The sequence below is a fragment of the Juglans microcarpa x Juglans regia genome, chromosome 8D (assembly GCF_004785595.1).
Source record: "Juglans microcarpa x Juglans regia isolate MS1-56 chromosome 8D, Jm3101_v1.0, whole genome shotgun sequence".
NCBI lineage: Eukaryota > Viridiplantae > Streptophyta > Magnoliopsida > Fagales > Juglandaceae > Juglans > Juglans microcarpa x Juglans regia.
Window position 1 is genome coordinate 28,177,965 of NC_054608.1, and position 72,089 is coordinate 28,250,053.

Below are 72,089 nucleotides of genomic sequence, written 5' to 3' on the forward strand. Positions count from 1 at the left end.
ACACAACTTTAATCTTGCAATGTTGCCTAAACAAGGATGGAAGCTGTTGCATCACCCTCAAGATCTAGCATCTCAGGTACTAAAAGCAAAACACTTCCCTCATGGTGATTTCTTCTAGGCCAGCAGTAAATCTTCTTTTAATTGGAGAAGTATTTTGAATGCAAGAGTGCTATTGAATAATGGCACCATATGGAGGGTAGGGAATGGTGAATGCATTAAAGTTTGGAAGGATAAGTGGATTCCAAGGCTATCTTCTTATAAAGTTCAGAGTCCAATAACTAGATTGTGTCCTGAGGCTACTGTTAGTATCTAATTGATCCAACCACAAGAGAGTGGAAGACTAATACGGTGGAGGAAATGTTCTCACTCATAGAGGCAAGGTTGATCAAGCAAATTCCCAATAGTTACAATGATAGTGCAGATAAGTTAATTTGGATAGGATCAACTCAAGGGTCATTCTCTGTGAGAAGTGCCTATCACTTGCGTAAGGAGATTATGGATGCTGAGAGAGGTCGGGCTTCAAGTAGCACAAATCCAGGAAGGTTTTGGTCAAGAATGTGGTAATTATAGATTCCACTTGCAGACAGGATGTTCCTTCGGAGAGCTTGTCATGACGGTTTGCCAACTTAGCAGAATCTTTACAAGGAGAAGGTAGTAGATAAGCCCATTTGCCCTATCTGCTTGTAGGAAGAAGAGTATGTGATTCATGCTATATAGAATTGTCCTGCCTCTCAAGATGTGTGGCACTAGTGCTCAAGACAACTCCAGAAATGTTATTCTTTCAAAACTGCTATTAGGGACCTCATGGTGGAATTGGATGTAGTAGGTGGTAAGGAGCTCGTGGAGGAATTTTCAGTGGTTGCTTTTTGGATGAGGAGAAACCAATTTTTATTCCAGCAAGAGTTCAGGTGCCCCAATTCAGTAGCTGAATTTGCTAAGGATACTCTGCAAGAATTGAGGGTCTCTTCGACAATTGCATCAGATCAGCAAAGTTTACTGCAGAATGTGATCATTACATGGAATCCCCCCTGTGAATGTCTATAAACTCAATTGGGATGCAACAGTTGACAAGGTACAGTGCATGATTGGCATAGGCTTAGTTCTCAAATATTGGAATGGGAGGACTTTGGCAACATCAAGGATACTCAGGCCTCTTTTCCCTTGTTCATTACTGGCTGAGGCACTTGGGGCAATTAAAGCTTCATGTTTTGGCTTGCAAATGGAGATTAAAAGGATCATACTAAAAGGGGATTCAAAAGAAGTCATAACAGCTATTAGTAGGAGGAGTGAAAACTGGTTATCTACATATATGATTATTGAAGATGTCCAGAGCCAATTGAGCTTTTTTGAGGATTGGTCAGTTTCACATGTTAGAAGAGAATGCAACAAAGCTACTCATGCGCTTGCTAGGGATGCTTTGTTAAATTCCATTTCTTCTGATGATGTGGGGAATGTTCCCACTTGTATTCTTGACCTTTGTTGATTTATGATTAATGTAAATGTTTTCCTTTTAGAAAAAAAGAAGGAAATAATTTCTCTTGTTTGTGTCTCTAATTAAGATTTTCAAATAGATTTAGATTCATTAGATTATGGTTGTATCTAAAACTATTAAAGGTACAACAATTTAATTGAAAAATATAGGTCGCTATATATTCTTTATTCTTTTATTTTTTACTTTATAGCTCAAGATCATGGTGTCATATAATATTATAGAGAATTATTCCATTCAGCAGCCTTACACCACATATCTATTTATGTGGATTTTTATTTTTTTCCCTCAACAAGATTGTGGTGTAGGGCAATTGAGTAGAATATTTCTATTATAGATCAGTCGAATGCCAATATTCGGCCTCCTCTAGTAAAAAGTTTTGGTTCTTCCCTATCCAAAAGTAGTTTTCACTTTTCCCTTAATTGAATGACATATTCTAAATAATGTATAAGCTTTTTCACCTATCACTACTTAATTCTCACATGCTAGTTGTTATTTGTTAATGTCAAAAATCACACAATAGGTCGAAACGGAGGAAATAATTATCCCTGGCCTACAATGGTGATTTGGGCTTTGATATGGTGCTCTTCGTGTTCATCAATGAAAGTAAATAGTAAATAAGAAAATAAAAAGAAATAAAGAGAGACACAAAGATTTATGTGTGGTTCGTCGTAATGTCTACATCCATGAGTTGTTTGTGGGCAAATCCACTATAATGGATGATTTTACAATATCTTATAGCCTTACGTATCTCTCAATACAATGAAATAATTTAGAATTTTGGGAGGCTAAAGACGATTCCTCTCTTGAGAGAAGATTCTATGGAGTCATTGTGCGTATTGGAGCCTGTACGTAGGAAGTTTCTATCTATTTGTAGAGATCTCCTCCTTATATAGAGGTTATTTTCCTTCATTAGAGTGATTGAATCCTAGTTGCCATATGAAGTCATTTCCTTCTAGAAGTCTGAGATAACTTGCCTTATCTCTTGACTTTATCTCTTCACTTATTATTAACGATGGGCTAGACTCGGTCAATTCTGTCTCAAAACTAGTATTGCAAAATATAATTTGTGGTATATATTCTTGATTAGGGCAATATTCCTTTATATATATATATATATCTATATGCATGAAAAATAATTTATACAGTCATAGAGTATATAAATCCCATGCACTCCATTTGAAAAATGTTGGCAAATTTAAAACTTGCATGAAAAAATCTATTTTTTAAATGTGAGTTTTATTTTATTTTTCAAAGAGAATATACAGAATTTATATACTCTAGAACTATATTTAACATTACATATATATATATATATATATATATATATAAATAAGTGGAAGGAATTAGGTGATGAAGTCAAATATTAATGCTTAAAATAAGTAAAAGACACTGCAAGAATTTTGATAATAAGGTCGCTTTTGAGGTTGAGATAATTAATTATTCAATTGATTGCGAGATGATTTCTTTCTTTGACGCGGTTTCATTAATTGACCGATCGTGTTCATATTTGATGCTTAGAACTTCGGAGCCTGCAGTCTTTTTCCCTTTCTAGTTTTCTCATTCACTTTCTTATTCCAGACGCAGCCATTTAATTTTGAATTTTCACTTAGTTGTTGACGAATAACCCTATATTATTTATAGACAAAGTCTTGGATATATTTATAGAGAATAAACAATTCTTTTTTGTAGAACTAATTTTATGAGATGAAATAGGCATTTAAATTTCTTCATAGTATCATAACCTGCCACAGGACGAATAGAGGCTCATACTACTTATCCCATAACAATGACCATGAAAGATATTGGTCTGCACGTGAGGGGAGGTGTTGAAGAATAATCTCACATTATCTGTGGATAAAGTGTTGGATATGTTTATAAGGAATGAACAATCTTTTCTTGTAGAACTGGTTTTATAAGATGAGTTGGGCCTATAAATTTCACACTAATATAAATCAAGGTAATTAATGAGTCGCCATGCTCGAATATACAGACAATTGCATTGGAATCCTATATATACAATTTCTTAACCTTATATATATATATATATATATATATATATTTTTTTTTTTTTTAAATTCGAGAAAAGATGATACAATTGATGAATCTTGCAGTATTACTTAATAATGTTGCATGGTCATTAATGTAATTAACTATATAAACATGATTCTTGGCATGCGTTCTCAAGCAAAACTAACTTTCAAAATTGCCCATCGTAGGTGCGGTTTCATGAGACACAATCTCTCAATCATATATAATAGGAAACCATTGTTTAAGATTAATGTTGATTTTTTTAATATTTACAATGCATATGTCGTTGGCTAATATAAACTAATCAAATTTTATTTTAAAGGAGGGAGAGAGAGAAACTAATGATCAAATTTTATGTCACGGCCCGTTTGGATATAGAAATACTCTCACCTATCTCATCTTATCTTTATAACTTTATCAAATTTCTATACAAAATATAATAAACAATTCAACTTTTTTAAATCTCAAAATAATAATAATATTAAAAAATAATATTTTAACAGTATTTTATTTAACCCATCTAAAATCATCTCATTTCATCTCACTATCCAAACCAGTCCGGTCAAATTCAGAGAGTATAAATACTAAAATGAATTGTTTCTCTTCGGGTGAGAAAGTATCGCACGATTTTGATGATAACAATTGATTTCTTTCTCGATCCGTCTTTGATAATTCTTTGGCTGCTTAAATAAGCAAGGCCACGTACAAGAATGCCGAAATAAATGGCAACATGCAACTGCTAGTAGCTAGTAACCGAAACCCATCACAAACACAAAGACACGTAACAATAGAAAATAGATCACACAAAAATAACATACAGAAAACAGAGTACACGACTAATATAATAAATATGCCGAAAACATCTAACTGCTAATGACCCAGTCTTCACGCTGCACTACGTTGCCTGCATGCAGTATACAACGTCTTCCACGTCCAACCTCATCCCATCAAGTGGCCTAACAACCCACATGTGTCACGGCAAGAAAATTTAAGTCGACGAAAGTGATGACTTTAATTAATGTCCAACACATATAGCACTATGCGTAGGAAAGTTTTTTCAAAGTCGACGAAAGTGATGACTTTAATTAATGTCCAACACATATAGCACTATGCGTAGGAAAGTTTTTTCAAAGTCGACGAAAGTGATGACTTTAATGTGCAGCACATATAGCACTATCCATTAAATTATATTAACTGAGGATAGGCAATCAAGACGAGCTCGCACGGCAAGTTGTTTAGAGTTTCTATTCCGACCAGAGATCGATGGGTCTGAATTCCTTCTTCCATTTCATAACATTTTTCATATTAATCGCAGCAGCAATATTGGCCATGCATCCGTATCAGATCTCTGCAGGTTTGAATAACCCTTTGTCTAATTCTTTTCATGTGCAAACAATACTTTAAAAAGTAGGTATTTGTAGTTTTAGGTATTTATTTTAAGTGTTTATACAGCTCATTTTAATTGAGAAATTGGTTGCAAAACCTAGTGGATATTTGTTCTAAGCTTTTCCTCGATCTACAAACTTGTAAAGATCGATGTGCTATACATTTATAAGTGCATGTTGTTTGATTAGATATTGGATGTTTGCAGATATGAACGAAAGAAAACTTGGTAGAGCCAAACCAAGTCCTCCCCCGGCACCGGTTACAAACAAGGATAGGAACCAAAATCCACCACCGTCGTTTTCCACCCATGCCAGTAAAAGTGGGAAGACATAGTAGCATTACTATTCCTTAATTTGGAGGGGGATCGGAGTGATAATCAATATTGTAAGGGTTCCTTATATATACACAATTAAAACAGCAAGAGGGGAATTAAGTTTCTACGTGCTATTTATTTTTCTGGGGATCATTGTAATAGTTGGGTGTTTTTTCTTTACATTGCATGATATATATGCTGCACTAGGAAGGGATGATAATGGATATTATATATAGTTTATTCTAAGTTCATAAACTTTGGGAAATTGCAATTTTCCCTCTAAATTGCTATCTATTTTTCATTTTGCTATTTAAATGTGGTCAGCCCTGAGGAAAAACACGTTGCCCATTGACAAAATGGCGTCGTTTTTTTACCCATAACAAAACCCTATTTCCTTACCCTCTTTTCTCCTCCCTGTCGTCTTCCTTCTCTCCCTGTGACCAACAGTTTCTCTCAGACCCTTGTATGGTCTGAAGCCAGCCCGTTGGTTGAGCTCTGACCTCCATTGCTGCCCCTGGCCAGCACCCATCTCCACCGACTAAGGCCGAAGCATGTTCTGCCCATGAAGGCCTTCCCATCCTATAAATGCATGAGAGCCATATTCCCCATGCCAATGCCCAAGCCGAGAACCGTCCCACGCATCCTGCACGCCCCCACGACACCTCGCCACTCTCTCCACTCATTTCTCTCGATCTCACCCTCTCATTTAATTTTTCTTCTCTTTCTCTCTCAACTCTCTTTATCTTTCTCTTCTCGGTCTCACCTTTATACGCAAGTTATTGCCCATTTTTCATTTTGCATTTTAAATTATAAAGCTGATTTTAGGGAAAATATATATTTTACATCTTCAAATTATCAAAGTTTTGTATATTGCAATCCAAATTAGCAAAACCAACACATCACTCCCAAACTACTAAAAACTAATTAGACTTCATGTCTCATCTAATTATGATTATTAATCTATTTAATTATATAAAAGTCAAAGTTTAAATTTGCTGACTTGGATTTCAACCCACAAAAATCGACTTAACAATCCATAAATTATTAGCACACCTTACAAACCAGCAAACCGTTTATTTGCGAAGGGTCAAGCAATGCAATGGTGAACTTGCTCTATAGTTTATTTGCAAAGTTTGCCTAGATAGTTAAAAACAAATGGTCAAGCAGTACAATAGTAAACGTAAAATAGGATAATTAAATGAATACTATTGTCTGTTTTCTCTTCCACGCACTCTCTCCCTTTCTCGCATCATCTCTGTCATTTCTTTCTCACATGAAGGCACACCGTACCATAAAAGTGCAAGTAAGTGCTGTTTTTGAGTCATTTTATTTTATTTTGTGGACTGTACAAACATTATCTTGGGCAGGTACACAATGTTTGGACTTTGCAACGTTTGTGAAGGTTATGTTTTTAATGTTATTTTTGTAACACTCTGTATTTTAGTGTATTTTTATTGAAAGATTATTTTTATTAATTTAAAAATTTTTTCTCTTGTTTTAAATTTGTTGGATTTTTAGTAGGTTTATTTTTATGATTTTTAAATTGTGAAAATTAAATTTGATATGTTTCCTTAATATTAATTATTGTTATGCATTTAAATTGTTCTTCATTTTTTAAATTAGTTTATTGTTGGATTTAATTATTTTATTTTCATTGAATCACTACATTTAAATTATTTTATTTAACTTGCTGTTTTGAAATCTTCTTTGTTAGATCATTTTTGTGACCCGAGATGTGAGGATTGAATCTTATTTGTTTCCCTCACTTTTTTCTTTTCCTCTTTTTCTTTTCTTCCTCTTTTCTTTTTCCCTCCATTGCTTTTTCTCCCCAGCTTCTCTCTCGCGCACGATGTCCCTCTCTCCCTCTTCCCCGTGCGTTTTCTTCTTCTCCACCCAGCCACCGCTGCGCGCCGCAGTGACCGATACCACCCCTCTCTTTCCCTTCCCCACCGGCTAGCAACCACCACCCTTCAATCCCAACCTCTCTCGCGCTGCCGTTTGTCCCCACTCACGATGCAAAGATGCGGCACCTCTTGTGTTCACCCGCAGCCGTCGTGCCACCTCCGGCCACCATTTCTTCACCACTTCATCCTCGACCTCCCAGCAACCTAATGCACCCATCCTCAGCTCCGATCTGCCAACGGTGAAGCACATTCATCAACATTTTCGTTTTGGACATTTTAGCCTTCAACCACCCTCTACGCCGCCACCCACGACCAACCATCGCCACCATTGGCTACACCGACATCCCTAAGCCCTTCTCTATCAATCTCGAGTTTTGGTTTGTCCCCATTCAAAAGTCAATTTTAGAGACCCACGGCCACAGTGCATTTTGCACTGTTCTGTAGTTGTGTTGTTACTTCTTGCAGCTCCGTGATTCTAAAAAATTATTACAAAGTGCTGTAAGTAATTTCCTAAAGAACTTTCATGATTTAAATATATTTTTGCACTAACTCATTTTACTGTGAACTGGTTGGTTACGCCGGACTGATTCCGAAGAGTAAGGGGGTCACATGGATTGGAGAATGGAGTTATTTGTATGATTGGATTGTGTTGGCAATTGTTGGATGTTGGATATTGAGACGTTTCATGTACTTTGCATATTTGTACGCATGATCATGTTTGTAAATGAAAACTGAGTTTTCGTGTAATTGTATTCATGTTCATGTATTTATTAAAAATATGATTTTCATGTGATAAATGATTTTTGAGTGCGTGCGTATCACGACCCCAAGCCGAGATAAGGCATTATCTCGGTGGAGCTTTTCTGGTCATTCGGGAGCAGAATATACTGAGTGACGTCTCCTGGGTTGTCACTGAGCGACAACGAGATCAGACGGGATGATAACGCTCTCGTGCCAACTCCGTGGCCCCTCTATTGGTGGGGGCTAGAGGATGCTTGGCCACATATGCGGTGGGCGCGGAACTGGACATCACTCGTTACGAAGTCACATGCACGGTCGTTACTCGTGGTGTGGCGAAGGGAGCCAGGGTGTGCGGATGGTCTCTAGGGTAGATCATGGCGCATATGGTAAAATTGGTTAATGGACCATTTTCTGGGAAAATGGCGAGTTTGGATAAATCGATATTTGGGCTATTTTCTAGGAAAATAGCGTGTGTTGGATAAAAGGATTTTGTGTGGGTCGTATTATTATTTTTGAGCCAAAATAGGATTTGGCGTGTGTTGAAAAATATTCATTTTCGGGAAAAATGATATTTTGGACATAATGCATATTTCATCATATGCATGCATAATTGTTGGTTGCATTAATGCATTTTTATTCTCGACGGTTATTTGGATTATACTTACCTGCGGTACGGTTTTGTGGTAACGCAGATTTCGATGCAGATGAAACTAGGGGTGAGCCTGAGGATTCGGCTCTGCCCGATGAGTGATTTGGGATCACTCGTATTTGCATTTGGCCTTGTATTATATTTTTTTCCTTGGGATAAATGTATAACTCTTTTTTTTTTTTTTTTTTATCATTTTACTTATGTTAATTTGTATTAAAAATTCTAGTACTTAGTTGACTTATTTAAATTATCCGCTACATTGTTTATTGTACACTGTTGCATGTACACACACTTGGCACTATCGTTGGGAGGCGTGACCGTATTGTCATAATCCGGGTGTCTCGATTCCCTTATTCCCGTACATGGGGGTCGTGGGCGCCACAATTTTAGTTTTCAACACCGATTAAAAGAAAAACGCATGTTTAGTCTTCACCATGCATGGAAGTATGCATTTTGGAACTAATACATTTAATGTCTTCATCCTTGTAGAGATTTTAAAAGAGTGTGGTTGTAAGAGTGTGCTAGATTCGTTATGAAATTGAGAGTAAGCCAATCTAATGAGTTTTTCCCATTGATTGTGAATAAGTAAGCACAACCTGTTTGATGAAATAACTCAATTAGATGTCTTCCAAAATGTTTGCATATTTCTTGTCATAGAATTTTCTAGGAGGATATAATATCAATTAGTATGTCAGTAGAATGGAGTTTGAGAAAAATGAATCATGCGTATGCTTAATTGATTGCATCATTTAAGTCCTGTTTATTTCATTTTCAAGTTTAAAAATAATGGGATTTCTCTATTTCGATAGAATTTTTATCTGTGACCCTTAGTGATTATAGTATCATGTGGGTTTAACTCAACTAGATTAAATTCACAAAAAGTATAAAACTTTATTAGAGTAATCGTATAAGTTTCTCACCTTTTCGGCTTTTCTTTACCCCTTTTACTTTAATCTTTGTAATTCCTTGGCAGCAAAACAGAATGTTTTGGTATAAGGGAAAAGAATACGTAATAAGAAAGCAAAGAAAATGAGGATATGGTTGTAAGAGTTCTATTTAAATTCTGTGTCCCACTCACCCATCTTGATAGAGTTTGGAATAGTTCGAAGAGTTACAATGGGATAAGAAAAACTCCTAAGAGATAAGATTAACTGTAGATCTCTAATCATAGTCAAACACAAAAACTTAGATTTCTTAATGGCCATAAGTCTATAAATAGTAGTGCGGGGTTAAAGGGTTCTCACCTACAACATCAGAGTGCCTCTAGCCATCGGGAGACTCTAGTGAGGCTAAGTTGCTAGGGTGATCCTTCTCTCATAGTCAAATTGATTTATTCATCAAACAGATGGAGAAATGTACGTCTTTTTATTGTTGTTGTTTATTATTGTGGATCACAGAAAATAAAAAATCCAGTTATTAATGTTCATGTTAAAATATTTAACATGTGGTATCAGAGCTTCAGGTTATAGACTTTTTATGATCTCAATAAAATATACAGGGAATATGTGCTTTCATATATTATGATTTTATCATATTACGAAAGATTAAAAATATTGGTTTTATGATCTGAGAGAGAAATTTTATGATGATGTTTTAAACATTGATTCTGTGTCATATGAAATTACGATGCACTGACAACTATTAATGTAATTCGATTTTGTGTACCTATTTCTCCTATTATGATAATTTGTATCTACTTTTGATTGGGTGTATTTCACAGATTGTGCATTGTTTACATTGATGCGTGTTGGGAATTAAAATTAAAAAAAAAAATCAATAACATTGTGTTACAATGGGAGAAAGTTGAAAAAACCATGTGTATTTATCCCTTGATTGTATTATATCTGTGTTGGGGTTGAGGAACCACGGTGTGTATATGGTGGAGCCGCAGTGAGTGGTGGCTGGTGTCTTAACAAGCAGCTGTAAAGGTGGTGGCCGGGATGGCACAATGGGGTTGTGAAGTTCTGAATGGGTGCTACCCTTGCCTAAATAAAGTCCCACCGGTTAAGGGTAAGACGGCGCCACGAGGAGGCTAAGAACCTCCTCATCGGCATCTCTGTAACAGCGGTAGAGGGCTCTTAAGCTCACTGGCCGCGACAGTTTGTGGCAATAACAAAAATATAAAAGAAAAAAAAAAGGAAAAGGGGAACCTTGCCTGGAGGTGGGCATCGGTGGCGGGATGAGGCCGGGGATGCCATACCGTCTCTTTTTCGCCAGCGACGTCCACTGTTGTGGGAAGAATAAAAAAAAACCTAATAGTTTTCTTCTGACTTATAAGGGGCCTGGGCCGTGGGCCTTGGCCCAGTCCAATAGAGAAAAGAATGGGCCAGTATTGTAGCCCAGCCAAGTAGAATAAAAAAAAAAAAAAAATCACCCAGAATCAAAATCAGGTCAGTGGGCCCTGTACAGTAGGCCTGAACTAGGGTCTGTGTTAACTGGCCTCACCAATGAACTGGCTTTTAGCCCGGGTTACTGTATCGGTCCGGTCCAGACCCGGACCGGTCAGATTATATTACATTATAATATTATTATATTAATATTATTTAAAAAAGTCTGAAATTTATTTTTCTGTTATATATATGTTACTATTGTTAAATACATGTATTAAATTAGATTTTATGCATATTATTATTAAATATATGTATGAATTGTTTATTTTGGCTATTATTATGTCATGTATATTTCTTTATCCAATATAGGGCAATAATTTATGTCAAAATTTAACAAAATATTGGTTGCCCAAAGGTACAAGATTTTCTTAAATTTTGGTGACAAATCATTAAACTCATACTAAGGTGGATATGATGGAGTGAACACCTTGTGTGTCAAGATCTACTCCCAAAGGAGGGTCTTGATGACACTTCTAATTCATCCATCAAAAGTAAGGTTGGAGGGAACACTTTGTATGTCAGAGTTTACTCCTAAAGGAGAATTCTGATAATACAACTAGTTCATTCACAAAATTTAATACTGGTGAGAATACTTTGTGTATCAAGATTTACTCCCAAATGAGGGTCTTGATGACACTATTAGTTTATCCATAATTTTTTAAATTCTGATTAATATTTATAAGTGTCTAACTCAAAGCATTATGTGACAAAATTTTCTTACAGTAAGCGTACCTACATCACTGCACTCACAGACTTCATATGTTCCTGTTTTGACTGGCTCTAATTTTTCTGAATGGATTAAGCGAGTTAGGTTCACCTTAGGAGTCCTTGACCTGGACTCATCACTTACGACTCCAAAACCACCACCCATCACTGAGAATAGTAATAAAGATCAGAGAGAGTTATCTAAACAATGAGAGAGATCAAACAGGCTGAGCTTAATGTTCATGAAAATGACCATAGTCGAAAACATAAAAAAATCACTCCCTAGTACTAAGGAAACCCAACTTTTTTTGAAAAATGCTGAGGAGAGGTTTCGGTCCGCAGATAAATCTTTAGCAGGAACACTTATGGCTAGACTTACCACTATGAAATATGATGGTGCTAAAGGATTGCAACAGCATATCCTTGAAATGACAAATATTACCGCTAGATTATAAACCCTGGGAATGCAAGTAGAGGAATCCTTCATTGTTCAGTTTATTTTGAACTCATTGCCACCTCAGTATGGTCCATTCCAGATGCATTATAATTTTATTAAAGAATGGAATGTGAATGAGTTGGCAAGTATGGTAGTTTAGGAAGAAGCGAGACTGAAACAACAAGGACATTACTCTGCTAATTTTGTGACCAAAGAAGCTGGAAAGGAAAAGTACCATTATGGCAAAATGAAACGAACTGGACCACTGAAAGGAAAGCAGCCTAGGAAAGTTAATCGGGTTTAGCATGACAGTAGCATATGCTACTCTTGTGGGAAGCATGGACACATGAAAGCTGAGTGTCCGAAACATAAGGCTTGATTTGAAAAGAAGGGTAAGCCATTTCCTTTTGTTTGTTTTGAATCAAATTTTGTAAATGTTCCCACTAACTCTTGGTGGCTAGATTCAGGTGTTAATGTTCATGTTTCCATAACCATGCAGGGATACCTTACAAGTCAAACACCAAGCCACAGTGAAAGATTTATCTTTATGAGAAATGATAATAAGGCTGAAGTTTTAGCCATAAGAACTTTTTGTTTGATTTTGAATACCGGTCAATATTTAGACCTTCATAACACAGTATATGTGCCTTCTGTGAGGCATAATTTAATTTCCTTATCTAGATTAGATACTGATGGCTATTCTTTTTCGTTCCATAATGAAAGTTTCAATTTGTTTAGAAATGATTTATCTATTGGTTCTGGATTTCTTTCCGATGACCTTTATTGACTTTGCCTCGATAATACATTTATTAAAAATACATATACCTAGTACCATGAAACATGTATTAGAACTAAAAGAAACATGATGAATGAAAATTTTATGACTTGTGGCATAAAAGATTGGGGCACATCTCCAAAGAAGGTTACGAAGATTAGTAAAAGAATGGATTCTTCCGCATCTTGATTTTACTAATCTTGAAGTGTGTGTGTATTGCATTAAAGGAAAGAAAACCAAACATACTAAGAAATGTGCCACAAGAAGTAAGGGGCTTCTTGAAATAATTCACACCGATATATGTGGACCATTCTCCACTGAATGTTTTGGTGGGGAAAATTATTTTATCACCTTTATTGATGATTTTTCACGGTTTCGATACATCTATCTACTACATGAGAAATCTCAAGCTGTTTCAGTACTTGAGGTATTTCTCATGGAGGTGGAAAGGTAGTTAGATAGAAAGGTAAAAATCATCAGGTCGGATCGAGGTGGAGAATATTTTGGAAAGTATGATGAATTGGGCCATAACCTTGGCCCCTTCCCCAAACTTCTTGAACAGCGTGGCATTGTTGCACAGTATATGCCTGGGACACCACAACATAACGATGTGCTGAAAGGCGTAATCGAACCTTATTGGATATGGTCAGAAGTATAGTAAGCAATTCTGCCTTACCTAAATCACTATGGGGTGAAACTATTAAGACGACTATGTATATCTTAAACTGAGTTCCTAGTAAATTTGTTCCAAAAACTCCTTTTGAGCCATGGACTGGTAGGACATCGAGTTTAAAGCACATGCATGTTTGGGGTTGCCTAGCCAAAGCGAGACTTTACAATCCACATGAAAGGAAATTGGATCCTAGAACAGTAAGTGAGTACTTTATTGGGTACCCAAAGAGATCCAAATGGTATAGGTTTTACTGTCCTAATCACAATCCGAGAATGGTGGAAACAGAAAATGCCAAATTCATTGAACTTCACGAGATCAATGAAAAAATTGAACCCAGAGATGTGATCATTGAGGAAGTATGGGTAGATGTCCCTATACCTACATCCTCAGAAAATGATTATCCATCGAAAAATGATAATACCACTGACGAACCAAGTTCTGAGTCATTAGAACAAGTTGTCTTATGCAGATCTCAGAGATCGAAGACCTGTTATTTCAACAGACTATGTGGTGTATCTCCAGGAATCTGAATTTGACATTAGGACAAGTAAAGATCCACTAACATTTTCACAAGCTATAGAGGGAAATGATTCTAGTAAATGGATCGATGCCATGAAAGAAGAGTTGAAATCCATGGATCAAAATCAAGTCTGGGATCTTCTTGAATTGCCTGAATGGAGTAAAAGAGTCGGGTGTAAATGGGTCTTTAAGACCAAACACGACTCAAAAGGCATGTTGAACGGTATAAGGCCGGACTTGTTGCTAAGAGTTTCACTCAGAAAGAAGACATTGATTACAAAAAGTCCTTTTCTCCAGTATCTAAAAAGGACTGTTTCAAGATCATTATGGCATTGGTGATTCATTATGATTTAGAGTTACACCAGATGGATGTGAAAGCGTCATTTTTAAATGGAAGTTTGGATGAAGAGGTCTACATGGAGCAGCCAGAAGGCTACTCAAAAAAGGGCAAAGATCACCTAGTATGTAAGTTTAAGAAATCGATATACGGGCTTAAGCAATCTTCCTGAAAATGGTACTTAAAGTTAAATGATATCATTACTACCTTTGGATTTAAAGAAAACATTTTTGATCGATGTATATACCTAAAGGTCAGTGGGAGTAAGTTCATAATTTTGATCCTGTATGTTGATGATATCTTGTTAGCTAGGAGTGATCTTGGCTTACTTTATGAACCCAAGGGTTTTCTCTCTAAGAACTTTGAAATGAAGGATATGGGTGATGCATCTTTTGTGATCGGAATCGAAATTTTTCGAGATCGAGAACAAGGACTGTTGGGATTGTCTCAGAAAAGTTACATAGAAAGAGTTCTTGAGAGATTTGGCATGAAAAGTTGTTCATCACTGGACACTCCAATATCAAAAGGTGATAAGTTTAGCCTATCACAATGTCCTAAAACTGAGTGGGAGCATAAAGAGATGGCAAAAATCCCATATGCTTCAGTCGTGGGGAGCTTAATATATGCACAGATTTGCACGAGGCTAGATATTAGTTTTGCAATTGGCATGCTTGGGCGCTACCAAAGTAACCCAGGGACGTCTCATTGGAAAGCAGCAAAGTGGGTATTGCGGTACTTGCAAGGAACTAAGGATTACCAGCTTACCTTCAGAAGAACTGACAGTTTGCAGGGAACTGGATACTCAAACTTTGATTTTGCTGGTTGCTCTGATAGCAGGAAATCCATTTCAGGTTATGTTTTCCTATTGGCTGGTGGAGCGATCTCATGGAGAAGTATGAAGCAAATAATCACTGCTTCATCTACAATGGAGGTTGAGTTTGTGGTGTGCTTTGAGGCCACAGTATATGGTTTATGGCTAAGGAACTTTATTTCAGGGCTTGGAGTTGTCAACTTTATAGCCAGGCTGCTGAGAATTTATTGTGATAATTCCCTACAGTATTTTTCTCCAAAAACGATAGGTATTCTAAAGGTGCCAAGTACATGGAGCTCAAATAACTAAGCGTTAAGGATGAAGTACAAAAACAAACAGTGTCCATAGAACATATTAGTACTATGCTTATGATAGTAGACCTATTGACAAAGGGTCTAGTAGCAAAGTAGTTTAAAAAACATGTTGATAGAATGGGTCTTATGATATGAACATGTTAATGAGCTTGTAGATGTTTTGAATTCTATTTGGATACTTAATGATATCTATTATGGTTATTTTGTTTCTGTTTCCTTGTCTTTCCACTTTGTATGTATATTAAATACTGGGAATGAATGATGACAAGATAATGTCTACAATAGACATGAATTGGAACCCTATGCATTATAGTATTAACCTTAATTATCCCAATCAAAGATCATGTTAAATTAAGTTACCTGTGTTGTGGTACATGGAAGGGAATTTGTTGATTATATAATAGAGGACCGCCATGACTCGCATTAATAGCTAGTTTGACATTGATATTATGGAACTCATGAAATGTATTTTTAGCTATGAAAAGTTTCAGAAAATGAATTTGTGTGGTATGGTTAATTTCTTGTAATAAATTCATGAATGGAAAATATTATTTATGGGCGTATGGGCCAAGTGAGAGAATGTAAGAGTTCTATTTAAACTCTGTATCTCACTCACCCATCTTGATAGAGTTTGGAATAGTTCAAAGAGTTATAATGGGGTAAGAAAAATTCCTAAGAGATAAGATTAACTCTAAATCTCTAATCATAGTCAAACACAAAGATTTAGATTTTTTTTATGGTTAGAAATCTATAAATAGCACTGAAGGGTTAAATGATTCTCACCTACAACATCAGAGTGCCTCTAGCCATCGGGAGACACTAGTGAGACTAAGTTGCTAAGGTGATCTTTATCTCATAGTCAGATTGATTTCTTCATCAAACAAATAGAGAAAGGTACGTCTTTTTACTGCTATTGTTTATTATTGTGGATCATAGAAAATCAAAGATCCAATTATTAACGTTTATGTTAAAATATTTAACAATGGTTGTCTTGGATGACTGGAATGTTTATATTGGGGGATTTTCTTTGGGATAATTTTATTGGGCCAAAGCCTTTCTGATCATAGTCATGAAATGACATTTATGCCTTGAATTGCAACAAAATACAAATTATATATGTTGTTTGATCCAGAGGGCCGGCAAGATCCTTTCATTAATAGATAGTACTCGCCATGATTTTCTATTCTTGACATTCTTGTTTGTGTTTTGCTCTTTGTTGGCTTGGGTATTTGTATTTATTAATGAGTTTGAAATTTAAAACCTCAAATTTTATGATTTTATGTTCTAATGATATGTGAAGTTGGATTTGATATACTTCATCAATATTAATTCATGCTTATTTATGTAAATATGCATGTTTACATTTAAATATAAAGTGGAGACTTATGTTCAAATTGACCATGACACATCTTATTTATTTTTATTTATTTTTCATAACGTCCAACGAATCATTCATTCCAATAAGAAAAGTCCTTACAAGATATTGTTTCTATCAAGTCATATAGCTTGTGATACAAAAGAAAGACAAGAACACCACCACATTATAATATCTGGCCTCGACATTCCATGCATTCCTTGCTAATTGGCATGACACATCTTATTTATAAAGTGGAGACTTTTTTCCTAACCTATTTTATTATCATTTGTAATGTGTGGGTACTCTGTCAGCGCCATTATAAGGGCAATGATAAACACGCAATTTTAATTCTGCAATCATAGGGATACCATTAGTCAAAGTAAAACAGACAAGCATCATAGGGTTACCAATTTTTTCCCAAATATACACAAATTCATCATAAAGCTCAAGAGTAAAAATGTAACATAGGCATCAAACACAAATAAAATATAATTTAATAGTATTTATTCACATACCTGCTTATAATTCTAACTTTTTCAAATTCCTAAACAAAAATAATATTATAAAACTATCGCTACAAAAAATTTCATTTTTAGAGACAAAATTTATTAGGGACGAATTTATTTTGTACCTAAAAGTATTTATTTGGGACAAAATTTAAATTTCGTCTCAAAACATGGATGAGTTTCTCAAGGCGTTCGAACACGTTCAAACGGTATACTTAGGGACGATAAATTTCATCCCTAATAAAATAATTATTCGCAGTTGGGAAAAAATTGGCTGGTTAAGCGCGGAAAATTGATTTACCATTCGAACATGTAGATCACCAATTTTTGAACGGTTAGTTAGCGTTCGAATGGTAATAATGTGTTCAAACGGTGACACTAATTTAATAAAACATTTAATCAATTAAAGAAATAATAATAGTAATCAACAATTAATTTATAAAAAAAGATATAATGCATAATTACGCAAACTTACAAAACATCAAATATTGTCCATACCAGAAATAAAACAAAATACAAATAAAAGATATAAAATACTATGTCCCCTACTCTTTGAGGACATCCTCGATTGTATTTATTTTTGCTTCTATCTGTGTCAGTCGAGTAAACATCGTCTCCTAAATCCGAGACACATGATCAACATTCATAGCTAACTTAGAAATGGCACCCGTGATCTCTGTACTTAAGCAAAAGAAGACAATTTGGATCTCCGTACACACTATATGAGCAATCTGATTAGGAGTAACAGTGTGTGATGCCTCGAGTTGCGTGGATGTCTCATCGACCGATACTCCATGATTAGTTAGGTGTGCATATCTGGTTTGAGTATTGACCGACTCTGTAGTAGGAGCACAAAGACGAAGTCTCGAGTGCCCCATGCTCCGTGACAGGGTGGAGAAGTTGATCGTTCCAATCAGCTCCCTGATTCACTCAACAACATCATGTAAGACCCCAACCAATAATAGGAATCGTGTGATCAGGAGGCTGAATGGCAAAATATTTGTTATCGTAACGTATGAAACCTCTAATCGCATCTTGGTGAATATATAACCCACTAGATCGATAGGCATCATACGAGCGACACGTATCATAAATCTCGCCCTATCCATGCTAACCTTCGTCTTATGCTGCCGAGGGTCAATGTTGTGGGTGATGATTAAGTTCATAATCTTGAAAAAATTTGATAAATGAACATGTTTGATGTTCTTCTTTCCATCATAAGGAGGGGCATCTAGATCAACAACCAACTGCCTCACCTTAGCATCCGAGAGGCCATCCAGTCCATCAGGATCAGTGCCCTAGTCCTTAGCTGTCTCCTCATCTGCTGTAGACTCCCTGGGCACCACGATTGGATATGTGTGTTGTAACACCCCGTATTTTAGTGTATTTTTATTGAAGGATTATTTTTATTAATTCAAAAATTTATTCTCTTGTTTTAAAATTATCGGATATTTTTAAATGGTTTATTTTATGATCTTTGAATTGTGAAAATTAAATTTGATATGTTTTCTTAATATTTATTATTGTGATGCATTTAAATTGTTCCTTATTTTAAATTAATTGATTATTGGATTTAATTATTTTTTTTCATTTTATCATTACGTTTAAATTATTTTAATTGAGATGTTGTTTTAAAATCTTTTTCGTTGAATCCTTTTTGTGACCCAAGATATGAGGATTGGACCTCATTTCTTTCCTTTCATTTTTTTTTTCTTCCTCATTTCTTTCATTCTCTTTTCTTTTTTTCCTCCATTTTCTTTTTTCTCCCTTCTCTCTCCCCTTGCAACCTGCTCTCCCTCTCTCCCCTGCGTCCGCGTCGTTCGTCCACCAACCCGCCGCAGTGCGCCACCTTCCGACGACACCCCCCCTCCCACCTCCTTACCCACACTCTGGCGATCTCCCCCACCCCGAATTTCCTTCCCCACACTCACTTTCTCTCTCTTTGCTGGCAGTTTGAAACCTCACCGCCCCTTCCATCTCCTTCCCCACCCACTGGTGGCCATCCCCCTCCATTCCCAGCTCCTCCCCCGCCGCCATTACCTCTCTCGCACGATGCAAAACCGTGGCGCCTTTTGAGCTCACGCGCTGCTGCCGCGCCACCTTCAGCCACCATTTCTTCACCATTTCATCCTCAACCTCCTAGCAATCTAACCCACCCATCCCCAGCTCCGATCCGCCACCGGTGAAGCTCCACCATCCACATTTCCATTTTGGGCATTTTTGGCCTAAAACTGCCTCCTATGCCGCCACACACGGCAAACCACCACCACCACTAGTTTCACCGACATCCCTAAGCCCTACCCTATCAATTTCGGGTCTTGATTTGTCTCCATTCAAAAGTGAGTTTTTTAGACCCACGACCACAGTGCATTTTGCATTGTTCTGCAGCTGTGTTGCCACTTCTTGCAGCTCAGTGATCCTTCAAAAATTATTATATAGTACTGTAAATATTTTTTCAAATAACTTTCGTGATTTAAATGTATTTTTGCACTAACTCATTTTATTTGTGAACTGGTTGGTTATGCCGGACTGAGTCTGAGGAGTTCGGGGGTCGGATGGATTGTGGACGGAGTTGTTGTGTGTTTGGTTTGCATTGTTGGTTGTTGTTATGGCGTTGTTCGTGAACATGGCATATTCCACGCATGATCATGTTTGTAAATGAAACTGGATTTTCATGTGAAATGATTTTGAGTGTGTTTGAAACGATTGGATTGAGTGATTTGAGAGAAAGGAAAAAGAGACTGTAGGGATGGTGGTAAGCAGGGATGGTAGTAGAGTCCTGCCTGCGATTCCTGCCTACGGTGCACGCTGTAGGGATGGTTGTGGCGCCCACAACCCCCATGTAATTAGACACGGGAATCGAGACACCGGGATGATGACAACAGGGTCACACATCCCAATTTCTCGATTCCCGTGTCTCCTTACATGGGGGTCGTGGGCGCCACAGGTGGTATCAGAGCGTTCGGCTCTAGGAAACCCATATGTCCCTTAAGAGAAGTACTAGAAATATTCTTTTAAAAATATAAGTTAAATTATTTATTTTAAGGAATCTTTTAATTTGGATTTGTTATTTATTTTGTTTATGTTATATTATTTTATTTTACTTTATTTTAGTTATTTCAATGTTACCTTGTTTTGGTGTTTGATTTTGTTCGGGTATTTAAACGGAGTTAAAGATTGCTATGACAGGAAGATGGTGAGACCAAGAAGGCAAGCTAATGAGCCCGAAGATGAATTACCAAGAGCTGATGGAAATTATGCCATGGCGAGGGCGTTGAATAGGATGACAGAGTTCCTTCAACAGAATTTCCGACCGCCGCAAGGAGATTTAAATAGAGCTGTCCATGTTGGGTGCACCTATGAGCGCTTCCTAGTGCATACGACTCCTGCTTTTACTGGGGAGGAGGATCCACTGCGAGCTAGGAGGTGGATAGAAGATCTTGAGAGAACATTTGAGGTTTGTGGATGCCCGGAGGCCCAAATTGTAAGGCGCAGTGGGTTGTGAAGCCGGTCCGTGCTTGAGGGCCTAGCCCTTTTCTTTTTCCCTCCCCCGATTTCTTTTCCTTCTCTTTCGGCATTGCAGTTACTCTGTTTAGTTCTTTCTTTTCTTTCTCCGCAACTCTCTCCATCCCACGTTTCTTTCCTATTTCCTTTCAGTTTCAACTTCATTTCTTGTTGTTGGCATTAGTTTGAGTTTCCGAATCCCATGCCCTAGACCTCCTCACGTGGATTTCTGTTGCTGCGTTGCTTCTGGTTTCCCGAGTGTTGCCGTCTGCTACACTCTGTTTTTCCTCCATTTTGCATTTTGGTTTCCGTCTGCAACTCACGGGCATCAATTCGCATCCCTTCCATTTTCGACTGGTAAGGGTTTCTTTGTCATCCAAGTTTCGGTTTCTCCTTCTGTAACCGTGCGATTTCTGCTTCTTAGTTTTGGGTTTGGTTTATCTTCATTTTGTTGCAGTATCTGTTTTGGCTGTGAGATTGAGTAGCTTTTTGTGAGTTTTTCTGGTTGTTGCGTGGTGAGTATTTCGGGTTGGTGTTTTGTCCTAGGTTTGGATTATTTGAAGTTTCATTGTAGTGGAATTGTTGGACTGGTGGTTGAGAAAATATTTGGAAGTATTAGTTTATACTTTATGTTATGGAGTTGGGAATGGAAAGAAGAGTGCTTTGTGTAGTGTAAACTGGTTAAGTTGGCAAAATCTGCGTACTTCGCTCGAGCAGAGTGTCGAGCGCGACTCGAGCGAACAGCCAAATGAACATTGGCTTGAGCGGAGTGTCGAGCGAGACTCGAGCGAACCTCTCTGACTTGCATTCGCTCGAGCGGAGTGTCGAGCGAGACTCGAGCGAACCTCTCTGACTTGCCTTCGCTCGAGCGGTCTGTCGAGCGAACTTGGCTCGAGCCAACTGTCAAGCCAACTTTCAGCAAACACTTTTTCAGTTCCAAATCAGTCTCCACTTATAACCAGCATACTGAGTTTTGTATAGAATATTTTGGGTCGAAGTGTGGGCTGTTCGGATTGTTATTTGGCTAGTTAAGTGTGATTAAACTCGTTGAATTATGGTTTAGAGTTTGAGTCTTGAGTTGTTTAAGACCAATTGTGTATTGTTGGACTTTAATATTTAGTTTATATTATCTTATGAATAGGTGGCGAGACGGATAGAGATCGTATTCAAGTCATAGATAATACGCTGCAGGAGTCAGGTAAGTGGGGTTCCTATGCTAGGTTTTATACAAGTTAATAAGACTGAGGCTGATTTTATGAAAAACTTGTATATTTTGTGTTATGTGGGGAACTTGTGAAAATAAAGATCAACCTCGGTCACTCATCTGCATTATTCATGAAATCTGTGTGAAGAAGGAAAAATATGTTTTGGCATGCATTGTGTAGACATGAGCTAAATTCTGTCATGTGGTTTCTGAAATCTGGAAAAAAAAGCGATATTGAGGATATGAAAAGTTGTGCATTTATTTAGAAAGATGTTCTGGCTTTTGTGTTCAGCGTGTGTAACTTTCTGATTCTGTTTTGGTACTCTGTATTATTTTGTTATAACATCTGAAAACCTTTGGCATGGTGTACTAGTTTTTGTATCTGACTCTGTCTCTGCTTTGCTCTGCTCTGCTCTGTTATGCTCTGCTCTGTTTGGGTTGGTACCAACTTCTCTGTCTCTGAGTGCACCCACTTTGGAAACAAAGTGGTTTTATTGTGGTCTTTCCTGTGTGCACACTCGGGGCTCCGAGAAGAATAAAGGAAAGATTTCACCTCTGTCTCTGCCTGGTTTGGCCACCGGGGTTAGCACAACCCTACCACGGGGGTGAAACATGGTCTCTGCTCTGTTTGATGCTCTGTTTTGATTTGACGATGATACTCAGTTTATGTTATGCCAAAGTACCATGGGTTTTACTTGTTTTAAAACCATCGCTCTGTCATTTTAAAAATATGTTCTGTTCTGTATGATAACTCTGGAAAAAAAATATTTTGTTCTGCATACTCTCCTTGATAAATGCTCATGTTTGCACGCTAGCATATGATTTCTGCTTACTGAGTTGTTGATGACTCACCCCTATCATTATAATATTTTTCAGATGATGTGGTGAGTCCAAATGAGGACCTGGATTAGAATGCTGGTTGTGTCTAAGCTGAGGAGATGTTGGTAGAAGAAGGACTTCTGGTGTTCTTAGTTTTAATATCTTTGAGTGTTATTTATGTCTCGAGTTTAGTAAGATTTATGAAATATTTAGTTGGTTTGTTATGATTATCGAGAAGTTATGGACCCCTTTGATTTATTATTATTGCATTAAAGATTGTGTGGAGTTTGTAATGAGATTATTGAGAAGATTTGAGATTGATTTCATTTATGAAGTTTTTTGGAGTTTATTCTTTGGATGTGTTGGGAGGTATGTTTATGAGTAACAAGTAGAAATTCTCCAAGCCACCCGGGTTTGGGGCGTTACATTTGGTATCAGAGACAGGTTAGAATTCTGCATACTATAAACCTAGGAGGTTTAGATTTCTGTGGGTGCATAGGATTGAATATTGTTGAAGTGGGAAGTCTTAGAATTTACAGGCTTTGCGAATAACTATGAAGTGTGGTATTTCATAGGTCTATGAACTAAATTCATGTTGATTAAGGTTTAGTTTAGTGGCGGAGCCTTCTTAAATACTCAGATGGAGTAAGATGTTAAATTTTGGAGAGATTGACTATTACTACCGTTGTGCGTTCCTCTTTTGTCTTTGTTATAGATATTCTTATATTTTTGAATTCTAATATATTTATACGTTTGGTTTTTACAAATACCACTAATTTTCTATGTTCTTATAAATTCTATTTTCGAAGCGATTTTTAAAAATTCTAGTTATTTTGTCAGGATGCCACCTCGTCGTAGAGAACGAAGCATGTCGGATCTGAATGCGATCGAGAACGAAAGGGAAGCAAACCCGAGTGCTTCCGACGTTTTACGAGCAGCTGCACATCAGTTAATTGATAACCTTGTGCAGAATCCCACGGGTCGCCAGTGTAATTTCAATGAAGGGGGTTGTACTGTTGAACAATTCAATTGTATGCACCCTCCTTTATATTATGGGAGAGGCAATCCAACTTTGGCGGAGGATTGGATTCAGGACATTGAGGAGATTTTGCGAGTCCTAACTTGTACTGAAGAACAAAAAGTGGCATACGCCACATTCAAGCTTACTGGGGAAGCGAAGAGGTGGTGGATCTCTGAAAGATCTATCAGGGAAGCAGAGGGGACAGAGATAGTCAGTTGGCTGCACTTCAAGCAGATCTTTCTTGAGCGCTTCTTCCCTAGCTCTTTCCGTGAGGACAAGGCTATGGAATTTGCCACCTTGGTTCAGGGGACAATGACGGTACATCAGTATGCTGCTAAGTTTACTGAGTTATCCCGTTTTGCTACTTATTTGATTCCCGATGAGGAAAAGAAGGCACGCAAATTTGAGCAAGGACTGAATGAGAAACTGTACGTGCGTGTGGTGGGTTTCCAAATTCGGAACTTCTCAGAATTGGTGGATAAAGCAACAGTTTTTGAAAGAACCCTTCAAAGAAGCGCTGCAATGCATGAACAGAGAAAAAGGACTACTCCTACTGGGTACCAGTCTGGCATGGATCAGGGACCATGGAAAAAGAGGAATGAAGGTAGTAGTTCGGGAAAAAGGCTGGTTCAGAGTAATCAACAGCCCTACCAGTGTAGGACATGCAATCAAGTGCACTCCAGAGAGTGCAGAAAAGGGGCGGGATTGTGTTTTCGTTGTGGCAAAACAGGACACTACATCAGGGATTGCCCAATGCAAAATAGGAGCAACCAGACATTCATACCGCCACCTCAGAGGAATGAAGTATCGGCCCGGGGCAGCAATCAACGTCCTACTGCGCCTGCTCGAGTCTTTGCACTAACACCTGGAGAAGTTGAGGGTAGGAATGACGTGATCACTGGTATGACTCTTTGGTTTTACTTTAAGGATTTATAGTTTCTATTATTTTCTTTTCTTTGATTGATTCTGGTTAAGACTTTGAATATTCTTGGTTCATGGATGAGTTTGAATGTGATCACAGGTACTCTTTCTCTGTTTTCTAATAATGCTTTTGTGTTATTTGACTCGGGAGCGACACATTCTTTTGTTTCCAGGCGTACTCTAGATTTTGCACTTTAGATACTGAAAGGTTGAGGAACAAGTTAGTGGTTGCAACCCCAACAGGAAATTCTGTAGTCTGTAGTGAGATTTTACCTGGATGCCCTCTTTCTATAGAGGGAAGACTGATGCCAGCAGATTTAATAGTTTTCCACATGGTTGGGTTTGATGTAATTTTGGGTATGGATTGGCTGGCTTCCTATCACGCCAGTATGGATTGTGCTAAAAAGGAAGTGGTATTCAGACCCCTTAATGAAGGTGAATTTCGGTTCACAGGGTCAAAAGTGAGGTTGACTCCACCCATCATTTCTACCATTCAGGTTGGAAAACTGTTGCATGATGGTTGTCAGGGATTCCTAGCCTGTGTGGTAGAAGCGCCAAAGGGGGAAGTGATGTTGGAATAGATACCTGTTGTGAGGGATTATCCAGAGGTCTTCCCTGAAGATTTATCGGGACTTCCACCCGAGCGGGAGGTAGAGTTTGCTATTGAGTTAGTTCCAGGCACGGCACCCCTTTCGAAAGCACCTTATCGCATGGCGCCATCTGAATTAGCAGAAGTCAAAGAGCAGTTGCAAGATTTGTTAGATAAGGGTTTCATTAGGCCCAGTGTTTCACCTTGGGGAGCTCCAATTCTTTTTGTGAAGAAGAAGGATGGATCGATGAGAATGTGTATCGATTATAGGGAACTTAATCGGGTGACCATAAAGAATAAGTACCCGCTACCCCGTATAGAGGATTTGTTTGATCAGCTTCAGGGTGCTCAAGTATTTTCGAACATTGATCTTCGATTAGGTTACCACTAGTTGAAGATCAGAGCTGAAGACGTGGCGAAGACGGCGTTCAGAACCCGTTATGGCCATTATGAGTTTTTGGTCATGCCTTTTGGCCTGACTAACGCCCCAGCCGTATTTATGGACTTGATGAACAGGGTGTTCCATGAGTTTTTGGATAAGTTTGTGGTTGTCTTTATTGATGATATACTGATATACTCCAAAAGCGAGATCGAGCATGAAGAACATTTGAAGTTGGTACTTGGGACACTCAGAGACAAGCAGGTGTTTGCTAAGTTGAAGAAGTGTGAATTTTGGCTTGATTCAATCACGTTTCTGGGGCATGTAGTTTCAAAGGATGGTATTTCAGTGGACCCAGGAAAAGTGGAAGCCGTGGTTAATTGGTTGGCACCGAGGAATGTTCATGAGGTTAGAAGCTTTTTGGGATTGGCGGGGTATTACCGTCGATTCATTGATGGGTTTTCCAAGATAGCAGTCCCTCTCACTGCACTCACCAGGAAAAATAATAGGTTTGAATGGACAGTAAAGTGTGAAGAAAGCTTCCAAGAGTTGAAACAGAGATTAGTGTCAGCCCCGGTGTTAACAGTTCCCACAGCTAGAGGCGGATTTGTTGTCTATAGCGATGCTTCTAGGCTTGGTTTGGGGTGTGTACTGATGCAACATGGGAAGGTTATAGCTTATGCCTCACGCCAACTGAAAGTGTATGAGCAGAATTATCCCACCCATGATCTGGAACTCGCGGCAGTCATTTTTGCACTTAAGCTTTGGAGACCTTACTTGTATGGAGAAAAGTGCGAAATTTTTACGGATCACAAGAGTTCGAAGTATTTCTTTACCCAAAAAGAATTAAACATGAGACAAAGGAGGTGGCTTGAGTTGATCAAGGATTATGATTGTACCATTAATTATCACCCAGGCAAAGCTAATGTTGTAGCCGACGCTCTAAGTAGGAAGTCAGTGGGACCGACAATTGCAGCTATTACCACTCAGCATAGGTTGCTGATGGATTTAGAAAGAGCCGGTATTGAAGTCTTTTCTAGTGATACAAGTGCTGTCATGGCCAGTTTAGTGGTTCAACCTGCTTTGATAGATAGAATCAAAGATGCTCAGAAAGTGGACTCAGAGTTGGTGAAGCTAAGGGAAGAGATCGGAAACGGGGACAAACCTGATTTTTGTATTTCCAAGGATGGAGTTTTGAGGTTTAGGAGTAGAGTATGCATACCTGCTGATGATGAACTAAAAAGGTTGATTCTTGAAGAGGCACACCGTTCTTTGTATACTGTTCACCCAGGGAGTACCAAGATGTATCGGGATTTGAGAGAGTCCTTTTGGTGGAATGGCATGAAAAGGGAAATTGCTAAATTCGTAGAACAATGCCTGACTTGCAAACAAGTGAAGGCGGAACATCAGAGACCTACAGGATTATTACAGCCACTTCAGATTCCAGAATGGAAATGGGAACATATCTCCATGGATTTTATGACAGGTCTACCAAGGACCGTAAGCGGGCAAGATGCTATATGGGTGATCGTGGATTGCTTATCGAAGACCGCCCGTTTTGTGCCCATTAAAGTTTCTTATAAACTAGAGAAACTAGTTGAACTGTATGTGCGGGAGATAGTGAGTTTGCATGGAGTACCGGTATCCATTGTGTCGGATAGAGATCCTCGCTTTACCTCAAAGTTCTGGTGAAGCTTACAGGAGGCAATGGGTACTCAGCTAAGTTTCAGTACCGCTTTTCATCCTCAGACAGATGGACAGTCAGAAAGAACTATTCAGATTTTAGAAGACATGTTGAGGGCATGCTTGATGGATTTCAAGGGATCTTGGATGCAACATTTACCATTGGTTGAGTTTGCATATAATAATAGCTTCCAGGCTACCATTGGGATGGCACTTTACGAGGTTTTGTATGGCAGGAGATGTAGGTCTCCATTGTATTGGGATGAAGTAGGTGAAAGGAAACTTCTAGGGCCAGAGATTATTCAGCAGACCACCGAAAAGATAGATATCATTTGGGCTAGAATGAAAGCAGCTCAAAGCCGACAGAAGAGCTATGCAGATAAACGCCGCCGTCAGTTAGAGTTTGCGATGGGAGATAAGGTATTCTTGAGAATTTCACCAATGAAAGGAGTTATGAGATTCAGAAAGAAAGGTAAGTTGAGTCCCAGATACATTGGGCCGTTTGAGATTCTTGATCGGTTTGGACCGGTGGCGTACAGGGTGGCTCTACCACCGGCATTCTCGGGAGTGCATAATGTGTTCCATGTGTCCATGTTGAGAAAGTATATCCATGACCCCACTCACATCATAGATCATGAAGCCTTGCAGATTCAAGAGGACATGACCTACACCGAGGAACCATTGCGGATTCTGGACAGGAAAGAGCAAGTGTTGTGGAATCGAACTATTTCTTTGGTTAAAGTATTGTGGAATAATCATGCTATCAATGAAGCATCTTGGGAATTCGAGGAAGAGATGCGAGTAAAGTACCCTCATTTGTTCGATGGAAATTATTATAGCTTATAGTAAATTCCGAGGACGGAATTTTTGTAAGGGAGGGAGGATGTAAGGCCCAGTGGGTTGTGAAGCCGGTCCGTGCTTGAGGGCCTAGCCCTTTCATTTTCGGTGGGCGAACGACGTCGTTTGGAGGGGTAAGCTTTTCTTTTTCCCTCCCCCGATTTCTTTTCCTTCTCTTTCGGCATTGCAGTTACTCTGTTTAGTTCTTTCTTTTCTTTCTCCGCAACTCTCTCTGTCCCACGTTTCTTTCCTTTTTCCTTTCAGTTTCAACTTCATTTCTTGTTGTTGGCATTAGTTTGAGTTTCCAAATCCCATGCCCTAGACCTCCTCACGTGGATTTCTGTTGCTACGTTGCTTCTGGTTTCCCGAGTGTTGCCTTCTGCTACACTCTGTTTTTCCTCCATTTTGCATTTTGGTTTCCGTCTGCAACTCACGGGCATCAATTCGCATCCCCTCCATTTTCGACTGGTAAGGGTTACTTTCTCATCCAAGTTTCGGTTTCTCCTTCTGTAACCGTGCAATTTCTGCTTCTTAGTTTTGGGTTTGGTTTATCTTCATTTTGTTGCAGTATCTGTTTTGGCTGTGAGATTGAGTAGCTTTTTGTGAGTTTTTCTGGTTGTTGCGTGGTGAGTATTTCGGGTTGGTGTTTTGTCCTAGGTTTGGATTATTTGAAGTTTCATTGTAGTGGAATTGTTGGACTGGTGGTTGAGAAAATATTTGGAAGTATTAGTTTATACTTTATGTTATGGAGTTGGGAATGGAAAGAAGAGTGCTTTGTGTAGTGTAAACTGGATAAGTTGGCAAAATCTGCGTACTTCGCTCGAGCGGACTATCGAGCGCGACTCGAGCGAACAGTCAAATGAACATTGGCTTGAGCGGAGTGTCGAGCGAGACTCGAGCGAACCTCTCTGACTTGCATTCGCTCGAGCGGAGTGTCGAGCGAGACTCGAGCGAACCTCTCTGACTTGCCTTCGCTCGAGCGGTCTGTCGAGCGAACTTGGCTCGAGCCAACTGTCGAGCCAACCTTCAGCAAACACTTTTTCAGTTCCAAATCAGTCTCCACTTATAACCAGCATGCTGAGTTTAGTATAGAATATTTTGGGTCGAAGTGTGGGCTGTCCGGATTGTTATTTGGCTAGTTAAGTGTGATTAAACTCGTTGAATTATGGTTTAGAGTTTGAGTCTTGAGTTGTTTAAGACCAATTGTGTATTGTTGGACTTTAATATTTAGTTTATATTATCTTATGAATAGGTGGCGAGACGGATAGAGATCGTATTTAAGTCATAGATAATACGCTGCAGGATTCAGGTAAGTGGGGTTCCTATGCTAGGTTTTATACAAATTAATAAGACTGAGGCTGATTTTATGAAAAACTTGCATATTTTGTGTTATGTGGGGAACTTGTGAAAATAAAGATTAACCTCGGTCACTCATCTGCATTATTCATGAAATCTGTGTGAAAAAGGAAAAATATGTTTTGGCATGCATTGTGTAGACATGAGCTAAATTCTGTCATGTGGTTTCTGAAATCTGGAAAAAAGAGCGATATTGAGGATATGAAAAGTTGTGCATTTATTTAGAAAGATGTTCTGGCTTTTGTGTCCAGCGTGTGTAACTGTCTGATTCTGTTTTGGTACTCTGTATTATTTTGTTATAACATCTGAAAACCTTTGGCATGGTGTACTGGTTTTCGTATCTGACTCTGTCTCTACTTTGCTCTGCTCTGCTCTGTTATGCTCTGCTCTGTTTGGGTTGGTACCAACTTCTCTGTCTCTGAGTGCACCCACTTTGGAAACAAAGTGGTTTTATTGTGGTCTTTCCTGTGTGCACACTCGGGGCTCCGAGAAGAATAAAGGAAAGATTTCACCTCTGTCTCTGCCTGGTTTGGCCACCGGGGTTAGCACAACCCTACCACGGGGGTGAAACATGGTCTCTGCTCTGTTTGATGCTCTGTTTTGATTTGACAATGATACTCAGTTTATGTTATACCAAAGTACCATGGGTTTTACTTGTTTTAAATCCATCGCTCTATCATTTTGAAAATATGTTCTGTTCTGCATGATAACTCTGGAAAAAAAATATTTTGTTCTGCATACTCTCCTTGATAAATGCTCATGTTTGCACGCTAGCATATGATTTCTGCTTACTGAGTTGTTGATGACTCACCCCCTATCATTATAATATTTTTCAGATGATGTGGTGAGTCCAAATGAGGACCTGGATTAGAATGCTGGTTGTGTCTAAGCTGAGGAAATGTTGGTAGAAGAAGGACTTCTGGTGTTCTTAGTTTTAATATCTTTGAGTGTTATTTATGTCTCAAGTTTAGTAAGATTTATGAAATATTTAGTTGGTTTGTTATTTTTATCGGGAAGTTATGGACCCCTTTGATTTATTATTATTGCATTAAAGATCGTGTGGAGTTTGTAATGAGATTATTGAGAAGATTTGAGACTGATTTCATTTATGAAGTTTTTTGGAGTTTATTCTTTGGATGTGTTGGGAGGTATGTTTATGAGTGACAAGTAGAAATTCTCCAAGCCACCCGGGTTTGGGGCGTTACATTTGGTATCAGAGACAGGTTAGAATTCTGCATACTATAAACCTAGGAGGTTTAGATTTCTGGGCATCGCTCATTGCGTAGTGTGGGTGCTTGGCTATGTACACGCCGGGCGCGGAACTGAGCACCGCTACGAAGCCAGGACGTGCGGATGGTCCATAGTGGAGGCCATGGTGCATATGGAATTAATGCACTATTTTCTTGGAAAATAGTGTGAGTTGGATTTTTAGGTAAATCATTTTCTGGAAAAATGTTTTACGGATATTTTGGGCCAAAATGGGATTTTGGTGTGTGTTGAAATAATTATTTTCGGGGAAAATAATGTGTTGAGTAAAATGCATATTTTTCATGTGCATGCATGTTAGTTGCATTTAATGCATTTTATATTACGTTGTTATTTGGGGTCATACTTACCTGCGATACCATTTTGTGGGGACGCAGATTTTGATGCAGATGAGGAGGAGGAGGGCGAGCCTGAGGAGACGGCTCCGCCCGAGGAGTGATCTGGGATCACTTGTTTGTTTATTTGAAAACTATTGTAATATATTTTTATGGATGACTGTATAACTGCTATTCAAATTTTTACTGATGTTTGATTGTAAATAAATTCTGGTACTTAGTCGACTATCCGCTGCGTTATTTTATTTGTACAATGTTGCATGTACACACACTGGCACTTCGTTGGGATGTGTGATCGTGTTGTCACCATCCTGGCGTCTCGATCCCTGTGTATTTATATAAGGGGGATTGGGGGCGCCACAGGTGTTGTGGGGCGATCCGATGGCTCAGGATTTCTCTTGGGAGAGAGAAGCTGACATGAGAGAGCAGTACCCGTATCTGTTCGATTGATTCTGGCGGTATGTTTTTTAAGTTTGCTCCTAGTTGAATCTTATTCCTGTCTTAGCCTTATGTTTGACTTTGCCAATTTCGAGGACGAAATTATTTTTTTAAGGGGGGATGATGTAACACCCCGTATTTTAGTGTATTTTCACTGAAGGATTATTTTTAATAATTCAAAAATTTATTCTCTTATTTTATAATTATCGGATATTTTAAATGGGTTATTTTATGATCTTTAAATTGTGAAAATTAAATTATTATGTTTTCTTAATATTTATTTACTGTTGTACATTTAAATTGTTCTTCTTTTAATTTAATTGATTGTGGGATTTAATTATTTTATTTTCATTGGATCATTTTCTGTGACCCAAGATGTGAGGACTCGACCTCATTTCTTTCCCTTCATTTTTCTTTTTCTCCTTTTCTTTTCTTTCTTTTCTTTTTCTCCCAGTTTTCTTCTCTCCCGCATGACACTTTCTCTCTCTCTCTCCGTCCGGTTTTGCCTTCCGCCCAGCCCGCCGCTGTGAGCCACCGGTGACCGACACCACTCGCACCGTTCAACTCCCCACCAGCCGGCGACCCTTCCCCTTAAATCTCAGCTCCTCCATCACCGGCGTTCTCCTCCACGCACGGCTTGAAGCCGCGGCCTTCTCTTCCTTTGCGCGTCGCCGTCGCGCCACCTCCGGCCACCATCTCTTCACCACTTCATCCCCGACCTCTTGGCAACCCAATGGACCCAATCCCGGCTCCTATCTGTCACCGGTGAAGCACAACCAAGCCCATCTCCATTTCAGACTTTTTGGCCTTCAAACTGCCCTTTGCACCGCCACCCACGGCAAACCACCACCACCATTGGTTTCACCGACCTCTCTAGCCCTACCCTATCAATTTCGGGTCTTAGTTTGTCCCCATTCAAAAGTGGGTATTTGAGACCCACGGCCACAGTGTATTTTACACTGTTACGTTGCTAAGTCACCACTTCTTACACCTCCGTGATCCTTCGAAAATCATATTATAGCGCTGTAAGTATTTTTCCAAAGAACTATTGTGATTTAAATATATTGTTGCACTAACTCATATTATTGTGATCTGGTTGGTTGGACATGCCGGACTGAGTCCGAGGAGTTCGGGGGTCGAATGGATTATGGACGGAGTTGTGTGATTGATTGGTATTTTGAATTATTGGTTGTTGGTTTTGGTGTTCATGTACATAGCATATTGTACGCATGATCATGTTTGTAAAGGAAACTGGGTTTTCGTGTACATGCATCATGCTCATGTATTTTATGAAAACTGGATTTTCATGTTTGAAAGGATTTTGGGTGTGTGTGTATCACGACCCCAAGTCGAGATGGGGTATTATCTCGGTGGAGCTCCTCTGGTCACTCGGGAGCAGAATATACTGAGTGACGTCCCCTGGATTGTCGCTGGGCAACGATGGGATCGGACGAAATGGTCTTGTGCCGACTCCGTGGCCCCTTTGCTGGTGGGGGCTAGAGGATGCTTGGCCACGTACGCGTTGGGCGCGGAACTGGGCATTGCTCGTTGCGTAGTGGGTGCTTGGCCACGAACGCGCTGGGCACGGAACTGAGTATCGCTACGAAGCCAGGACGTGCGGATGATCCCTAGGAGAGATCATGGTGCATTGGTTAATAGAATATTGGGTTATTTTCTGGGAAAATAACAGAGTATTGTTTTTGGGCCAAAATGGGATTTTGGCGTGTGTTGAAAAATATATATTTTCGGAGAAAATAGTATTTTTGGATTTAATGCATATCTCATCATATGCATGCATGTTAGTAGCATTAATGTATTTTTATCTTGTGGTTATTTGGGTTATACTTACCTGCGGTACCATTTTGTGGTAATGCAGATTTTGATGCAGAGGAGGATGAGGGTGAGCCTGAGGAGTCGGCTTCGCTCGAGGAGTGATTGGATCACTCGTATTTTGGTTGGGACTTGTAAACATTTATTATGGAAGACTATATAATTTTTAAACCTTTTAACTGGTTGTTTAAATTGTATTAACAATTCTGGTACTTAGTTGTATTAATTATCCGCTACGTTGTTTTTGTACACCGTTGCATGTACACACACTTGGCACTAACGTTGGGATGTGTGACCCTGTTGTCATCATCCCGGTGTCTCGATTCCCGTGTCTCCTTACATGGGGGTTGTGGGCGCCACAATTGTGGTAAGCAGGGATGGTGGTTGTGTCCCGCCTGTGATTCCTGCCTACGGTGCACGTGGTAGGAATTGTGGTAAGCAGGGATGGTGGTATAGTCCTGCCTGTGATTCCCGCCTACAGTGCTCTGATAAGTATTCATTATGTGGAAAGGAACTGTAGGGATGGTGGTAAGTAGGGACGGTGGTAGAGTCTCGCCTGTGATTTTCGCCTACTGTGCAAGCGGTAGGGATGGTGGTTGTGTCTCGCCTGTGATTCCCGTCTACGGTGCACGCGGTAGGGATAGTGGTAAGAAGGGATGGTGGTATTGTCCCGCTTGCGATTCCCGCCTACAGTGTCCGATAAATGATTGACTTTTGTGTGAACCATTTTCTGGGAAAATGACGGATTATATTTTTGGGCCAAATTGGGATTTTGGCATGTGTTGGAAAATAATCAATTTATGGGAAAATAAGGTTTTGAGATCTATTTGTTGATTGCATTAATGCGTTTTTATCCCGAGAGTTATTTGGATTATTACTTACCTGTGGTACCATTTTATAGTATCGCAGCTTTTGATGCTGTGGATGACGAGCCTTAGCTTGGATCCATTGGAGGAGTGATCTGGGATTGCTCCTGTATATCGCGATTTATTTTATCAATTATTTATATATTTGCCTTTGTATTATATTTTAGGATGACTAAATAACTTTTTAAAGGTAATTTATTTTGAATATTTGTATTTAAACTTCTGCTACTTAGATGACTTATTTATATTATCCGCTATTGTGCACTTTTGTATGTTGCACACACTTGAGCACATTTCGTTGGGATGCATGACCGTGTTGTCATCATCCCGACGTCACGATTCCCATGTTTTTGTACATGAGAGTCGGGGAGTCACATGTGTAATGCCCCATTCCTAGAGGTCCGGAGAGTTAGCTTTTAATACCTAATATCAACTTAAGTAATACAACTATAAAATCCAAAAAACTCCATAAATTATTAACTCATTTACTCAACCCAAAAATCTATGTTCATTCATAGGGACAAAAAAGAAGTTCTCAATAACATAAATTCAAAACTCTCCAAAGACTAAAAAATATCCTTAATTCATCAATCAAAATACCGAAAATAAATCAATTTACTAACAATGACTCTCAAATATGCACTTGTACCCTCAGACACTTATTCCAATACGATCATAACACCTTGCTAAAATTTCTTACTCTTATTCTCCAGCTGAACCATCAAAATTATCTAAAAAATATATGGAGATAAGAGGTGAGTTATCAATAACTCAATAAGCAGAGAACATATACTAGTATGTAAACATCAGCATTTACAGAGATCAGAATACAGAATAAAATATTTTCATTTCCAGAGTGCAGAAGTAGAACATGTTATCAAAACATCAGAGCGAAGACTTAAAAATAATTTCATTCAAAAATCTCATTTGGCATAGCATAAATGATGATGATCATCATCAGAACATCATATTAGAACAGAGACCATGTATAACCCTCGTGGTAGGGTTGTGCATCTGCGGATAGCCAAGCAGACATAAATAACTCTGTCACCAAGGTGTGCACTTAAAACAGAGACCACTACTATAACCCGTGACAGGGCTGTATCGACTATTATAACCCGTAGTTGGGCTGTATCTACTATTATTACCCGTGGTTGGGCCGTATCCACTATTGTAACTCGTAGTTGGGTCGTATGCCACTATTATCACCCGTGGTACGGCCGTAACTGAACACAGAAACAGAATCAAATTCAGAATCAAAGAGTCATGCCAAACATTTTTAAAAATCACATCTTATCCAAACAAAGTACTGAACAAAATCATATCATTTTCGTAATCAAAACAGTTCCAAAGCATATTTACATAATTATGCACAATTTTTATATTCGTTCTTTTTGCATAGGTCCGAAATAGAATTTCAAAAATAAGCTCATGTCTACATCAGAGTTCAATGAGTAATGACAAACAAATAACTGTGGTTATTTTCACATTTCTTTTCAGAACATATAATGCACATTTTCATAAATCAACCTCAGTTCATTTTTTATTTTATGCAAAGTCTAGCATAGGAACCTCGCTTACTTAGACTTTTTAGTTTTCTAGAAATTTCCTCAAAAATGCCGAACAAATATTAATCGCCACCTATAAAAATAATCATGTAATTTCCATAAATTTTCAATCTATGTATTTCAATATCTAAACCTGAAATACAGATTTTAATACCTTAAAACCTAAAATTTTTCTTAATTCTAAAATACTATCACTTTCTAAATTCATCATTTTCCACTTAATAACTCCGACTAAAACGTTAAATTCTAACTTATTTACTATACAATATAAAATTGGATAACATAATTATATCAAAATCTATTAAAGTGGATCAAGCAAAAATATCATTTAAATAAATAAAAAAGGCTTAATTGGTATCTGTTTAAAGGGGTTTTAAAAAAAATAAAATAAAATTTTGTACTTACTATTCCCATATGAAATTCATACTTTAATAATATACTTCAAAATCTTTGTTTATTTTGTAAATATAAATCTAAAAACTAAAGTCCTCGTACGTACAACAAAACTAGCCTAATATAGCACTCATCTAAGATAGGGTGTTTTAGCAAAACGACTTAAATTGCATGGGCTATCATGGGAAGGCAGTGGGCACGGCACGACATAACAGAACTTAAAATGCTATAAGTTTCCGTATTAAACCCTACAGTAGAAGCATGCTCACTGTGTGGCAAGGAGCTGTGCGACGAGCTGGGAGGTGGACGACGGCTGGGCAACTGAGTACAGAGAGATAGAGTGATAAAAGAGAGACCCACTAATGAGTTAGAGAGAAATATGAAGTGAGAGGAAAAATGTGAGGGAGAGGGATGAAACTCACAATGAGACGTGACGGACAGAGGATGCCGTGAGAGGAAACAAGGTCGTAGGCTTATCGAGAAGGTCAACGAACGATGGACCCGGGTGGCTACGATTGGCGTTTTCTGAGTAGGTCACAGAGAGAGTTGGCGCTATGGGTGGCTTAAAGGCGGTGGGTTTGTTGAACCATGACTGCTCCGTTTTGGAAGCAAAACTAGAGGTCCTTTGGCGTTGGTGAGGCTACGTTTCTGTGTTACACCGCTGAGGGATATGGGTCAACGGACAGAAACTATGTGGAGGTGCTAGGGTGGTGCGGCAATGCACTGTGGGGACTTCGTGGATGCATGGGTTGAGTCGATTTTTGTATTGGGGGGGGGGGGGTGGGGGAGCGAGAGTTCTTGGCAGTGCAACGGGCTGTTGTGCCGTGGGGTGGAAGCCGTATATGTGTACTGGTGGTGCAGGGGCTAATGCAGCTAAAGTGAGGGGCACACCGCAGTGACTGGGTGGTTCGACTGTTGGCCCGTGGCTGAGTTGGGGGGTGCTGTGCTTGCTGGCTTCGTGCGGGAAGGATGTTCCCGATGGCAACAAGTTGCGGTGGCTGTTGTTCCATGATGGGCAATGAAGCTAGTGCTATTGTTGACGGCTACATATAAAAAAGGTTTTCACCAAAAAACCAAGCGATGGCAACCCTAGTTTAGAAGATGGGTACGTGTTGTATGTATATAGGAACAGTTGTCAAGAACATAGAGGGATAGAGATGTGCATGAGAAGGAAACGGACGTGCACGTCGTGGGTTCTGGTACAAGATCTTACGGGCTTGGGCTGTTTGGCCATTTCAAAAAAAAAAAAAAATTGCTCTCGTCGTAGTGAATACAGAATAACAAATGGGCTTTTTCATATGTTAAACCCAAAAATATTCAGAGAGCGGACTTGGTGCTGGGCCCGGATGTTACATAAAAAAATTTTATCCTCAAAATTTGCTACACTTAAGTAAAGTGTTTAATCCTCAACAATCATGTTCAACATACATTCGAAAAATTCTAACTTTCCCAAGTTTTGTGCCTAGTGCCTTAAATATCTTCTAATCCTCTTGCCATCCATATTCACACACCTAGTGTCAATCGCCGTACACCTCAAGGTCTAGCTCTAGTAAAAAAAAAAAAAATACGAACTTCCACAATGAAATTAAAGCCTAATAATAATCCCATTTTTCTAGCTAAGCCTCACAAATAACTAAAAGAGAACTCCAAAAATAATATTTAAACCCGCAAATAATAGTACATTCAAATGCTCCAACGTTAAGTCCTAGGTAAACTCAATTCACAAATTCCCGAATCTAAAAAAAAAATCTACTTTCAACCATAAATTTTTCTAAACTTCTCGCTTCCAAAACACATACTAACCCATATATATATATATATATATATATATGTATATATATAAAAAAAAACCTAAAGCTAGAGCCTTGTAGATCTAGAATATAGTGTCTAATCCCTTTGAAAAACCACTTCATCCAAACTTCAATATTCTAAACTATACAACTAGAAAAGTTTCATGCAGGCATGATTAATCCCAACTCAACTAAAAAAAAACAAAAAAACAAAAAATTCAAGGAGAAAAAGAGTGGGGTACCTGTGATCGCATTATTATCGCCCTCAGCATCTTCAGCTGTCAAAACAAACACTCGAGCCAGTCCCATTCTATGTTGATTGTTTCCTTGTGTCCTCTGTCAGTGACTTGGAGGTGTGTTGGACTTATTCTTGTCGTATGACAGTAATGGGCATTCGTTGGTGAAATGGCTAGTCTTTCCACAGCGAAAACATGACTCATTTTCCTTCCTACACTCCTCAGTGTGTACGTGGTTACAAAACTTGCAAGGTTTATTTGATTGATATCTCTGCACCTACCTCTGACTTGAGTTGCTACCTTCATTTCTCTTCTTCCATGGCCCTTGATCCATACCAGAGGATTCAGGTGGTGTAGCTCTCTTCCTCTATTGCTGCAACTCAGCACTTCTCTTAAGATTCTGCTCCACCAACATAGCTTTATGTACCAAGTCTGAAAAGTTTTAAATTTGTAGAACCATAACGCGTTCGTAGATCCTATGATTTAAACCCGCTTCAAACCTCCTGTTTTCTTTTCTTCATTGGGAATCAAATATGAGGCAAAGCGAGATAACTCCACAAATTTTGCAGCATACTGGTGTACCGCCATGGTCCCTTGCACAAAGGTAGTAAACTCTCGGGCTCTACCTTCTTGGTTTGCTTTCAGAAAGAAGCGGTCGAAGAAGTTTTGCTTAAAGTGAGGCCAGCTCACTTCTCCAATTCCACCAGCTTCTCTGATGGTTTTCTTAGAGTTCCACCATCTCTTTGCCTCTCTGATCAGTTTAAAAGCTGCAAATCAAACTTTCTGTTGATCGGTGCACTTCAAAACATTGAATATCTCTTCGATGTCCTGAATCCAATCCTCAACTGCATTGGAATCGCCTCTTCCATTAAAGGTGGGCGGATGAGTGCGATTAAATTGCTCGAACTTGCAGCCCCTCTTATTGTTGTTTTCGTTCAAATCTCCAAGGTTTCGAACTCGACGACGAGCAGCCATCTTGAGATCTTAAACTCGATTAAACGTTCTAATGAAGAAAAACAAAATATAGGTAGAAAAAAAATATATACATAGCAAAAAAAAATATTTCAAATAAGTTCATCATCATTTTTTTTTTTAGAAAAACCCAAAACTAACAATATCTTTAATCAACTCATAAAGCTCTCATTACCATCTATAATAATAAACCTAGCATCACTTTAGACTTACATACGTCCTTAGAAATTAAACCTCAAAGTCATGAATTTATCTCTTAACATCTGCCAAATCTACAATCTCAAATTTCATAGAACACAATCCTTGACACCTGCAGATTCTAAGACCTCAGATGTCATAAAAATAATAATTTATTGAAATCTACAACTCTAAAACCTTAGATTTCGTAAGCCACCTACCATGAGTCTGCAAATACTCAAACCAAATATCTTCAAAATCATATCCTGATGCCTACAAAATTCTAAAACCTTAAATGTTATCAAAATCATTCCTAGAATCTGCAAAATCTAAATCCTCAAATTTCTATAACTCCAATCTGAATTTACTTCTTAAATCCCACAGATATTTAAACCTCATATGTTTTAGTCTGCAGAACCTCAAATGTAACATCCCGTATTTTAGTGTATTTTTATTGAATGACTATTTTTATTAATTGGAAAATTTATTCTATTGTTTTAAAGTTGTTGGATATTTAGTTGGTTTATTTTTATGATTTTAATTTTGTGAAAATTATTTGATATTTTTCCTTAATATTAATTATTGTTATGCTTTTAAATTGTTCTTTATTTTTTTGTTTAAATTAATTTATTGCCAGATTTAAATATTTTATTTTCATTCTATCATTACGTTTAAATTATTTTAATTGAGATGCTGTTTAAAAATCTTTTTCATTGGATCATTTATGTGACCCAAGATGTGAGGATTGGACCTTATTTCTTTCCCTCTATTTTTCTTTTTCCCTTTTTCTTTTCTTTTTCTTCTTTCTTTTCTTTTCTCTCTTCCCTCTCTCTCTCCTCTCCCGAGCGGCCTCTCCCCTTTCTCCCCCGTGCATTTCCTTCTTCCTACCAGCCAACTGCCGCCGCACCGCCGTGACCGGTACCGCCTAGCCCATTAGCTCCCCCTCCCTCGGGTGACCAGCCCCCTCCATTCCTAGCTCCTCCCATGCTGCCATTAGCCCCCACGCCCTTCACTAAGCCGCGACACCTCTTGAGCTCGCGGGCCACCGTCGTGCCACCTCTGGCCACCATCTCTTCACCACTTTATCCTCGACCTCCTAGCAACTCAATGCACCCATCCTTAGCTCCGATCTACCACCGGTGAAGCACATCTATCAACATTTACGTTTTGAGTATTTTTAGCCTTAAACCGCCCTCTATGCCGCCACCCACGACAAACCACCACCACCACTAGCTTCACCGACATCCCTAAGCCTTACCCTATCAATTTCGAGTCTTGGTTTGTCCTCATTCAAAAGTAGGTTTCTGAGACCCATGGCCACAGTGTATTTTACACTGTTACGTTGCTGTGTCACCATCTTTTGCACCTCTGTGATCCTTTGGAAATTATTATATAGCACTGTAAGTATTTTTCTAAAGAACTATCGTGATTTAAATATATTTTTGCACTAACTCCTTTTATTGTGATCTGGTTGGTTATGCCAGACTGAATCCGAGGAGTTCGAAGGTCGAATGGATTGTTGACGGAGTTGTGCATTTGGTTTGCATTGTTAGTTGTTGGTATGGTGTTCATGTACATGGCATATTTGTACGCATGATCATGTTTGTAAAGGAAACTGAGTTTTCGTGTAATTGCATTCATGTTCATGTGTTTATTGAAAACTAGGTTTTCATGTGTTAAAGGATTTTTGGGTGCGTGTGTATCACGACCCCAAGCCGAGATGGGGTATTATCTCGGTGGAGCTGCTCTGGTCACTCGGGAGAGGAATATACTAAGTGACGTCCCTTGGGTTGTCGTAGGGCGACAACGGGATCGGACGAGATGGTCTCGTGCCTACTCCGTGGCCTCTTTGCTGGCGGGGGCTAGAGGATGCTTGGCCACGAACGCGCTGGGCGCGGAACTGGGCATCGCTCGTTGCGTAGTGGGTGCTTGGCCACGAACGCGCTGGGCGCGAAACTGGGCATCTCTATGAAGCCAGGAGTTGCGGATGATCCCTATGGGAGATCATGGTGCATATGGTTAATAGATTATCGAGAAGGTCTGCTGAAAAAATAGCGTGTTGAATAAAAGGATTTTATGTAATTCATTTTCTGGGAAAATGATGTTTTATTGATTTGGGTCATTTTCTGGAAAAATAACGGATTATTATTTTTGCGCCAAAATGGGATTTTGGCGTATGTTGAAAAATATCCATTTTTCAGGAAAATGATATTTTTGGATTTGACGCATATTTCATCATATGCATGCATGTTAGTTGCACTGATATGTTTTTATCTCATGGTTATTTGGTTTATACTTACTTGCGGTACCGTTCTATGGTAACGCAGATTTTGATGCAGAGGAGAATGAAGGTGAGCCTGAGGATTCGGCTCCGCCCAAGGAGTGATTAGGATCACTCGTTTATGGTTTTAGACTTTTATTATTTTATTTGGGATGACTGTATAACTCTTTCAATCATTTTACTTATGTTAGTTCGTATTAAAAATTCTGGTACTTAGTTGACTTATTTATATTTATCCGCTGCGTTGTTTATTGTACACTGATGCATGTACACATACTTGGCACTTTCGTTGGGATGCGTGACCGAGTTGTCATTATCCCGACGTCACAGTTCTCGCATTTCCGTACGTGGGAGTCGGGTCGTCACATCAAACCTATCTCTAATACCAACTGTAATGCCCCAATGGAAGGCCCAAACCACATAGCCTATACTCCAAAAGGACTAGTTAATGATATAATTGGAGCTCCATTAGAATCTTATAATGAGCAAGAACTTCTCCATCTGAAGCAATGTGAGATACGATACACCACCTACCCTTATTCATAACATATGGGGTATCACATGCAGTCCCCAAACATGCGATGCCGATAAAATCAACAAGTATGTCTGCCAAAAACGGGAATGAAATACCTTGTATGCTGATAATATATTTACTATCAACATCTAGACTGGAGACATCGAGCCCTCTATAAAAGTTGGTGATGAGATCAATATTTTCCACAAATAGGAACGCCTCATCCCTGTGGTCCAAAATCGGTGACCAACCGTGCTTCACAAAAACCAATTTCAAGGAGTGACCCTCAAAGAGAAGATCCTTAAATTGTCGATCTTCACCTGACGCTCTAATAAAACTTTATGGCCTAACAATGTATCGAATGTACTACTATAAGAACCTCGTTCCCCTGGTCTGGCACGCTTTGACCTTCCACTAGCAGACATTTCAACCTGAAATCTAAATAATAAAATTAAAAAGATCAGTTACAAAATATAATATAATAAACAATCAAAAAATTATATAATTAATGAAACAATTTAAATTTTTTTTATGTGTTTAATCGTTTGATCTAGGTATCTTACGTTCAAACTAATGAAGGTGTTCGAATGTGCTCAAATGCATTCAAACGTTAACAATACTATTCGAACGGTTTTGGATATAGGCAGTCGAACAGTATAGACACTATTCTCAAGAATGACTTTTGGCTTCTAATGGTTCGAATAGTAACTGGATCGAACTAAGCAATGGTTGAGTCGACTCAATGGCGATTGAAACAAAAGGAATCGATTCCTTTTGTTTTTCAACAAAATAACACACACAAGGCTGAAATGTCCATAGAAATATTTAGGCCTTGTGTTTTGCAGCCCTAGAGTACTAAATCTAAACTTAGAATGAGTTTTATATAAATTCTAAACAATACTGAAAAATAACAACAAAATCACAAAAATACGAAATAAAAAAGGTACCTCTTGGATGGTGGTATTGTTGGTCGATAGTGACGGTGATATGGTGGTGATACGGCGGTGAAACAACGTTGATACGACTATCGTTGAATGATTTTTGGTTTTGAACAGAAATGAGTCGTTCGCGGTGTTGGGTGCTCTTTTAGTACAACCTCGTTTGAATGTTTGCCCTTTCGAATTCGTGGTCGAATGCTCTATTGTACTGTCCGAACATATATGCACTATATTATTACATATTAATATATAGTATAATATATAGTATATAACTATAGTAATTATATTAACTTATATAATACTATATGGATAACTACTAACTTAACTATTACCATAGTTATTAATAGCTATAATAGTAACTAGTAACTATACTTAGTGTTATGTTATTATATAATTTATATGAGCATAGTTATCATAACCTATAATAGTTATATAGTAATCATAACTTATAATAGTAACTAGTAACTATACTTAGTGTTATATTATTATATAACTTATATGAATATAGTTCTCATAACTTATAATAGTTATACTTATACATACTATACTTATAATAGTTAGGGTTAATTACATTTTACCCTCTCGAACTTTCACTCAATTCACAATGTGCTTCCAAAACTAATAATTGCATCAAAATGGATCCTCGAACTTTCAAAATTAACTTCCCAATCCCCATTTTCGTCTACCAGCAGCGTCAAATCTAATGAAAATTCACTATAAAGATGTAATTTTCATCTAATTTATTATCATTGATCATATAAAATATAAAATAATATATGCTATCATTTAATAATAAACCATTAATCATTAGCCATATATAAAATTATTTTATACCTAAGTTGCAAGCAAGTATGAATAATCTATGTACACAATGAAATTATTTGATATTCATTAACCATATATAAATTAATAAAAAATATTATCTAATGATTTAAAATTTATTATTAATTGATAGCATATATTATATTATATTATATTTTATTTGGTCAATGATAATAAATAGATGAAAATTATATCTTTGCAGTGAATGTTATGCACATGAGTAATACATGCAGTAAATTTCTATTAGATTTAACGTTGCTAATAGGTGGAATAGGGGATTGAGAAGTTTTAAAAGTTTGAGTGTCTACTTTGGTGTAATTATTAGTTTCGGAGGCATATTATGAATTGAGTGAAAGTTCAAGAGGGCAAAGTGTAATTAACCCTAATAGTTATCATAATTTTTAATAGTAACTATAGTAACTAGAGTATAACTTTTAATAGTAACTATAGTATAACTATATTACATATTATTAACTATACTAATAAATAACAACAATATAATCGTTAATGACACTGATACCAAAGACGTATCCCAGGTAATATATATATATATATATATATATATATATATATATATTTACTGTAACACCCCGTATTTCAGTGTATTTTTACTGAAGGATTATTTTTATTGTTCAAAAATTTATCCTCTTATTTTAAAATTGGTTGGATCTTTTAGTAAGTTTATTTCTATGATTTTAATTTGGTGAAAATTATTTTTATGTGCTTTCCAAATATTTATTTATTGTTATGCATTTAAATTACTTTTAATATTTAAATTAATTACTGTGGGATTTAATTATTTCAATTTGACTTTACCATTACGTTTAAATTATTTTATTTAACTTGTGGTTTTAAAATCATCTCTGTTGGATCATTTTTGTGACCCAAGTTATGAGGATTGGACCTCATTTCTTTTCTCTCCATTTTTCTTTCCTTCCTTTTCTTTTCTTTCTTTTCTTTTTTCTTCTTTATTTTTCCCCTCCCCGCGCGCAACTCCCTCTCCCTCCCTCTCTCTCCGTCCGTTCTTCCTCTCCCCCAGCCCGCCGCCGTGCGCGACACCGCCCAGCCGACCAGCTCCCCCTCCCTCTGGCGACCTCACCCCCCAAATCTCAGCCCCTACCTCGCCGCCGGTAGCCCACACGCACCCCACGAAGCCGCGGGCCACTTTCAAGCCAGCGCCGCCGTGAGCCGGCGGTTGCCTTCACCGCCCAGCCCGCTAGCTTCCCCAGCCGCCGGCGACCTCACCCCACCAATATCACCTCCGTTTGTGCCGCCATTAGCCCCCACGAAACCCACAAAGCCCATGAAGCCGCGGCACTCTTTCCGCCGTTGCGCCGCCGTCGCACCGCCATTGGCCACCATCTTCCTACCACTTCATCCCCGACCTCTTGGCAACCCATTGGACCCAACCCCAGCTCCGATCCGTCACCGGTGAAGCCCCACCAAGCCTATTTCCGATTTGTGCATTTTTAGCCTAAAACCACCCCTTGCGCCGCCACCCACGGCAAACCACCACCACCATTGGCTTCACCGACCTCTCTAGGCCCTACCCTACCATTTTTGGGTATTCGTTTGTCCTCGTTGAAAAGTGGGTATCTGTGACCCACGGCCACAGTGTATTTTACACTGTGGTGTTGCTCAGACATCACCACTTGCAACTTCGTGATCCTTCAGAAATTGCTATATTGCACTGTAAGTATTTTCCTTAAAGAACTTTCGTGATTTAAATATATTTTTGCACTAAAACATATTATCTGTGAATTGGTTTGTTTTGCCGGACTGAGTCCGAGGAGTTTCGGGGGTCGGATGGATTATGGACGGAGTTTTGTGTTTGTTTGCATTGTGAATTGTGGTTGTTGGTTGTTGGTTATGGCTTGTTCATGTACATCGCATATTGGATGCATGATCATGTTTGTAAAGAAAACTGGGTTTTCGCATGATTGCATACATGTTCATGTGTTTATTGGAATTGGATTCTCATGTGAGTAAAAGGGAAAGAGACTGTAGGGATGGTGGTAAGCAGGAATGGTGGTTGTGTCCCTCCTGTGATTCCCGCCTACAGTGCTCTGTTAAGTATTCATTGTGTGTAAAGGAACTGTAGGGATGGTGGTAAGCAGGGATGGTGGTAGAGTCCCGCCTGTGATTCCCGCCTACGGTGCACGCGGTAGGGATGGTGGTAAGCAGGGACGGTGGTAGAGTCCCGCCTGTGATTCCCGCCTACAGTGTCCGATAAATGAGTTGTTGGTGTGAATCATTTTATGGAAAAATGTTTTACGGATATTTTGGGCCAAAATGGGATTTTTGGCGTGTGTTGGAAATAATCATTTTTCTGGAAAAAAAAAATGGTATTTTATGGCTAAATGTATTTTGCTATATTGTTGGTTGCATTAATGTATTTTTATCCCGAGAGTTGTTTGGTTTATACTTACCTGTAGTACCATTTTATGGTATCGCAGATTTTGATGCAGATGATGATGACGAGCCTTAGCTTGGCTCCGTTGGAGGAGTGATCTGGGATTGCTCCTGTTTAGTGAGTTATGTTTTTATCAATTTATGTATTTACCTTTTGTATTATATTTGGGATGACTGTATAATTTTTAAAGATAAATTGTGTTAAATATTTGTATTTAAATTTCTGGTACTTAGTTGACTTATTTATATTATCCGCTGCGACCTTTATTGTGCACCTTTGCATGTTGCACACACTCGAGCACATTTCGTTGGGATGCGTGACCGTGTTGTCACCATCCTGACGTCACGATTCCCTTGTTTTTGTACGTGGGAGTCGGGGCGTCACATATACAATATAATCATAGGGTGATCCGTTGGCTCAAGATTTCTCTTGGGAGAGAGAAGCCGACAAGAGGGAGCAATACTATTTGTTTGATTGACATTGGCGGTATGTTTCTTAAGTTTGCTCTTAGTCGAATCTTATTCCTGTCCTAACTTTAATGTTTGACCTTGCTAATTTCGAGGACGAAATTTTACTTAAGGGGGTGGATGTAATACCCCGTATTTTAGTGTATTTTAATTGAAGGGTTTTTTTTATTAATTTGAATATTGATTCTCTTGTTTTAAGTTTATCGAATTTTTTGTTGGTTTATTTTTATGATTTTTTTTAAGTTGTGAAATTATTTTGATATGCTTTCTTAATATTAATTTTTGTTATGCATTTAAATTTCTCTTTATTTTAAATTAGTTTTTTGTTGGGTTTAATTATTTTATTTTAAATTTGTTTTGAAATCTTTTTTGTTGGATCATTTTTGTGATCCAAGATGTGAGGATTGGACCTCATTTCTTTCCCTCACATTTTCTTTTTCCTTTTTTTCTTTTTACTTTTTTACTTTTTTTCTTTTCTTTTTCTCTTCATTTCTTTTTCTCCTCTCTCTCTCTCTCTCTTCTCCCGTGCGCGACTTCTCCCTCTCTTCCTTGTCCGTGTGTTGTCCTCCCGTTCGTGCGTCGTCCTCCACAGCGCCGCCGTGCGGCACCCATTGCCATCACCGCCCCTCCCAACCGTCTCCCCACCAGTCAGTGACCTCACCCCCTAGTTTCCAGCTCCTTTCGCGCCGCCATGAACCCCCATGCACGGCTTCAAGCCGCGACACCCATTGTGCTCGCACGCCGCCGTCGCACCTCCATTGGCCACCACCTCTTCACCACATCACCGACGACCCCTCAGCTACCTAACCCACCCATCCTCAGCCCCAATCTACCACCGGGGAAGCCCATCCATCTCCATTTCCATTTTGAGCTTTTTGGACTTCAACTGCCCTCTACGCCACCACCCATGGCCAATCACCACCACCATTAATTTTACTAATATTCCTAAGCCCTTTCATCAGCCACGAACACTCTGGGCACGGAACTAGGCATCGCTCATTACGAAGTCACTCGCACGGTCATTGCCCGTGGTGTGACGAAGGGAACCAGGGTGTGCGGATGATCCCTAGGAGAAATCATGGTGCATACGGTTAAAATGGATATTGGGCTATTTTCTAGGAAAATAGTGGATTATTGATTTGGGCCATTTTTTGGGAAAATGTTTTTATGGAAGTATTTCGGGCCAAAAATGGGATTTTGGCGTGCGTTGGAAAATATTCATTTTCAGGAAAGTGTTGGTTTGGGTCTAATGCATATTTCATCATATGCATGCATAATTGTTAGTTGCATTAATGCATTTTTATTCTCGAGGGTTGTTTGGATTATTACTCACCTGAGGTACTGTTTTATGGTATCGTAAATTTTGATGCAAATGATGCTGAGGTTGAGCCTGAGGATTCAACTCCGCCAGATGAGTGATATAGGATCACTCATTTATGTATTTGGACTTTGTATTATATTTTTCAGGATAACTATATAACTTTCTTTAAACGTTTTACTCATGTAAATTTGTATTAAACAATTCTAGTACTTAATTGACTTACTTAAATTATCCGCTGCTTTGTTTTTGTACACACACTTGGCACTATCATTAGGATGCGTGACCGTGTTGTTATCATCCGGGCGTCTCGATTCTTGAATTTCTGTACATGGGGGTCCGGGGCGCCACAGGTGATATTAGAGCAGTTCGACTCTGGGTAAAACCATATGTCCTATATGTAAAGTACCAGAAATTTTTAAAGTTGTAAATTGAAATTATTTAATTTGAAGTATGTTATTTTTTATTGGTTTTATTTATTTTATTGTATACTACTGTGTTTGTTTATTTATTTTATTGTATGTTATTTTATTTTATTTGTTTTATTTTATGGTAGGTTATTTTATTTGTTTTAATTATTTTATTGCGTACTACTTCATTCGTTTTATTCATTTTGTTGTATATTTTATTTATTTATTTTATTTTATTTTATTTTATCTTGTTTTGTTTTGTTTTATTTTGTTTGTTTTGTTTGGAGTTGAAAGGTGGGTTAAGGGTTGTGCTATGGCAGAAAGATGGTACGACCGTGAATGTCATTATTAGGCTTGAACATTTAGTGTAGTAGGCCTGAACTCTTGGTGATTGGTTTGTTTTTAATATCGAGACTTGAACGACATGGTCTGGGTGAACTCTACGGAGTAGGAACTCAAGTCGCAACTGAGGAGGGGAATAGCTTTAAATTGCTTAGGATAATTGAGGTCTTAGGTTCCATAGAATTTATGTAATGTGTCTATGGAGTGGGAGGTTGTAAGTTCAATGAACGTCAAGGTTAGATTTATGAGAAGTTTATCTAAGGTTTGAGGCCCTATAGTTTTTAGGAAATAAGTTTATAGGATTTAAGGTGTTATGTTCAACAAGCATTTGAGGGATTACTTAAATTAGAAGTTTTAGATTTTGTCGACTTGGATAAGCAATTTGGTACCATTAGGGGCTTTAGAAACTACAAGTTTTCTTTAAGGCGATTGTTTTATTATTGGATATAAGTCCATCGGTTTTACATATTTCGGAAAGTGATTCTAATATAATTTAAGATTTTAGAATTGCAGATTTGACGAACTGATTTATAATGAGATTGAAGTTTTTAGTTCCACAGGCTTGGTGTGCTAGCGTGAATTATTTTGGAGATTGATTAGGCTGTAACCATTAAAATGGTGTTGATCAGAGTTGAGTTATTGATATAGAAACTTTCAAGGAGAGTATTTCTTTGGAGATGGAAGGTAATAATCTAGTTTGTGTATTTTATGAGGATTGAAGATATCGATCTAGTTTGGAAAATGATTTTTTTTAACTCGAGGTTGTAGTGGCAGGTTTAGGATTTGAACCATATCAATTTTAAGGATATTAGATGGTGCAGATTTAGGAAATAATTCTTGTTGATTTCCAGAATCTAGGTCCAGATCATGGAAATGGTAATGATGGATCCCTTGCATGTTTGGAGGCTTTTTGGTTTTGGCTAAGGCTGTGTGAGATCGATGCGTAATAGTTGTGAGTGTATGTAGATTTCAGAGGGTACAGGTCCTAGTCTCATTTTGGTTTGGAGGAAGTGGCTTTTGTAGATGTTAAAGAGGAGTCGATACGATAGTATTAAATTCAAGAGATTTTGACTTGGAGTTTTTTTTTGTGAGTTGATTGGAGTGTGCAGTCGAAGTGGGTTACTCAATGGAATGATGGTTGGCAATAATTGTTGTGATTATCTACAGGAATTAATTGTGACTTGAGGTTACCTAGGAATTTAAATTTTGAGGCTATACTTTCCTTTGGAGATTGAGCGTCCAGTTGGTTGAATTAAGGACATTGTTCTTTAACTTGAAGAGAGATTGATGGGTCGTCATGTATGGTGTATGATAAGATCTTGGAAGTTGAAGCTTAGGCATCAGCGGTGGATAATATATCAAGTATGTGAGTTAATAAAGCATTAGGATCCTTGGGTGCTTTGCAATGGCTTTTGGTGGATTGAAAATTTGAGTAGTATGGCTTGCCTTGAGGTTTAAGAGTGATGTGCTATTGAAGGAAATAGTCGTGCTCATACTAGCTTATAGGAGTAGAAGTAGGTGGGCGAGTTACCAAGTAGGTTTTGATAATGTTTTGGTGAAGTCAATGGGGGTTCGTAGTTCACTACTAGATTAGATGATATTTAGAATTAAGGAGACAAGTTTTTGGGTTTAGTTGTCGGGTAGAAGTTTATAAGCGCTCTTATTGGTTGGCCCGGTTGGATTCGAGCCTTTTAGGGCATGTTTTTTTTTATCTTAGATGAGATGGATGTATTTTGGGATGATGTTACTTGTTTTCAATTTGGGATGCCGAGGTTGATTGATATTGATTTTCTGTCTTTGATAATGGATGTATTTTATGGAATATTGATTTTGATCAAGGCAGCGAGAGTTAATTGAAGAATATGAGTGATAACTCATGGTTTTGGGAAAGAGAGTATTTCTACCAAAATGTGGTAAGAGTTTTCTGGTTAGTAGGTATGGAGCCACCTTGTACTCGAGGGTGTCTTTTTTTATGAGGACAAATTTTATGCATGTGGCGAATTATCAGAGTGTACAGCAGGAGCATGATATTTTGGTTGTAATTAGGAGTTCAAATTTTGTGTTGCTTTTGAGGAATTAGTGGTGACTTGAATTTTTGAGACGATACTTATAGTTGGAGATTAATCATTCTGTTGTACCTATTATGTTATTGATGGTTAACTTTGGAAGTGGCCATTAGGTTACCTAAGTGTAGTATACAACGAAGGTTTGGAAGTTATATTGTAGGAGTCGATTGAGGTTAGTACAGATTATCGAATGGAGCTATTAATTATTGGGTTTTCCGAGGACTCCTAGTGGAAAGAACTTGGTCTGGGTGATGGTTGATCGGTTGACCAAGTGTGCTTATTTCTTGCCTATCAATAATATCGACTCTTTGGAAAAGCTGACTCGGTTGTATGTCAAAGAGATCGTGTCGAATCGGGACCCGCGGTTCACGTCCCATTTTTGGAAGAGTTTGCAGGCAGTTTAGGCACTAAATTGAAGTTTAGTACTGCATATCACCCTCAAATTGATGGTAAATCAGAGCGCACTATTCAGACTCTTGAGGATATGTTGTTGGCTTGTGTCATGAAATTTCAGGGGAGTTGGGAGAATCATCTGCTGCTAATAGAGTTTGCTTATAATAACAGTTTTCATACCTCCATTTAGATGGCCCCGTATGAAGTTTTTTATGGAAGGAAGTGTAGATCACCTTTGTGTTGGGATGAAGTTGGCGAGAGTAAATTAATTGGGCTTGAGATAATTCAAGAAATGAAAGTTCAAGTTTGAGTTATAAGGACTAAAATGACTGAAGAACAAAGTCGTCAGAAGAGTTATGTTTATATGAGGAGCAGAGACTTATCCTTTGATGTAGGTGATTGGGTTTACCTCAAAGTCTCTCCTATGAAAGGCATTAAGTGCTTTGGTAAGAATGGAAAGCTTAGTCTGAGGTATGTTGGCCATTTTCAGATTATGGAGAACGTTGGGCTTGTTGCTTTTAAAGTTGCATTGCCGGACTATTTTGGGGAAGTTCATGATGTATTTCATGTGTCGTCATTGAAGAAGAGTTTTGGACAGCGAGAACCACATTTTGTTGACCCAGAACACATTCAACTTCAGCCTAACCTTACTTACGAAGTTGCCCCGACGCAGATTGTGGATTGGAAGGAGCAAAGATTAAGGTCCAAGACGATATCTTTAGTGAAAGTGTCATGGGGTGATCCATTGGCTCAAGATTTCTCTTGGGAGAGAGAAGTCGACATGAGGGAGCAATATCCGTATTTGTTTGATTGACCCTAGCGGTATATTTCTTAAGTTTGCTCTTAGTCAAATCTTATTCCTGTCCTCGAAGTTTTATTTAAGGGAGGAGGATGTAATACCCCGTATTTTAGTGTATTTTAATTGAAGGGTTATTTTTATTAATTTAAATATTGATTCTCTTGTTTTAAGTTTATCGAATTTTTCGTTGGTTTATTTTTATGATTTTTTTTTGAAGTTCTGAAATGATTTTGATATGCTTTCTTAATATTAATTATTGTTATGCATTTAAATTGCTCTTTTTTTTAAATTAGTTTATTGTTGGGTTTAATTATTTTATTTTCATTTAATCATTACGTTTAAATTATTTTATTTAACTTGCTGTTTTGAAATATTTTTCGTTGGATCATTTTTGTGACCCAAGATGTGAGGATTGAACCTCATTTATTTCCCTCACTTTTTATTTTTCCTTTTTTTATTTTTCCTCTTTTTCTTTTCTTTTTCTCTTCATTTCTTTTTCTCCTCTCTCTCTCTTCTCCCACGCAAAACTTCTCCCTCTCTTCCCCATTCATGCGTCGTCCTCCACAACGCCGTCGTGTGCCACCCATTACCGTCACCGCCCCTCCCAACCGTCTCCCCACCAGTCGGTGTCCTCACCTCCCAGTTTCCAGCTCCTCTCACACCGTCGTGAGCCCCCACGCATAGCTTCAAGCCGCGACACCCATTGTGCTCGCGTTCCGCCATCCCGCCGCTATTGGCCACCATCTCTTCACCACATCACCGGCGATGCCCCTGCTACCTAACCCACCCATCCTCAGTCCCGATCTGCCATCAGTGAAGCCCATCCATATCCATTTCCGTTTTGAGCTTTTTGGATTTTAACCGCTCTTTATGCTGCCACCCACAGCCAAACACCACTACCATTAGCTTCACCAACATTCATAACCCTTTCCCTTATAATCTCCAGTCTTCGTTTGTCTCCGTTCAAAATCTAGCATTTTAAGACCCACGGCCTTGTGCATTTTCTTACTGTTACATTGTTGTGTCGCCACTTCTAGCACCTCTGTGATCCTTTAAAAATTATATTATAGCACTGTAAGTGTTTTTCTAAATATGTTTCGTGATTTAAATGTATTTTTGTACTAACTCATTTTTACTGTGAATTGGTTGGTTATGTCGAACTGAGTCCGAGGAGTAAGGGGGTCGGATGGTTTGGAGGATGGATTTGTTTGTATGACTGGACTATGTTGTGATTTGTTGATTGTTGGATATTGTGTCGTATCATGTACATTGCATATTTGCACGCATATTTATATTTGTAAACGAAAACTGGATTTTTGCATGATTGCATACATGTTCATGTGTATATTTGAAAATTGGGTTTTCATATGAGAAATAATTTTTGGGTACATGTGTATCACGACCCCAAGCCGAGATGGGACATTATCTCGATGGAGCTCCTCTAGTCACTCGGGAGCGGAATATACTGAGTGACATCCCTTGGGTTGTCGCTGGGCGACAACGGGATTAGATGAGATGGTAATACTCTCGTACCGACTTCGTGGCCCCTCTACTGGTGGGGTTAGAGGATGCTTGGTCACGAACGCAGTAGGCGAGGAACTGGGCATCGCTCGTTACAAAATCACTCGCACGGTTATTACCCGTGGTTTGACGAAGGAAGCCAGGGTGTGCAGATGATCGCTAGGGGAGATCATGGTGCATACGGTTAAAATGGATATTGGGCCTTTTTTGGGAAAATAGTGGATTATTGATTTGGGCCATTTTCTGGGAAAATGGCGGGAAAATATTTTTATGGAAATATTTTGGGCCAAAAATGGGATTTTGGCCTGCCTTAGGAAATATTCATTTTCGGGAAAAATTTTGTTTTGGGTCTAATGCATATTTCATCATATGCATGCATAATTGTTGGTTGCATCAATGCATTTTTATTCTCGAAGGTTGTTTTGCTTATTACTTATCTGCGGTACCGTTTTATGGTATCGTAGATTTTGATGCCGATGATGCTGAGGGTGAGCTTAAGGATTCGGCTCCGCCAGAGGAGTGATATGAGATCACTCGTTTATGTATTTGGACTTTGTATTATATTTTTCAGGATAACTATATAACTTTTTTTAAACGTTTTACTTATGTAAATTTGTATTAAACAATTATGGTACTTAGTTTACTTACTTAAATTATCCGCTGCTTTATTTTTGTACACTGTTGCATGTACACACACTAGGCACTATCGTTGGGATGCATGATCGTGTTGTCATCATCCAAGCGTCTCGATTCCCGAGTTTCCGTACATGGGGTCTGGGGAGTCAAAATATATGTTAAAATTGACTTCAGTAAAAACATGATATTTACAAGGAGATTAACTCTTAGAAGAATTTGACGCAAAAGACATGAAGGAAAGTTTACAAAAGATAGATTTTATGAAGTAAGAAAGACGAGAGAAGAGAAGGCTTGGACAAAAGAAGAGAAGACTTTAGATGAAAGTTTCTGAATGCCTCCCTAATACATGCCTGACATCTTATCTCCCTATACGTCAACTATCAATAAGTGTAGTTCAAGAGATATACAAAGTAGTTTGTCTTTTAGTAGACAATAATCTTGACCTTGAATAGTTACTTTTGTCTTGGCTTTGAACAATATACAATAATCTTATAATGAACGAAGTTGTTTGTCTTTATTTTTTGAAGAGATAATACTTCTAACAACTTTCATATCTCATGTTGAATAATTGAGAAAACAATAATATTTGAAATCACATAATCTAATGATCATATTCTGCAAATACCAGATCAAATGGGTCTTGAGAATCTATCAGATGTACTGGATGGTAGGATGAGTTGCCTTGAGAAGGAGAAGCCTGTTGAGCTGGTGATTGTAATGGAGATAATCTGACTGGATGTTGTGCATCTTCTTCATCACTGTCTGATACTTGTGACATTGGTTCAGCTAATTTTTTCAAGTCCTTTTTGCTAGTAATGGATGCTAATTGAGCTTGAAATCTACTCCGCTGGACTAGAACTTCAGGGCTTTGGTAATCTTGGAAAACATTTTTAGAACATTATCATAATTATATTTTTTCCACCATTTTACAGAGACTTGGCAGACTAAAAACATAACTTTTTTTAGAGATGGATGAAGTTTGATGACGTATTCTCACTTCATAATCCAATTTAACTTTGTTTTGAGAAAGAAAAGAACAAATGGTGAGCAATGCGTTAATGAGAGTGGATAATCATTTTGTGAAGAAAAAATCTGAAGACTTTCTTGGAGAGGGAGAGGAAGGAGGAGAGGTTCAGGTCTACAATAATCCCACTATAGTAAAAATCATCGCGAGAGTGTCTTGATCTCTTGTAATTTGTCGAAGTGGAGGAACCGAGAATGACGTAAATTTTTGTTTTGTTTTAAAAATATTTTTGTCCATTCTTGTTGGTGATCGTAATAATCATAATATGATGGATCATAATAATGAGAAACTTTTCTTGTTAAATAGGAATTTTTTTCCAATTGTTCCAAGGTGAGAACTTGTTTAATGGTGACTTTATGAAAGACAATAATTAGAAATGCAAGTAGAGAATGTTGAGTTTGAAGAGAACAAAAGATCTTAAAGAGAATAATTGAATCTATGTGTAACACCCCGCTTCCCAAAAAGAGATATTAGAATTTTCGGAAAGTGAGTGTGCTACTACTAAACTTGAACTTGAAAACTTTTTCTTTTTAACAATGCGCCAGATGCAAAAGTTTCCATAAATAAAACAACTTCAATAAATTCTAAAAATCTAAAATAGAGTCTGCAGAAACACTTATTTAAAAAAAATATGAAGTCCCATGTGCTTATCAAAATAATTTATTTAAACTTTAAACCATAGAAATAATCATAGCATAATCTGTTCAGGCATCTGCCTCGCCTCCCGGGATCAAGCCCTGTCCTGCAATCTCATCCTCATAAATATCATGACCTGGGGCAGTTTAACAATATAAAAACAAACTAAAATGAGTCAAATACTCAATAAGCAATACATCATACAGGAAATATAATAAACATAAGGTTTCTTGAAAAACATACATATTCATAAATATATGCATAAATAATATGAATATGAACGATAACTTATCTTTTATTTATCATAGGCCGTTACCTACTGTTGACCCCTGTGAGTTAGGCTTAACGAATCTAAATAGATTCTGATTCCGCCCGTGGCCGTGGGTTGTGGAATCCATACATAAAAAAGACATACTGGATTCACTACCAGCATGCACAACTTGGCAATGCAATATGCCCATAACATAGGTACCGTCTTCATATCATAACATAGGCTGTTACATATTTTATCATAATCATACTTGCATACTTGTCATTTCATAGATTTCAAAAGAAATCACGCACATACTTGTCATATCGTATCATAGATTTAAAATGAAATCGTGTTCTTTCATAAATATCGTGATACATGTTCCCTCACATAAATTCATGACTTTTCATCGATAATTTTATGCATAACTCTCAAATAAAATAATGACTTTTCATAAATAATTTTATGCATAACTCCCACATAAAATCATGCATTTCATAAATAATTTTATGAAATAACTCTCACATAAAATCATGTATTTAGGTACGTAAAAAAGGGCTTCCAATGAAGGGCATACATGCATAATATCTTTCATAAAAAGACAAGTAGTTTACCGTACATATGTGTAAGGATATGATCGTGCTACTTACCTTGCAGCGCTAATCCACTATTTTCGGCACGTAATCGGTCGCCTATAAAATAAACACGTAATTTGCATAAATTTCTAATTAAACATGTGATTTTATTTAAAATCTAAAATACTAAAATAGTCTATATTTCTTAAACCTAGATTCTTCCTAGCATTAAAATATTCTCATCTTTTAATCCTAAATTGGCATGGGTATTTTTGAAATATCAACATACTAGGCATGGGCATTTTGGGAAAACAATACAAGGGGCATTTTTGTAATTTAACTAACCCACCTAAAATTGATTTTACTGATTGCATACATTCGGGATGGGTTTTACGCGTGAATGGGTTGCATGCATTCGGGATGGATTTACACGTGAAGTAAAGGGCAGGGGCTTACCGTGATCAACAACTAGCGGCGGCTTGAGGCTGGGCGCGGTGGCGACTTTGGCTAGTGGGCCACTATGCAACTGAGAGAGAGATATAGAGAGTGAGAGAGACAAGAGAATGTTTATGGAAGAACTACATGCCGTGAGTGATAGAGGGAGAACAGAGAGAGAGAATCACGATGTGAGGGAGATGGACTTACGTGTGGTGGTCCGGGGAGTAGAGTAACCGAGCTGCGGCCGTGTGGTGTGGACGTTTTCGGCGAGGAGCGACGGCTGAAAAGGTGGGAACTTGGCTCTTCGGTGGGCTCGAAAATACTCTGTTTTGAGGGCTAAAAACAGGGGAGGATGGCAGCGGCTTGTTGGATTTTCCAAGGGCAGGTCGTGTAGTGGTTCTGCTAGCTGGGCAACGAGGTGAACTAGGGTGGATCTAGGTGGTCCGTCGTGGTGCTGTGGTTGATGGAGGATACGTGGAGGAGCTTCTTGCAGCACTGGTGCAAGTAGGGGTTAGACTTGCTACTGCGACGTGAAGTTTTCCTTCGGACTTGTTCTGTGCAATGGGCTGGCGGTTTAGGTGCACATGAAGGCTTGGTTGAACAACAGTGGTGGAGGGCAGCGTTATAGAGGGTGTCGGCACGTTGGGTGCCTTCCGTTTGGGGTTCTTGTGTTGTGTGTGGAGAAAACAACGTAGACCAATTTAGCAAGTGAGGTTATTTTCGGTGGTGTTGTCTGCGACGAGGGGTTTGCTTTTCTATTCTAAAAACCCTAGGATATATGAAAGGTAGTGTGTGCAAGGCTGTGCATGAAGTGTATAAATGGACACAGTGACGTGCATGCGGAGGAAACGGATGAAGCCATGCATGCATTTGTTGATGCGTGAAAGGAAGACTCACGGTGGAGGACTAGGGGAGTGCGGCTTGTAGTTTTGATGAGTATACCATACATATATATATATATATATATGATTGAAAACCTAAAAGAAAACCCTAGATAAAAAGAGACGTGAATGTGCATGTGAGTGGATTGTTTGAAATTCATAGAAGAAAAATCCGGTAGGGAGGAGTTTTATTATGAAAATGACTCATGAGCATGGAGAGAAAATAATAATAATAATAATAATAATAATGATGATGATGATGATGATGATGATGATGATGATGGAGCATTAATTTAAAAAAAAAAAATCTATCCGATAAATTCTCTAATGGGCGTTAACTCATTTATTGAGTTTAAAAAAATTATTTGTAATTTATTCCTAAGAATAAAAAAAGGATCGGGTCGTTACACTATGTCTACTAATATGAATAAATAAAAATATTGGGTTTTCTTAATATTTTGTGGGACATAATGCCAGTCTGATAAAAGAAATGCATCAAGTAATTTTTGGGGATCAGACAGGTGTTGGATTCCAGACTCAATGGGGAAGACTGGATGCCAGTGAATTTTAATGATAATAGGAGGTGTAGAAAACTGAGATAATAGTGAATGATTAATAATTTGAGAAATGGTAGAGGAAGAAGGAGAAGCAACTTTGGAGTAGGTTAGTAATTTCGGAGAAGTTAATGGTGAGAATGGATTGTAAGATGACATAATATTTTGTGGTAATGTCCCCAATACCATATATGGTTTTGGAGTTATAAAAAGACATGGTGAAAGATATGGAGGAGATGGTGGCCGAGCATAAGAAGATTTAGACTTTATTCTTGATTTTGAGGATGACATGATTTATCTATTTTAACAATTTTAAAAGTATGAGATTATGAGAGTCCTAAGCATGGTAATCTCTTAACTTGAGACTTAATTTGTTTTATAATATTTGTATGCGTTTTTGTCCATGGGGGTAGATTCTTTTTTAATATTTTGAATAATGGTTTACATAATGGCTTGAGAGATTGATAAAAATCTGCAACATAATTAAAACTGCTAAAAAATCGTTGTAATTGTTGTTTATCTTTTATATCATCAGGAAATTTATTAGCAAATTCTATTTCTCTACTAATTTGTGTAATAGTTTCTTGATAAATATCATGTCCTAAGAACCTAATTTTATTTTGAAATAATTTTATTTTTGGTGATGAAACAACTAATCCATTTTGTTTAATAACTTGAACAAAAATATTTAAATGTTTCTAGTGTTGTTCAATATATGAGAAAAATATTAATGCGTCATCTATATAAACTATTGAAAAGTGAGTGAAATGAGTAAATATTTCATTCATAATATTTTAGAATTCACTAAGAGTATTTTTTAATCCGAATGGCATAACATTCCATTCATAATGTCCAAATGGGACTATGAACGCTATTTTATACTGGTCTTTTTCAACAATTTGGATTTGTCAAAATCCACTCTTCATGTCAAATTTTGAAAATACAGTAGCATTATATATGCGAGATAGTAAATCTTTCTTGTTGGGAATTGGATATCTAATCCATTGTAATACCTTATTTAAAGATTTATAATTAATAACTAACCGAGAAGCTCCTCTTTCTAATTGTGCCTATAAAAGCTGCACAACTCCATGGTGACTTGCTTTTCTTAGTTAATCATTTTGTTAATAAATCATTAATTTCTTTCTTACAGAATTATAATAATTCATTGCTCATTTGAATTGGTCTAGTTTTAGTAGGAATATTATTTCCAGAAAATTCTTTTTCATAAGGTAATTCAACTATATGTTGTTTTTTATTCCAAAAAGCATAAGACAAGTTAGAGCATACTTCTCTTTCAATTATAGTTTTAAAATTAATAATGGATCTTGTAATTGTTCTTCAATTTTATTTTTTATTTTAATTCTTATTTTAAGAAATTTGTCTGCTTTTATTTTCTTTTAATCTTTTTCTTTTGTTAAAAAAATGATTTATTTACTTAATGAAACTTCTTTTAAGGAGTTAATTTTTAAAGCAAATTCCCAAATTCCGAAAAAGCAAATTCCGAAAGTAATAATGGATCATTAATTTATCTTATGTTACATAGAAATGGTAAAATAAGGTAATAAATGAATTTTCCAATATTACTTTGGTGTTAATTTTTTTACTAAAATAAATGTTGTTTTAAAACAAATTCCATTATTACAAATATGTGCATTATATAATTTACAATTTATGTTTAATTTTATTCCATTGGCTTGGAATAATGTCTCTTTTATTTTTTCAAAATATTTAAAAGGTATTAATCCCTCTTATATACATTTAAATCTACTCCTGTGTTTAATAGGACAATTGTAGTAAAAGAAAATTGTTGGTTAATAGAGACGGTTAGTTCAGCATACCATTTGTGAAAATTTATCCAATCAAAGATATTAATAAAATTATTTATTTCGTCTTTAATAATAATTGTTGAACATTCTCCTTGTTCTTTATCATGAGGAGTATTTATGTTTTTATCTATTTTTAATACTATAATTTCTTGTAGTAATTGTTCATTTGAAACTTCTAATCTAAGATTAGATGCTTTCAAATTTCTAACCTCTTGTTTTATTTCATTAATTTCTTGTTGTAAGTATTGTAATGTAACTTTTTGTTTTTCTGTTTTAAATCTACTTATATATATACTATTTCTGAAAAATTATAAGGTGTTGAAGTGGTTACTGAAGTGGTTTGATTAGTAAAAGTATCTTTTAATTTTACCAAATAATCTTTTCCTTCTTGTGGATCATTAATTTTGTCAATTAATTCTAATATAATATCTTCATATTTTGAGAGTACATTAATGGTTTTATTACAAATACAATTATTCTTATTTAAATAATTACATACATGTACCTAATCTTCTTCTAATTCACTATCAGAAGACTATTCTAAAAAGTTTTATTCTTTTAATTGATAGATTTATTCTCTTTCTGAAGGGCTTCCTCTTCCTCACTTGAATGTATTATAAAGATATTTATTAATTTTTCTTTTAATGTTTCAGGTATATCTAATTCATTAATCTGTTGTTTGACCTTACAATTTGACTTGTAATGTCCAAAATTTTTACATTTATAACAAACAATTTATTTTTTCTTTTTATTATACTTTTTTGTATTTTGTATTGGTTTATTATATATTTGTTTATCTTTTGTTTTTTTATAAGGTCTTTTATATTTTCATTTTTTGTTGGAATAATTCTTATAAATTCTTTTTCCTTTTTTGTATCTTCTTCAATGAGCTAATAATGGAATATAATCAAACTGTTTATAAAAGATACTTAATTCTTTCTTAGCAAATTTCCTTTCTTTATCCCTTTGTGTGACGCCCCGACTCTCACGTACAAAAATAAGGGAATCATGACATCAGGATGATGACAACATGGGTCACGCATCCCAACGAAATGTGCTCAAGTGTGTGCAACATGCAAAAGTGCACAATAAAAATCACAGCGGATAATATAAATAAGTCATCTAAGTACCATAAATTTAAATACAAATATTCAAAACAAATTACCTTTAAAGAGTTATACAGTCATCCCAAATATATTACAAAGGCAACACATAAATTGATAAAAAACGAAACTCGATAAACAGGAGCAATCCCAGATCACTCAACCAGCATAGCCAAGCTAAGGCTCGTCATCCTCATCTGCATCAAAATCTGCGATACCATAAAATGGTATCACAGGTAAGTATAAACCAAATAAATCTCGGGATAAAAACATATTAATGCAACAAACATGCATTCATACGACAAAATCCACTTAGCCATAAAATACCATTTTTTTCCAAAAATGATTATTTCCAACACACGCCAAAATCTCATTTTGGTCCAAAAACATAGTCTGTCATTTTCCTAGAAAATGATTCACACAAAACAAACCATTTATAGGATACTATAGGCAGGAATCGCAGACGGGACTCTACCACCGTCCCTGCTTACCACCATCCCTACCGCGTGCACCGTAGGTGAGAATTACAGACGGGACTCTACCACCATCCCTACTTCCCACCATCCCTACAGTTCCTTTTCACACAATGAATACTTATCACACACATGAATACTTATCAGAGTACTGTAGGCGGGAATCACAGGCGGGACTATACCACCATCCCTGCGTACCACCATCCCTACCGCGTGCCCCATAGGTGGGAATCACAGGCAGGACACAACCACCATCCCTGCTTAACACCATCCCTACGGCGTGCACCGTAGGCGAGAATCACAGGCGAGACTTTACCACCATCCCTGCTTACCACCATCCTTACCGTCTCTTTTCTTTTTTCTCAAACCAGTCAATCTAGTCATTTCAAACACACTCAAAATCATTCACATGAAAATTCAATTTTCAAATAAACATATGAACATGTATGCAATCATGTGAAATCCCAGTTTTCATTTACAAACATGAACATGCGTGCAAATATGCCATATACATGAAACAACACGACAACAACAATGCAAACCAATTACACAATAACTCCGTCCATAATCTATCCGACCCCCGAACTCCTCGGACTCAGTCCGGCATGTCCAACCAGATCACAATAATATGTGTTAGTGTAAAAATATATTTAAATCATGAAAATTCTTTGGAAAAATACTTACAGTGCTATATAATAATTTCTGAAGGATCATGAAGTTGCAAGAAGTGGCGGCTCAGCAACGTAACAGTATAAAATACACTGTGGTCGTGGGTCTCAAAAACTCACTTTTGAACGAAGACAAACCAAGACCCAAAATTGATAGGGTAGGGCCTAGAGAGGTTGGTGAAGCTAATGGTGGTGGTGGTTTGCCGTGGGTGGAGGCGCAAAGGGTGGTTGAAGACCAAAAATACCCAAATCGAAAATGGGGTTGGATGTGCTTCACTGATGACGAATCGGAGCTGGGGTTAGGTCCATTGGGTTGCTAGGAGATCAATGATGAAGTGGTGAAGAGATGGTGGCCGGTGGTGGCGCGATGGTGGCGCGCGATCGAAGAGAACGCCGCGGCTTTGGACGGTTCGTGGAGGCTAACGGCGGTGCGATAGGAGCTGAGACTGGAGGGAGGTGGTCACCGGCCGATGGGGGAGAGAATGGGCTGGGCGGTGAGGGCCACGGCGGCGTGGCGGCGATATGCTGGGAGAGGGACGAAAATGCACGGGGAGAGAGAGGGAGGCTGTCGCGCGGGAAGGGGAAAAGCAGAGGAAGAAAAAGAAAAGGGGAAGAAAGAAAAGAAAGGGAAAAGAAAAAGAGAAAAATAAAAGTAAGGGGAAAGAAATGAGGTCCAATCCTCACATCTTGGGTCACAAAAAATGATCCAACGAATATGATTTTAAAACATCATCTCAATTAAAATAATTTAAACGTAATGATAAAATGAAAATAAATTAATTAAATCTCACAATCAATTAATTTAAAAGAAGAACAATTTAAATGTACAACAATAAATAAATATTAAGAAAACATAACAATTTAATTTTCACAATTTAAAGATCATGAAATAACCCATTTAAAATATCCAATAATTATAAAATAAGAGAATAAATTTTTGAATTATTAAAAATAATCCTTCAGTGAAAATACACTAAAATACAGGGTGTTACAATTTGCTTTTTTAATCTTAGATCATTACACATAATTAAATCAGTTCTATTAATAGTAGTTATTATACCACCATATGTGAGATTAAGAAAACCAATAGTACAATCTAGTTTTACTAATGATTCTCGTACCTTTTAGGAGAAGTAATATGGAGATCTGGTTATGAACTTTTCCTTCCAGTAAGATTGTTGGCAGTCATTTCTGATCACAACTTTAGCTAGAAATACATCTTTATACTAATAGAAATCAGATAATTGATGATATTTTAAATTAATTAACAAATCACTAGTTCTTTCTTTAAATTGAATAAGATCACTAACAAAATGCTTGGTTAATACAAATATTAAAGTATTAACAACATCTTCTAATGGTTGACCATCTTTTGATTTAATGATTTGCATATTTTCATAATGTTTACATTGGGTTAATATTTTTATTCGTTGTTCCTGCGAAAGAAAATGATCCACCAGCCTTTTTTAATTGGTTAGTAAAACCTATAATAATAATATGAGCTACTTGATGATCAATTTTTCTATTAGTTTTATAAACATTAGCAGCTAGAATCATTTCCTGGAAATGATTTAATATTTCATACTCGGATAATCCATCCATATTCCATTCATATAATACATCTGGTAAAATAACAGATCTTATTATATGTTCTCTTTCTTCGAATTGCATATTCGATGGAGTAGGTCTCGGATACCAATTACAAGTAACAAAAAATGATGTTTAGAATCCCTCGCCGAAAAACTATTAACATGATCTCCTCTAATCTTATTAATTGTAAATTTAGATTTTTAAATTGGTTTTCAATATTACTAATTTCATAATCAGATAATACAGGCGAGTATGTCTTACTTAATATATTAATATGAGCCTATTTTGAAATAGATGCGATATTAGTAATATTTAATTTTTCTAATTTATTACAGATTTGTTCTAATAAATCATTTTTGTTTTAAGAAAAAAGAGTTTTTAGATGAGATGAGATTTCATGGGTAACAAATAAAGAGGTTCCTTTTGCTTCTTTAATTGTAGGATTAATAGGAGTAGTTAGGTTTCAATTCTCTCTAATTGTTTACTCATGGTTTTTAGATATAAATTGTTATAATTGTTTTGTTGGATTATATTATCAGTGTTTTTACTTTCTGTTGTATTATTATATTTTTTTAGTGGTGAAACTAATATTTGAATACTTCTTTGATTGTACTTAATGGCTTCAAAAGGGGGGTATTTTTCATAAACAATTTGATTATTTTCTTCCCTAATCTATTGATTAGTAGTTCTGTTTATGGTTAATAATTGGTTTGAGTTATAGATTTCAAACCATGTAAAGAAAGGTATATTAATTTGTATTCCTTCTAAGTGCTCATAATATTTTTCTTGAATACAAACTCTCTCTACTTTTGTAAAAGTTGAGAAAAATACTAATATTTTTTTATTATTTTCTTGTTTCATATAATCTTGTTTGAGATATTCTTTATTAATTGTAAATTCTTCTTTATGCAGGGTATATATTTGAACATCATCTCCAAGAACTTGTGAATATGTTGGAGAATAATGTTCTTTTACTTGTTTGGGATTATGAGAGGTGGATGCTATATCTGGATGATTAACAGTATATATTGGTGTATCAATAATATTATCAGGAATAACTCCTCGGATCTATGTGTCTAGATTCTGGGATCTAGTGTCAAAGTTTTGAAATCTATTCCGAAAAATTGAAATAAGAATAGATTTGGGTGTATAATAACTAGAAGGTACTGGAGAAGAATGAAGTGAATGCAATCTTCTAAAAGGTTGAAAAGCAATTTAGACGGTTCTATCTATTTTTTGATCTATGTATTTTAGATCATCTGTAGAATTGTTTTCTATTTTAAGTAATGGAGTGATGTTTTCTAATTGTCATTCATTAGAGAGAGTAGTTTGATTCCAATTAATTTGTTTAGAAATTTGTACACTAGAATTTTGTGTACTAGATTGTAATAATAATGTATATTCTTTTGGACTAGTAATAAGAGCTTGTGGTTCTAATGTTATTTTCATCAGTTTATAATGGATCATATATACTACTGTTAAAGGATGTGATCCTTTCATCATATGATAACCATTTTTTTTAATATTTAATGTTAAAGCATGTAGGATATTAGTATCAAATAATTAAAGAGAGTAATTAGGATAACAATTAAAATAAACATGGCCTTGGAACAAGCTTGACTCTACCATGCCAACTACTGAATCATGAAAATTATAGTATCTTCCATCTCTTAGACAAAGTTATACTGAGATATTTAATCCGTTTCCAGTGAGTGATTTTATAGCCACTTGTACTAATCCAATATATATAAAAGAACATTTATGTTTTTTATGATGTTTAATAGCTTATTTTGTTAATAATCATAAGGATTCATAATCATTATTTAAACTAATGGTTTTTTTTTTTTACTGTTTTAATAGTATAATTAGTAAGAAATGATTTTTTCATTCCTCTATTACCGCTTGGCTTCTATGAAAGACGTGACATTTAATCATTATTAATGTATAATCTTGTTTAATTAATTGTTGTTTTTTCTTTAGATATTTTGTATCATCCATCGTTACTTTTAATTCAAGTCTTGTATTATAATCTATAGATCTTAAATCATATAACTCTCGATAACCAACACTATGAGCAAAATAAAAATAATATTCCATAAAACCAACAATAAAAACAATAGAAATTATAACAACAATAAATACCAATATAATAGCTAATGACTCTGATAGTAACTATTATACTATACTTATAATAGTTATCATAATTTCTAATAGTAAGTACATTAATTATTGTGTAACTTATAATAATAACTATAGTAACAATAGTATAACTATATTATATTATAACTATAGTAGATATCTATTAGGAATAGGGTATCTAATTCATTGTAATACTTTATTTAAAGGTTTATAATTGATGACTAAACGAGGAACTCCTCTTTCTAATTCTACTTTTTTTTAACATGAAAGGCAGCACAACTATATGATAACTTACTTTTTCTAATTAATCATTTTGTTAATAAATCATTTATTTTTTTTTTTTTTACAGAATTCTAATAATTCATTATTCATTTGAATCGGTCTAACCTTAGTTGGAATATTTTTATTGGAAAATTATTTTTCAAATGATAATTCAACTATATGTTGTTTTCTATTCCAGAAAGCATTAGGTAGATTAGAGCATACTTTATTTTCAATTATAATTTTAAAATTATCAACTTTTTGGGTTAATAACGGATCTTTTAATTGTTCTTGAATCATTTTATATTTTAATTCTTGTTTTAAGAAGCTTATTTGTTTTTCCTTTATTCTAATTCTATTTTTTGTTAAAAAATTAACTTCTCTGGTTAATTAAACTTCATTTAAAGAGTTAATTTCTTTTGGTACAGGGGGAAATAATAATTTAAATTGAATTTATTGTCTAAGTATTTTAGTAGAGATTTATTTTTCTATTACAGAGAAAGGGTAAAGTAAGGCAAGGAAAATATTTCCTAATATTACTTTGTATTAATATTTTTTTACTAAAATAAATGTTGTTTTAAAACAAATTCTATTATTACAAATATGTGCATTAGATAATTTATAATTTATGTTTAATTTTGTTCCATTGGCTTGGGATAATGTCTCTTTTGTTTTTCCAAAATATTTAGAATGTATTTATCCATCTTGTATATAATTTAAATCTACTCCTGTATCTAATAGGGCAATTGTAGTGAAAAAAATTCTTGATTAATTGAGACTATTACTTCAGAATACCGTTTTTGGAAGTTTATCTTATCAAGGATATTAATGAAATCATTTGTTTCATCTTTTATAACTATTGTTGAACAATCTCCTTGTTATTTATCTTGTTCTTTATTATTAATGTGACGCCCCGACCCCCACGTACAAGAAAAACACGGGAATCGTGATGTCAATATGATGACAACACGGTCACGCATCCCAACGATAGTACCAAGTGTGTGTACATGCAACAGTGTCCAATAAACAATGCAGCGGATAAAATTAATAAGTCAACTAAGTACCAGAATTTTAATACAAATATTCAAACAAAGCATCTTTAAAAAGTTATACAGTCATCCAAAATAAATATATTAAAAGTCCAAACCAAACGAGTGATCCTAGATCACTCCTCGGGCGGAGCCGGATCCTCAAGCTCACCCTCATCCTCCTCTGCATGAAAATTTGTGTTACCAGATAACGGTACCGCAGGTAAGTATAATCCAAACAACCACGAGATAAAAACATATTAATACCACCAACATGCATGCATATGATGAAATATGCATCAAATCCAAAATATTATTTTTCCTGAAAATAGATATTTTCCAACACACGCCAAAATCCCATTTGGCCCAAAATAATAATCCGTCATTTTCCTAGAATATGACCCAAATCAATAAAACCTCATTTTCACAGAAAATGAATCACATAAAATCATTTTAATCAACACACGCTATTTTCTCATAAAACAGCCCTTTAATCCATTAACCTTATGCACTATGATCTCCTCTAGGGATCATCCGCACGTCCTGCCTTCATAGCGATGCCCAGTTCCGCGCCCAGCGCGTTCGTGGCTAAGCACCCACTACGTAACGAGCGATGCCTAGTTCTGCGCCCAGCGTGTTCGTGGCCAAGCATCCTCTAGTCCCCACCAACAGAGGGGCCACGGAGTCGGCACGAGACCATCTCGTCCGATCCCATTGTCGCCCAGCAACAATCCAGGGGACGTCACTCAGTATATTCCGCTCCCGAGTGACCAGAGAAGCTCCACCGAGATAATACCTCATCTCGGCTTGGGGTCGTGATACACACGGACCCAAAAATCTTTTAACACATGAAAACCCAGTTTTCAATCAACACATGAACATGAATGCATTTACACGAAAACTCAGTTTCCTTTACAAACATGATCATGTGTGCAATATGCCATATACATGAACAACACCATAACCAACAACCAACAATACAAACCAAACACACAATAACTCAGTCCACAATCCATCCAACCTTCGTACTCCTCGGTCTCAGTTCGGCATATAACCAACCAGATCACAACAATATGAGTTAGTGCAAAAATATATTTAAATCATGATAGTTCTTTGAAAAAATACTTACAGTGCTATATAATAATTTTCGAAGGATCACGGTAGTGCAAAAGGTGGTGGCTCAGCAACAAAACAGTGTAAAATACACTGTGGCCGTGGGTCTCAAATAACCACTTTTGAATGGGGACAAACTAAGACCCGAAATTGATAGGGTAGGGCCTAGAGAGGTCGGTGAAGCCAATAGTGGTAGTGGTTTGCAGTTGGTGGCGGTGCAAAAGGTGGTTTTAGGCCAAAAATGTCGAAATCGGAGATGGAGATAAATAGGCTTCACCGGTGACGGATCGGAGCCAGGGTTGGGTCCATTGGATTGCTAGGAGGTCGAGTAGGAAGCGGTGAAGAGATGGTGGCCGGTGGTGGGCGACTACGGCGCGCGAGCACAAGAGGTGTTGCGGCTTGGTGTTGGACGTGAGGGCTATCGGCGGCAATGGAGGAGCTGGAAACAGAGGGAGGTGGTCGCTGGCCGGTGGGGAAGCGAACGGAAAGGGCGGTGTGGGCCACGGCGGCGCGGTGGCGGTGGGTTGGGTGAGAAGGAGAACCGCACGGGGAGAGAGAGAGGGAGGACGCAGTGCGCAGGAGAAACAGGAGAAGAAGAAAAAGAAAGAAAAAGAAGAAAAGAAAAAAGAGAGGAAAGAGAAAATGAAGGGAAAGAAACGAGGTCCAGTCCTCACATCTTGAGTCACAAAAATGATCTAACGGAAACGATTTTAAAACAGCAAATCAATTAAAATAATTTAAACGTAATGATATAATGAAAATAAAATAATTAAATCCAACGATCAATTAATTTAAAAAGAAGAACAATTTAAATGCATAACAATAATTAATATTAAAAAAACATATCAAATTTAATTTTCACAATTTAAAGATCATAATATAAACCATTTAAAATATCCGATAATTTTAAAATAAGAGAATAAATTTTTGAATTAATAAAAATAATCCTTCAATAAAAATACACTAAAATACGGGATGTTACAATTAAGATTATTTACATTTTTATTATTTTTAATAATATAATTTCTTGTAGTAAGTGTTCATTTGAAGCTTCTAGTTTAAGATTGGATATTTTCAAATTTCAAATTTCTTGTTTTATCTCATTAATTTCTTCTTGTAGATGTTGTATTGTAATTTTTTGTTATTCTGCTTTGAACTTTCTTGCTATTTCTGAAAAATTGTAAGATGTTGAAGATATTATTGAAGTGTTTTGACTATTAAAAGTATCTTTTAATTTTTCTAAGTAATCTTTTCTTTCTTGAAGATCATTGATTTTGTCTATTAATTCTAATATAATATCTTCTTGTTTTGAAACTATATTAATGGTTTTATTACAAATACAATTATTCTTATTGAAATAATTGCAAACTTATACCTCATCTTCTTCAGACTCACTATCAGAAGATTGCTCTAAAAAATTTGATTATTTTAATTGATATATTTCTTGCTCTTCCGAAGAGCTTTCTTGCTCTTCACTCGAATGTACTATAAAAATATCTAATAATTTTTCTTTTATTGTACCAAATATATCTTGTTCATTAATTTGTCGTTTGGCTTTACAATTTAATTTATAATGTCTAACTTTTTCGCATTTATAACAAACGATTTGTTTTTTCTTTTTATTAGTCTTTTTAGGATTTTTTATTGGTTTATTATATGAGAAATATTTTAGCTACAAATGGATTACACAAAAGTAATTCCACAAACTGACATGGTTTCATATAGTTCGTCAGATTGTAAAGTTACTTTTATTGTAAAGTATATCTAACAAATCATATGAAACCACATCAGTTTGTAGAATTGCTTTTGCATAATCTCTTTGTGGCTATAATAATCCTCTTATTATATATTTGTTTATCTTTTGTTCTTTAATAGGGTTTTTTGTATTTTCATTTTTTGTTAGAATAATTCTTATAAATTCTTTTTCCCTTTTTGTATCTTCTTGAATGGGCTAATAATGCGGTATAATCAAACTGCTCACAAAAGGTACCTAATTGTTTATTAGTAATTTTTTTTTCTTTCTCCATTTTCCTTTTTAATATTAAATCGTTGCACATAGTTAAACTAGTCCTATTAATAGTAGTTATTATATCACTATATGTGAGATTATGAAAGTCAATAGTACTATTTGATTTTACTAATGATTCTCGTACATTTTGGACGAAGTAATATGAAAGTCCGGTTATAAACTTTTCCTTCCAGTATGGCTGCTGACAGTTATTTCTGATTATAACTTTAGTTAGAAATACATCTTTATTCCAACGAAAATCAGATAATTGAGGACATTTTAAATTAATTAATAAATCGCTGGTTCTTTCCTTGAATTGAACAGGATCACCAATAAAGTGTTTAGTTAATGCCGATATTAAAGTATTTACAGCATCTTGTAATGGTAAATCGTTTTCTGTTTTAATCACTTGCATATTTTCATCATATTTATATGCAGTTCATATTTGTGTCCTTTGTTCATGTGAAAGATAGTGATCTCATCAGCCTTTTAATTGGCCAGTAAACCTTGTAATAATAATATGTGCTACTTGGTGATCAGTTTTTCTTTTACTTTTATAGACGTTAGCAACCATAATCATTTCTTTGAAATAGTTTAATATTTCATACTCAGATAATCCATCTATATTCTATTCATAGAATACATCTGGTGCAAAAGCAGATCTCACTATATGTTCTCTTTCTTCAAATTACATATCTAGTGCAGTAGGCCTCAAATACCAATTGCGAGTAATAGAAACATGATGTTTAGAATCACTAGCTGAAAAACTGTTAACATGATCTCCTCTAATCTTATTTATTTGTAAATCTATTATTTGTAAATCTAAATTTTTAAATTAGTTTTCAATATTACTAATTTCAAAATCAGATAATACAGGTGAATTTGTCTTACTTAATACATTAATATGGGGTTATTTTGAGGTAAATGCATTATTACTAATAGTTAATTTTTCTAATTTAATAGAGATTTGTTCCAATAAATCATTTTTGTTTTTAGAAAAAATAGTTTTTAAATGAGATGAGATTTCATGATGAACAAATAAATGGGTTTCTTTTACTTATTTAATAGGAGGATTAATA

At 36.8% G+C, this 72,089-nt stretch overlaps 4 protein-coding genes and 1 long non-coding RNA gene across 5 annotated transcripts; 4 read left to right on the forward strand and 1 right to left on the reverse strand.

Annotated features, from left to right (window-relative positions):
* The first annotated feature begins 4,692 nt into the window (after positions 1–4,692).
* On the forward strand, positions 4,693–5,465 carry LOC121242645. Its single transcript, XR_005935936.1, has 2 exons — positions 4,693–4,874; positions 5,112–5,465. It is a non-coding gene; the product is annotated as an uncharacterized LOC121242645 (long non-coding RNA).
* An 18,266-nt stretch (positions 5,466–23,731) lies between these two features.
* On the forward strand, positions 23,732–25,386 carry LOC121242381. Its single transcript, XM_041140252.1, has 3 exons — positions 23,732–24,094; positions 24,191–24,785; positions 25,004–25,386. The coding sequence occupies exons 1-3, from the start codon at positions 23,732–23,734 to the stop codon at positions 25,384–25,386; spliced, it is 1,341 nt and encodes a 446-aa protein (XP_040996186.1).
* A 2,412-nt stretch (positions 25,387–27,798) lies between these two features.
* LOC121242382 lies at positions 27,799–28,302 on the forward strand. Its single transcript, XM_041140253.1, has one exon. The coding sequence runs from the start codon at positions 27,799–27,801 to the stop codon at positions 28,300–28,302; it is 504 nt and encodes a 167-aa protein (XP_040996187.1).
* Positions 28,303–38,854: 10,552 nt separating this feature from the next.
* On the reverse strand, positions 38,855–39,346 carry LOC121242383. Its single transcript, XM_041140254.1, has 2 exons — positions 39,171–39,346; positions 38,855–39,122 (listed from the first exon to the last, which is right to left on the reverse strand). Exons 1-2 carry the CDS (start codon positions 39,344–39,346, stop codon positions 38,855–38,857), a joined length of 444 nt encoding a protein of 147 aa, XP_040996188.1.
* Positions 39,347–51,809: 12,463 nt separating this feature from the next.
* Positions 51,810–54,327, forward strand: LOC121242384. The gene is made up of 3 exons (XM_041140255.1): positions 51,810–51,875; positions 51,975–52,221; positions 54,269–54,327. Exons 1-3 carry the CDS (start codon positions 51,810–51,812, stop codon positions 54,325–54,327), a joined length of 372 nt encoding a protein of 123 aa, XP_040996189.1.
* Positions 54,328–72,089: the final 17,762 nt, after the last annotated feature.

Coding starts and splice junctions, on each gene's coding strand:
- LOC121242384 (XM_041140255.1), top strand. CDS start 51,810: ATGACTGAAGAACAAAGTCGTCAGAAGAGTTATGTTTATATGAGGAGC. Junction 51,876..51,974: donor GCAGAGACTTATCCTTTGAT/GTAGGTGATTGG, acceptor GGCCATTTTCAG/ATTATGGAGAACGTTGGGCT. Junction 52,222..54,268: donor TTTAGTGAAAGTGTCATGGG/GTGATCCATTGG, acceptor ATGGTATCGTAG/ATTTTGATGCCGATGATGCT.
- LOC121242383 (XM_041140254.1), bottom strand. CDS start 39,346: ATGGCTGCTCGTCGTCGAGTTCGAAACCTTGGAGATTTGAACGAAAAC. Junction 39,123..39,170: donor GAGATATTCAATGTTTTGAA/GTGCACCGATCA, acceptor TAAACTGATCAG/AGAGGCAAAGAGATGGTGGA.
- LOC121242381 (XM_041140252.1), top strand. CDS start 23,732: ATGTCGGATCTGAATGCGATCGAGAACGAAAGGGAAGCAAACCCGAGT. Junction 24,095..24,190: donor AAGCAGAGGGGACAGAGATA/GTCAGTTGGCTG, acceptor ACCTTGGTTCAG/GGGACAATGACGGTACATCA. Junction 24,786..25,003: donor TAGGAATGACGTGATCACTG/GTATGACTCTTT, acceptor TTTGCACTTTAG/ATACTGAAAGGTTGAGGAAC.
- LOC121242382 (XM_041140253.1), top strand. CDS start 27,799: ATGAAAGCAGCTCAAAGCCGACAGAAGAGCTATGCAGATAAACGCCGC.